The sequence below is a fragment of the Muscardinus avellanarius genome, assembly GCF_963383645.1.
Source record: "Muscardinus avellanarius genome assembly, chromosome: 10".
Classification (NCBI taxonomy): Eukaryota; Metazoa; Chordata; class Mammalia; order Rodentia; family Gliridae; genus Muscardinus; species Muscardinus avellanarius.
Window position 1 is genome coordinate 19,397,779 of NC_137796.1, and position 55,700 is coordinate 19,453,478.

The window sequence follows — 55,700 nt, forward strand, 5'->3', positions numbered from 1 at the left end:
AGCCTGGGAGTGAGGAGGTCCCCCCCCCAAGTCCTTCCCAGTGCCCCCAGAAACCACAGTCTTCTGGATTTAGTGCTGGGGCTAGACCTTCAAAGGCTTGGCTGCCCCCCAAATGTCTCCTATCCCACCTGCCCTGCCTGAAATAATACTGCTATTAGAGCTCTGCTCTCCAGGAGAGATCATTTCCCAGCATTAACTTCTCCGAAAGCACAGACCTCTTCGTGCTGTGGGTCATAGTTCACGGACTTGAATATGTGAAGAACATAGAATGTCTGTGTTTTCCGTAAATCAATGAACTCTAGCTCTGAGCCCCCATTACATGGGGCCGGTGGGAAATTCAGCCCCGGAATTCTCCTCCCACAGTGATGGGCCAAGGTCTGGAGGTCTTGGCGGCTCTTCCAGTTATCTAGCCAGGGTGGGCCCAGCACCACGGCCCCTTTCAGCGTAGGGGCACGTAGGAGTTGACCCTCAGCTGAGAGTCAGTGCCATTTGCTCCCAGCTTGGCCACAAGTCAGCCTCTGCCTCTGGGAAATCTGCTTTCTCTCCAGTCCAGCCTTTCAGACCACCCCCCACTGACACATTCACAAATGGGGAAACTGAGGCAGACTGGAAAGAAAGTAGCAAAATCACACCCCACTGAGAAGGAGTTACTGGCTATGTGCCTCTCTCAGGGGTGGTAACATTTGATCAGGGGATTGGGGTGAGCAAAGAAGCTCATTGGCAGGATTTCAGGCAGGCAGGGGTCTTTCTGATACCTAAGACTCTCCTAATAGAGTGAAGAGCACTGGATCAGGAGTCCTAAATCCTACCTCTCCTGCCAACTCACTCTGGCAGGCTCTGTTCCCTCTTTGGCCTCAGCTGCTCTATTTATGTAGTGGCATCCGCTCAGATGCCCTGGGATTCCCTCAGTGGCTTGTTGACCCCTGCCATGGCTTTCCTGTGGATGGAAGAGTCATACCCACCCCAAACCCTGCTCCTGGACATTCAGAATCAGTAATAACGAGATCCTGTCCCCCAGATCCCCAGAGGCATTGCTAACTGGAGAGACGGGGCTGGGTACTCTCTGGAGACACCTGTATCCAGAGCCACCAAAGACTTGGCACTTGGAGCAGGTGCTGAGAGACACAGGGAGGGCCACGAGTCCCCATTTCTCCTTCCTGGGAACCTGGGAGACCTCTGGGAGCCCGAGGACTCTGGGAGCACCCAGTCCTTTTGCCCAATGTCTGTCCCACATGGACAGCTTGCTGGGAATAAAGAAGACACCTTCCCACCCTCCCTTGGCTATGAAGAAAAAGAGTATTTAGGGTGCCACTGGGATTGGGATGAGACTCACCTCACAAACTGCCAAACCAGAAATGACCAGGGCGCCTACAGGCTGAGGAGGGGCAGCAGGCAGAGCTGATGGATGGCACCCGCCAGAATTTGCACTGGAGCCGATGTTAAAAGGTGGCTGTGGGCCAAGTGATGCCTAGTGCTTCCTCAGCCTCAGAAACAGTCCCCTTCCTCCAACCTAGGTGGCCTCAGACTCTGCTTTAAACCTCCCAAGAGCCCCTGGCCCTTAGGTGTAAGGATAAACCTCTGCCTGGCATTGGAAGTCTCCAAAGCCTGGGAAACCCGTGTCCCCAGCCACCCCACACCATCTAGTCTCTACATGCTGAGCGAGAGCCAGCCAGCCCTTCCTCCTCTCCGTCTGCTTCCCTTCAGCTGATGCTCTGTCCCCTTCCTGGATGCCAGCTACTTTGCTCTGGGCTCTTCCTCCTCCTGGAAACCCTCCCAGACTAATCAAGTCCTCTCAACCCAGCCAGGGCCCTTCTTAGGCACATGACCACCTCCCCAGCCCCTCGACAGCCTCCCATGGCCAGATCCTCACTGAAGGCTCTGGCCTTTCTCCTGCAGAGTGGCTGGGGCAGGGCCAGCGAGCCTCACTGCTGGAGTGAAACAGGGGGTTAGGGACGTTTCCAGGAGGAGGACGGCCTGACGGAGGGAGCCAACTTGGTCTCAAGTGTCTGAGCCAGCTCTTGGGGAGGGGACAGAGGCTCAGAGAAGCTCTGGCTCCTTCCTGCCACCACTTTGCCTGGCTGCAGGCCCAGCCAGAGGGCCCTTCTCAGACACCTTGTGAGCAGATGGCCCTGCAAAGAAGGACATCCGTTTAGGGCTGCACCGTCCAATACGGTCCCAATGCTGACTCCATAGGGCTCCTGAGCACTTGAAATCCAGCTAGTCTGAATGGAGACAGAATGTAAGTATAAGAGCACACACTGCGTTTCAAAGGATTCGCCCAAAGAAAAGAATGTAAAATATGTCAATAATATTTTTATAGCCAGGTGGGATGGCAGATGCCTATAATCCCAGTACTTGGGAGACTGAGACAGGAGGATCATAGATTCTAGGCCAATCTCAGCAGACTCTGTTTGAAAATAAAAAGGTTTGGGGGTGTGGCTCAGAGGTAGAATGTTGCTAGGTTCAATCCCCCATACATACATACATACATACATACATACATACATATTTATTTTACATTGGTGACATGAAAATGAATATATTTTGGATATAAGTGGGTTAAATTAAATATATTGTTAAAACGAGTTATTGCCAGTACTTGAGAGGCTGAAACAGGAGGATCATGGTTTCAAAGCAACTTAGCAAGCCCCTGTTTCAAAACAAAATAGTGCCTGTAATGTGGTGCTTGGGAAGCTGAGACAGGAGGACTGCAGATCTGAAGCCAGCCTCAGCAACTTACTGAGACCCTATTTCAAAGCAAAATATAAAAAGGGCTGGGCTGGGGGACTAGCTCAGAGGTAGAATCCTCCGTAGTTCAATCTCCAGTACCACTATTACCACCTCAAAAAAAAAAAAAAAAAAGACTGATTACATTAGGTCCTGGGTTTAATCCCCTACATCAAAACAAAATAGACTTTTTTTTTTCACATCTTTGATAGTTATTAGAAAATTTTAAACTATAGTTGCAGCTCTCATGCCTTTTTCTCCCCGCGTGCGTGCGTGTATGCGTGTGTGTGTTTTACGGGGGATTGAATCCATGGGTGTTCTATCTCCAAGCTACACCCCCCACCCCTTTTTAATTTTTATTATTTAATTTAATTTATTTATTTTTGTGGTACTGGGGATTGGACCCAAGGGCATTCTACCTCCAAGCTACCTGTAATCCTCCTCTCTCAGCCTTCCAAGAACAGGATTACAGGCATGTGCCTCCACACATTTTTTGTTTTGGAAGTTTGCTAAGTTGCTGAAAGCCTCACTATATTGCTGAGGCTGTCCTTGAACCTGTGACCCTCCTGTCTCAGGCTCCCAAACACTGGGATCACAAGCGTGCACTACCACACCTGGTGTCATTTTCTTTTTATAGAGAAGGAAAGAAGCTTCTGAAGTTTTGGATCACATGAGGTGCAATGTCTACCCTCAGATTTGTGACAGATACACTCCAAAAAGGATGCCTTCCCCAGACCCTGCCTCTGGCTGGGAGACAAATGCCAGGTGATTCCTGCTCCAAGAGCCACACTCTCTTCCCTTTCTCTGTCTTGACCAACCAGAGGGACATTTTGCCTTTGGAGGTGGCCTCTGAGTTGGTGCTGGGACCTATGAACCCAAGATGCCCAAGGTGGGGGGATACTGATGTCTTCTTTACCTCCCCACCCCCAGGCCAGCTCAAGCTGCAGCCAAGAGACCTCTGCCCCATTCCAGTCCCTCTCAGCTGGGGCATCATTGGGGGTGGCGGCCTCTCAAGCAGCATCAGGTTACCTTGCAATCTCCTCCCCAGGTAGCAACCTTGAGGGTGAGTGTCCACAGCCAGTTCCCAGGCCCCTGCAGCTATAGCAGCTAGAGTGGTAATTATGGGCTTGGGAAGAAGTCCTCTACAGGAGGTCCAGGGGAGCTGAGCCTTCACTGTTGCCTGCCTCCTGAGCTCTAGAGGAGGGACCTGCTTGGGTGCCCAGGGCCTGGCTCCTCCAGGAGGTGCTTTGGAGGGAAGCCTGTGCCCTGGCCTGGGCGGACACTCAGCATGCTGTGCCCTGGCCTGGGCCTCACCTGGGGCTCTCCACAGACCACTCCTGGCTGCCCAGGGAGGGCCTCTTTGGGGTCTTGAGAGCAAGCAGAGCACATCTTGTCTGGGGAGCACAGCATCACCTCCAGGAGACGTTCTTGTCCTGGATGAAGACCTAGAACCCAGTCCTGGGTCCCTTGAGGCCAGCTTTGCTGGAGGCACTTGGGATCCAGCTGGGCCATCCATTTGGATGTAATAGGGTCAAATCTTAGACTGTGATTATAACAGAAGGAGGCCACTTTGGGTTTTTAAATAGTTTTAAATTTAAAAAAAATGAATTAAGGGAAAGGATTTAGGGTAAGAGAGTTCTTGGCAGCCTCGGAATAATTATTATAAAACTAGTTCCTATTTTCCGAGTTCTCTGCAGTGCCAGGCCTGTGGTGCCACCATCGCGGGAGGGACTGGACAAGGCCCCCAACGCATCCGGCAGCACTGGAGCTATTATACCACCTCCAGGTGGCCTCCATCATGTCATCCCTCCCTCCCTGGGGCCCAGCTACTCCTGGGTAAGCAGGAGAGCGATGAGACAGATTACGTTTGATCCCTGCTCTGCCGCTGGCCTCCTGAACCTCACTGAGTCTCATTATCTTCATTTGTAAAATGGGGGCAGTGACAGTTCTTGGATCATAGGGAGAAAGCTGGACATCTGTCCCAGCCCCTTTGCCTGACTTACCAACTCACACTGCTAGCACTACTTCCCTGATGTGAAAGCCACCTGCTCCCAAGCTGAGCAAAAGCCGTCTTCCAGACATCTCTCCGCCCTTCCTACCTCCTCCTGAAGCCCCCAGGAGAAGATGACCCTAAAGCAGGCCTGTGGCCTGTGCAGGCAACGCTCCGAACCTACATCTAAGCAGCCTTTGCTGAGGGGCTCGGCCTCTCCTGTCCCTCCCCTGCCACCCACTCTAGGGACAGGCTTCCTTGAGTGTGGAGCAGAAGGGGGTGAACTGAGCAAGCCTCGCCCTTCCCAGCCTCCCTGGGTTCAAAGCTAGAAGGCCCAGGAGTACCCTGCCGCCTGGGAGTACACTTCTGGTTCAGTGTCAGTAACAGGAGTTACGGCTCAACTGAGCAATTGACCTGCCCCACCCGCCCCTCCGGGCCTTGAAGCTAGGACTCCTTCCCAAGGGTATTCAGACTTCTGTGCCTCTGTCCCTGCACCCACATCTCCTCAGTGATCCCTTTCTTCCCCATCGCAGCCAAACTTGCACAGTTGCTGTCCCAGCACCCCTCACTGTCTGCCGCCTGCCCCTGTCTCCTCTGGCTCACAGTGCTCCCTGAGTCTCTAAACCCAACTCCGGGCTTGCCCTGGAAGCCCCCTGGACTTGGGCTGGGACTGGGCAAGGCAGGCAGACACTTCGGGTACCAATTTAAGGAGGCACTCACTAACAGGGCTGTGCAAGTGAAGGCATGGCTTCCACAGTTCACGCCTCCTTAAATTTTCCTTTCATGGCCTCATAAGTGCTCTGTGTCCAACTGGTCATTTCAGGAGGAGGCCCCCCTCCCCCTCTGCCTGGAACACATCCTGGACTGCTCTCTCACAGCCAAATGCTGTTTAGGGGGCTGCACCTCTAAATATCACACTTAACCCCTTATTCCCCACCTCCACCACCCTCTCCCCTCCCTCCTGGCCATCAGCCACCACTTCCTCCCTGCCGCCCACTCCACGGGGATCTGGGGATCTCCCCTGCTTGCACACTGGCCCTGCCCTCCTCTCCCACCAACGCCTCATGGCTCCCTACTAGCCTAGGGAGAGAACCCCCAGCTCTCTCCAGGGCTCTGGCCCCACTGATGCTTTTCAGCCCCACAACCACACTGACCTCTCGCCTCTGAGCCTCACATTTGCTCTTCCCTCTGCCTGAAACTTGCTGTTTCTGTCTCTCTGCCTTGGAACACTGGCTGGAATTTTATTTCTTCACTAAAGAAGGTAGAGTCCCGTGCCTCTATTCCCACAGACTCTGTCCCACTCTGGGTAACCTTCCCCCACCCGGTGCACCGTCCCTCCCCAAGTGTGCTCCCCAAGCCCAGAACAGTACTTGAGGCACTCAGTCGGGATCTGTTGCATGGATAAATGAATTTATTAATATGTGAATGGATTGTCATGTAGGTGGCTTTGGTGGCTGGGTGGGGACAAAGGGAGATTAGTATATAAGCTGTAGCCAGGGCCTGCCCATGGCAGCAGATGCTGGAGGGAGAAGGCGTGTCACCTCCAGCAGGCTGGGTGCTGATTTTAATGGCCTGGCAGTGAGGTGTGTGCATGGCGGGGGCCTGAAGAAGAGGTAATGCCATGAGGGCAGCTCTGCCCGCCTTGGTTATTGCTTGAGTCTTTCTGGCAGTGCCAGCTGCCTGCCCCAGGAGCTCGGTCTTGTCCATCACAGTGTGAGCTTGGGGTGGGGCTGCTGCATCTGCCAGCCGGGAAGACAAGAGGAGGTTCCTAGGGGCCTGTGGGTCTTGGAGAACAGGGGCAGCCCCAGGCTTGGACCCTGCTCAGTGACTGTTCTTCTGGTCCCCGGGCAGCAGAAAGGTGCCCCAGACTCAACGGTCCCACCAAGAGCCCTCCAGGGTGTTCAAGGATCAAGCTGGCTGGAGGGGGTCCACAGCACCCCCAGGCAGGGAGCCTCAGATGGTTTGGTGTCTGCTGACATGGAAGCCCTTGGCAGGATGAGGCCCTAGCGGCCGGCTGGCAGGTGGGCTGCTCAGGCTCGGAAGGAGGCCTTGACCACGCGGCCCTTCAGTGGCTGTGGTGGCCGGAAGTTGTTCACCATGTGGATTCTCTCATCGTCCTCTGAGGTGAAAAGCAGGCCCCGGAACTTCTCCATCTTGAGAAAGCAGAGGGATGGCTCAGGGAAAAACAGGGGTGCTGTGGTCCTTCATGACCCCCCAGATACATCAGGAATATCTTTGTTCAGCAAGTTCTATCCTTCTTTCTTCCTGCCCAGGGGCTCATCCTCACTTCTCCCTACTCTCTCTCCCGTTTGAGACCCCAGTCTCAGTTATTTACTCTGTAAGGTGCCTCTGAACCTCCACCCATTCCACCTAGCTCTAGGTCCAATTCTGACCTGCTGGTATACCAGCAAACACAGAATCCCAATTCCAGCACAGTAAGGTGGTCCCAGAACCCAGTATCTCCCTTCCCAGCCCCTGTCTAGGTTCTAATAACTAGCACTCACTCATGCTAACTCCTAACCAAGAAGCTGAACATCAGCTAGCCAAAGATGGGAACCTTGGTAGGGAGCACCCTGCCTCGGCTGGACCCTGAGGGCTGCACCCCTCCACCTGGGGCTCTGGGAGGACTCACCTGCCTCTCAGAGATGCTGATGGGAACCTCGGTAGGGGGCACCCTGCCTCGGCTGGGACCTGAGGGCTGCACCCCTCCACCTGGGGCTCTGGGAGGACTCACCTGCCTCTCAGAGATGCTGATGGGCTCGCGGAGCACAATCCAAGTGACGCTCTCACTGAGGGGGGGCGTGGTCAGGGAGCCCGGGTAAGTCCAATAGTGCCGGCTGACGGGCAGGAGGCACTTGGGGCTGAAGCAGCTGAACTGGGCCTTGGTGCCCTGGGCGGGGGTAAGGGCACCAAGCAGTTGGCACAGATCTCCCACCAGGACCTGCCCAGCAGATTCTCCACCCGTTTTTGTCAGCAGGAGTCAGGCTTCTTCATAGCCCACTGATGCAAATTATGGGCAAATGGCCATGACCCCCAGATGCCACCTCCCAGGCCCAGCCAGGCCCTCTGCACACATTTGCATATATGTAAAATCTGTGGCTCCTGGGGCTCTCTGGTCCCTGTATTGCCTTTACTGCCACTGGTGGCAAGCCTATGAGACCACCATTCACAGGACCAGCATCTTACGAATCCTGAACCTCACCAGGTTGTATGCTGGGCACCAATGGCACCACGGACCTGCCGAGGAGGAGTAGGGAGCAGGGCCCTGAAATGCTTCCCCTCACCCTCGGCTCTGATAGGGCCTGCCGCCAGCATGGAGGGGTGAATGGCCACTCCATGATCCAGCCTCTTCCTCCCTCCCCACCAGACTGCTGGATCGTGACTAGGGACCCCTGGGCTCACCTTAAATCGAACCATGTAGAGTGCATCTGTCAGGCGGTTCATGCCGGGGTGCTCATCCCCGGTCTGTCAAAGAGAAGTCGGTGTGAGCTGGGCACCCCCTGTGTTCTAGAACCAGGGGCATGCCAGGCCTCTCATGCCCTTGTGGGCCCCAGGGACCCACCGCTCACCTCCAGGAAGACACCAACCACGGCCAGGCCATCGGGCGCTGAGGCCGCCTCCCCAAAGGTACTATACTTCTTAGCATTCCAGTGAACCAGATGTAGCTGGAAGGACAAGCACAGGCCAGGGCTCAGCGCTCCAGGGGCCGTGGGGCTCTGAGCCAGGTTTTCCTTGCACCTGCCAGACTTTTGCCCTTCTCCAGCAGAGGGAGGCAGCAAACCTCCCAGACTTGGGATCCTGGGCAGCCCAGGTAGCATTCACCTAGCTCTGGGCCCAGCCCTTCCTGAAGGGACCCTTTGAAGAATCCGGCTCAGGCCCTGCCGGGCTGTGAACTAGCTGTGAAATCCTTGATGGCCACCCGAGGTGCCCCCTCTGGAAGAGATGACCCCTGTAGCGGAGTCCAAAGAAGTAGAGGGTTATCAAATGGGAGCCTTGGGGAAAAGGAATCCAGGCACAGGGAACCACATAGGCAAAGGCTTGGAGCCGTGAAGGAATGAGGTATGGGCAGGTGCATGCATTTATCAAGAGCAACCAAGGGGAAAAAGAGAGTGACGGGCGAGGAGGCCAGCTGGGGTGAGTCCACTCCTGAAGGGTGTGGGCCCTGCAGAAAACTCCTGCATGCACAGACCAGGACAGAGACCAGAGAGCTCAGGCAGAGGACCCTGTGCAGCAGAGGCTGCTCCGATGCCCTCCAAAGGCCCACCCGCAGCATCACCTCAGAGCCCCACCCAGGCATCCTCCAGCCCGCCAGGGTCCCACACGCCTTTCCGGGTGGCAGAGGGAAGCAGGAGGAGAGGCCTCACCTCGCTGGGGAACGACTTGCCGTCCACAGTGTGCTCTGAGCCCGCATCGCGCCTCTTGCCCCAGTGGAAGTGGAACTGCTTGAGGCGGTAGGGCCCCTCCAGGGGACCCCCTGTCACCACTGTGGGTGGAAGTGGGCAGTGGCAGCATCAGGACCCGGGCAGGCACCCAGGAAGGAGATGCATGTTTCACGTGGAAAGTCCATTGGCTGACGGGGCTGCGGTGAGTTCCCACCGGCTCTTAATCTAGGTGAGGGCTGAAATCCTACAGCATACAGGTGGCAGAGGAGTCTGGGACTGGCAGAGAGTGGCTCTCCATGGGGCCACTCCTCTCCAATTTCCCACAGAAGCTGGGCCCCAGGCTTCCAGGACCCCATTACCATTAACATCAGCTCTCCCAGGTCTGGAGCCCTGACCCAGGGCTGGCTTACAAGGATTATTTTGTTTACTTTTCATTGTAGCCTGAGGGGCAGAATCTATTATCCCTATTTTATAAAGAAAGAAACTGAGACACAGAGAGGGCGAGGCACTTGCCCAGTGCAACACACCAAGGCACTGAGCTATGGTATGAACACGTATCTCCTAACTTCAGAGCCCAAGTCCCTAATCATCAGGCCACACCACGTCCCTACAACCCCGAGCCTCCTCAGAACATGGATTTGCTCCAGAGCAGGATGCCAGCTCCTGAGGTTCCTACCCTCCTGGACAGGCCCAAGTGCCCAGCGTGCCATCTCCTGTACAAATGGCCTCCAGGGAGGGCCCCACTTCTGCTGGTTTTGTGACTTTCTTGCCTCGATAGCTGGTGAGCTGGGGCCACGCACAAGGCCTCCTGGGACTGATAGAATTTCTTTCTAGCTGAAAGGGATCTGGCAGTGGAGGGGGCCCCAGCCAGGCCTGAATGTGAGCCCCTGGATCAGGTGACTGCCCTAGGCTCAGAGTTCCGCTAGGCCTCTCCAGGAAAGGTGACCAGGGCAGGGCCTTGTCTCTGGTGGGCCCTTTGGGGTGGAGGACGGGACAGTTCAGAGGGGCCCCTTTTTTCTGCCTTGCCTTGTGCCTGTCCAAAGCAATGGTAGGAGATGAGTAAAGTGAGTCTGGGGGCTGTGGCTGTGGACAGGCCCCCAGTCAAGCTACCCCAGCCCCGGAGGTAGAAGGAGCTGGGTCTGCAGGCTGAGCTTCCTGATAGATTTAGGGTTCTACCTCTCTGAACTCTGAGCTGGGCTCCCTGAGCTCCTTCCTCTGTCTGACTATAGAAGATGCCGTTCTGCTGCACCAGCCCGTGAAACCTGCAGCCTGAAGCACAGTGGGCAGAGGCAGAGCCCCACCTGCCTGTCCTCTTTCCACCGGCTCCCTGCCTCCTCGGGCCAGGGCCAGAACGTGAGACCCAGACTGAGATACTGACGTCAGTGTTGAGCTCTCTGAAGGCTGTTGGAAGAGACAGACATACAGACACGGTTCCTTCATAAGCCATCACCTAGCGTCATCTAGACCCCAAAGCCCTGGGTGAGAGGCTTTTCTTAGAATTCGGTACAAGGCAATGCCCGTCTCTTTCTCCGCATCTCTCTGTCTCTGTCTCTCTTTCTTCCCAGGATCTGCTAGACTTTCTGTGGGAAGAACCATAGCTGATCCTCTTTCCTCAGTCTGCCAGGAAACTTGGGCAAGAAACTCAGGACTCAGCAACGAAGATCAGTCTCTTCACTGTCTGGCTTTCCTCTTTTCTGCCTTTCAGTGTGTGTGTGTGTGTGTGTGTGTGTGTGTGTGTGTGTGTGTGTGTGTGTTGTTTGTTTTGTAATACTGTGGATTGAACCAAAGGGGTGGAACGCTGAGCTACATCTCCCAGTCCTTTCTTAAAACTTGAGACAGGGTCTCTCTATATTGCCAAGACTGGCCTTAAGCTTGCAATTTTCCTGCCTCAGGCTCCCAAAGCTGGATCTCTTGATTTTCTGTTTGACAGTTAAATTCCCTTGTGCGCTTTTGTTGTGGTGGGGGAGAGTGAGGTAGGGTTGGAGAACTGGACACTTCCTGACGTAGGAAATTCTAGCAGGTTCCTTCCTCTCCCCGCAGATCTGGTCATAAGGACAAATTCCCTTCATTAAAGAGTACTTCTAAGGCCCCTGCCCGGGCATTAATCACAAAAGAACCTGGACTCTAATCCCAGGGCAACGAAACCTCAGAAGTAGCCGCCATGAGTTCCCATGGGCCTGGCCCAAGAGGGTTGGGGCTTTGAGGTCATGGGTGAACTGGAGAGGCTTTTGGAGCTGGCCCAAGTTTTTCTGTGCCCCTCCCCAGGTCTTTGTGCCTCTATTTGCCCAGCTGAGAGGTGGGTTCTTGAGAGGAACAAAGGAGGTAGCCCAACACAAGATTAGGAAATCAGAGGGGGCCGGTGCCAGACTTTTGAAGGGGCCACTTACCAGTTCGGTCATCGCTGTCACTGAAGTCTACCTGGACAGAATGGCCATTGTTGGTAATGCTGAGGGATGTGCAGGCCTCGTAGGAAAGCTCCAGTGGCCGCAGGTTGGGGGAGTACACAGCCTGGCTGGAGATGATATTGATGGGTGACTGGCGGTCTCCCTGAGCAATGGGGTACAGCTTGTGCCAACTCGAGGGGCCTGCAGGAAGGGAGGGGCAAGGATTCAGGCCAGCCATGGTCTCTGGGTTGTGGGCTGAAGGAAGCTCTGGGGGACGACCTCCCTGACATCCTTTCAGGAAACCCTGTTTTGAAGCAGTACAGCCTGGAGTTCTAATCCCAGCTCTGCCTCTTCCTCTCTCGGTTTCTATTTCTTTGTCTGGGAAATAGCCTCCCTGAGGCTCACCTCCCAGTGCTGATGGGAGGCCCAGAGAGGTAATACAGGGAAGGGAACATAACACAGCTTTGGTCTCAGCGGTGCTTCCAGGTAGTTAATTCCCCAACCCCAACAGGCACTCGGGGAGGCCCCCAGGCATCTGGAGTTTCTGGTCTGACCCTATCAGGTATTGAGCCTCTTGTGGACCCTTGAACAGCACTGTGTAAATTTGGCATGTGCAATACAATAACAAAAATTCACATCAACCCGGCTTTGGCGCCATGACATGTCCGTGCTCCTCACGACCACTTTGTAAAGTAGAAACCAGCACGAGGCCTATGTCACAGATGATAGAGCTGAGGGCCACTCATGCATATTCATGTAAGCATACACACTAGTCTGTACACACAGCACGTGCCTATACTCTCTCCAGCTGCCCTCCTCAGCAATGCACCTACAAGTTCATATTTGCACACGTACACACAGATGACCTGGGCCCACCAGGTCCAGAGCGGCCTAGCCCAAGCGCGTGCACGCACACACACACCCCTCTGTTGACTATATCTGACACACGAGTACACACCTTCACACACAAACGCCTCCTGTTGGAAAGCCAAGATTGAACGGGGCGACCACAGCAACACATGCCCATGCACACACCCTCACACACACACACACACACACCTGCATGCACACCCACGGGCGCCCACCACCTGCCTCCCAGAGGCTCCATCTGCAGCCGGGAGGCTCAGCATCTCCCTGGGGAACATCCTGAGATGCAGCCTATTTTTAGAGTTACTGCCGGCTGGTGCTTCTCCCCCTTTTTGGCTTCTTAAGTTTTCCCGAGAAAACAGCAGCAGGTGCCGACGGAGCTGTGTCCCCGATGGATGACTCAGAATCGTGGCCCGGCCCCACTGGGTTATTTTTGAAGTCCTGTGAGCTCTGCCGCATGCCGGCACCTCTGTCCTCTGTCCTTCTCTTCCTCATTGCCCCTAGACTGGACAACTCCGGTGTGGCTGGGTGACGGGCGGCTGCCTGAGGGTAACAGGACCGTGGAGCAGGCCCTTCAGGATACAAGATGCTCAGAGCAGGTGGGAAGGACCAGCAGGAAGGGCGGGGGTTAGGGGACTCTGGGAAAAGCACCCCAAAGCTTATCTGTCCTGGGTGCTGGGGAGAAGAGGGTCTTCCATGGGTTCTGTCAACCTGCCCCACTCTCTGACTCTCTCTCCATCTCTGCTGGTCTCCGCTGCCTTTTTTCCTGAATGTCTCTGTCCGGTTCTTGCACGCACAGATCTGGGATTCCCTGTCTAAACGTGTTTCTTTGTCTTTGGGGGCTACAGAGAGAATCAGGGACTCTGCAGCACCTCCCCAACTCCCTCTAGTCCACTATAACTTCCTGGCCTCCAAGACTGTTGCCCAGGACCCCCACCCACCCTCACAAAGTGACTGTCCCTAGAGAAATGTAGCTTTAGGCGCCCCTGGCACCGGAACAAACTCTTCTCCACACCCCACTTGCCCTGTCCGGGTTCCCTTCCTGACGGCCATATCTTGGGGGTTCATTGTCCATCTCAGGGAAATGGGAAACCCCTACCCATGCCCCCATCCTTGCTTGATAAGAAATAGACCAAAAAAAGGGAGTTGACCTGTCCACACTCAGAGCACCAGGCTCATCTTCTGCCTCCTCCCGGTTCATCGGCATCCTAAGGAAACTGAGGCAGGATGGAAGAGCTATTGCCCGGGTCAGACGGACCAGGAGGTCGGCGTGGGCCGCGGATCCCCACGCCTCACTCGGGACGTGCTGTGTGCAGACACCGGACACACGCTCGCGCCCCCAAGTGCCCCTTGTCCAGCACGTACCGGCCGGCATCGCAGCTCGGACACTTCGGCGGGGCAACTCCCGGGGACGCGGCGCCCTTGGCACGCGGAGCCCAGCTCCCGGGAGGTCCCCGCACACGCCGTGCGCGCTCCCCGCACACACCCGGCGCGCTGCGGGGGAGCGGGGGAGCGCGGCGCGGCCCGGGTCCAGGCAGCCGCGGCCGAGGGCTGCGCGGAGGCGGCGGCGGGACGCGCTCAGCCCCCCGGGCTCTGGCCGGCGGGCGGCGGGTCCCTCCCGAGAGCAGCGCGGACTTTGCACCCGGCTGGGCCGCGCAGGTGGGCCGGGTTCTGGGGGCGCGATCGGTCCCGGCGCGTGGGGGATGCGGGCTCGCGGAAGACCCGGCTGGGCGCACAGGTCCGGGGCGCGTCCAGCTGGGTTGGGGCCGGCAGGGGTCTGTGCCTACCGTCGTCCTGGCCGTAGCCCCAGCCGTGGTGGCCGGTCATGCCGCTGCCGTCCCCGCAGCCGTGCACCTGCCGGCTCCGCTCGGTCCGCTGGCTCCGGCTGCGGCTCCGGCCCCGCTCGCTGCCTCCGAGCAGCCTCTTAAAACGGCGGCGGGCGGGAGGAGCAGCTCCCCGGGGACCCGCCCCCCACCCCCCAGCAGGGCGAGAGAGGCCGGCCCTGCCCTGCCCCCCCGCCCGCCCCGCAGGCCCCGGGAGCCTAGAGTTGGAGACGCGAGGTCGCGGAGAGGTAGTCCTCTCCCCTACCCCCACTCCCTCCAGGCCCGACCACTTGCCCTCCTTTTCCCCAGCACCCGCGCAGACTCCAGGACTCGGAGGCTGCCCACGCAGAGGGCTGCAAGGCTTCTGTACTTCGTGCCCGGTCCCCGGCTGGCCCCGGAGCGGTCAGTGCCACAGTGAAGACCATCCCGAGTTTTCTGGAGATGGAAAGCCCCCTTTAAGCTGCAAACTGCACTGAACATCAAGTGTCCGAAACTGGAGCTTTCCCCATTTGTCAGATGTCCCCGAGGGTGCTAGGCCGAGCTTTGAGTCCTTCTTGTGATACGCCCTTCCAGCTACCCCTGCAATGTGGAGTGCTTACTTACATGGCTCGGTTTGACAGAGCAGGAGACTGAGGTCAACAGAGGTGAGATGACTTGCCCATCTAGCCGAGGAGTGAGAGATTCAGTCCCAGTTTGTCTCACTCCACATGTGGTGGTCTTTACCATTTCTCTTTGGGTCTGTGGGTAAGAGGGACCTGTGGATGTGAGGGTACAGGTGCTCGGGTAGAAGGAGGTAGAGGACCAGCAATTCAAAGCCTTGGTCCAGATGGAAGCAGATCTCTAAAGAGGAAGCAGGGAGGAGTAGCATCAACCTATGGGCATGAGAACAGACAGACCCCCAGACACCAGCTGGCTCCGGGTGGAGTGGAGTCTGAGGCCCTGCTTCCCTCTTAGTCTTACTTCTTCCTTCAGGCATCCCTTGCTTGACCCTCTAACACCCCCCCCCCCCTTTGGCCCTTAGAGCACCTGCTGGGAGTGCAGGCTCACCATCCTCAGTGTCTGCCCCATCCAACCTTTTCCCACCCACAAGCCCTGGTCCTTGCTGTGCCCTTCTCCTGGCATGTCCTCTGTCTCCCACCCACTAGCTCCAGCCGGCCCAATCTGATTCATTTTAGCATGTGGCCTTGTGCCAAGGATGGGGCTTGTCTCTGGCTAAGCCTCAGCAGGCAGTTTGGGGAAGATAAACAGATGGGTGGATGGAAGGACAGACAATGATGCCACCCAGGGCCCTATACCCATCAGGAGTGGAAGAGCCAGGTGTAGAATGTCTGCCGGTCAGGCCTCAACCCGGGGACACTATTGCAGGTCCCAGTCTTGGTTGACCTTGGGAAAGAATCTGGGATCCCCTGTACCTGCCTCTCCTATATCTCTGCATTTGTCTTTCTGCATTGTCCCTCCCCCAGATAGGGTGTAGAGATTGACAGCCGGCTGATTGGACCAACATCAGAGATGACCCTGTCCTGCTGTGATGCCCCTCTCTGACCCAGGAGCAGGAAGGGGCTCACCATATAAATCTGACCTTAGCCGGGCATTGTGTAATCCTGTAATCTCAGTACTTGGGAGGGTGAGACAGGAGAATCACAGGTTCATGGCCAGCCTCATCTACTGAGTGAGGCCTTTTGCAACTTAGTGAAGTCCTGTTTCAAAATAAAGAATAAGCTGGGCATGGTGACACATGTTTGTAATCCCAGCATTCGGGAGGCTGAGACCGTTAGGATCGCAGTTCGAGGACAGCCTCAGCTGTTTAGTGAGGTCCTCTGCAACTTACTGAGACCCTGTTTCAAAATAAAGAATAAAAAATAGGGCGGGGGTGCAGCTCAGAGGTTGAATGGCCCTGGGTTTCATCTCCAGACCCGAAAAAAATAAATAAATAAAAAATAGGGCTAGGGGTGTAGCTAAGAGGTAGAATGTCCCTGGGTTTCATCCCCAGTACTGGAAAAAAAAATAGGGCTAGAGATGTATCTCAGAAGTAGGCTATCCCCTGAGTTAAATCTCCAGTGTCACAAAATAAATGAATAAATGTATAATCTTACTGTAGGGTCAGAGGACTGATAATAGAGATACAGGGGGTAGTCCCCAAGACCAACAAGTGACAAATCGTATAGCATTGTCAAAAGCCCAAGTTGTCCGGGTGTGGTGGGGCACAATTGTAATTCCAGTATTTGGGAGGCTGAGACAGGAGGATCTGGGTTCACAGAAAGCTTTACCTACTTAGTGAGGTCCTTTGCAACTCAGTTAGACTCTGTTTCAAAATAAAGAAAAAAAAAATAGGGCCTGGGGTATAGCTGGAAGGTAGAATGCCCATCCCCCAGTACCAAAAACAAAAACAAAAACAAAAAACCCAGGACTCCAAGCCAGAAACACCACCTAATAGACCAAGAAGACAAAGACACAGGCAGGTGTGGTGATGCACACCTGTAATCTCTGTACTTACAGAGGCTGAGACAGAAGGATCACAGGCTCAAGACCAGCCTCAGCAACTTAGACCCTGTTTCAAAATAAAAAATAAAGTCAGTCCAGGATCAGGATGTAGTTCAGGGGTAGAACACCTTTGGGTTCAATCCCCAATATCAAAGACAAAACAACAGCAACAACAACAAAAAAATAATAATAAAGGCATGCTTCTGCGGGAGGCCTGCAGCTGCTGCCTGCCAGAAGGGCCAGCTACTTTTTTGTCTGGGGAAACTGCAACACTTTTAGGGATCTAGGGACAGCCAAACCCCATTGACCCACATTCTTCTCACAGCAATCCAGGCCTTTTCTGTCTTTATTTATAGTACTTAAAAAAATAAAATGGAAGCAAGGTATGGTGGCACATGCTTTTAATCCCAGAATTCAGGAGGCTGAGACAAAAGGATCAAGGTTCATGGCCAGCCTCAGCTACTTAGTGAGGTCCTTTGAAACTCAGTGAGACCCTGTTTCAAAAAAAGATAAGCTAGACGTGGTGGTGTACGCTTGTAATCCTAGCATTTGAGAGGCTGAGACAGGAGCATCGTGGTTCACAGACAGCCTCAGCTACTTAGTGAGGCCCTTTGCAACTCAGGAAGACCCTGTTCCAAAATAAAGAATAAAAATAGGGATGGAGGTGTAGCTCAGAGGTAGAATGTCCCTGGGTTCCATCCCCAGTACTGCACAAATAAATAAATAAATAAATATTTAAAAAATAAAATAAAACAGAGCCGGGCGTGGTAGCACATGCTTGTAATCTCAGTACTTGGGAGGCTGAGACAGGAGGATCCAGGTTTGTGGACAGCCTCAGCTACTAAGTGAGTCCTTTGCAACTTAGTGAGATGCTATTTCAAAATAAAGAATATAAAATAGGACTGGGGGTTTCGCTTGGAGGTAAAATGCCCCTGGGTTCAACCCCCAGTACCACAAAGGGGGGGGGGAGAAAGAAAGAAAAGAGAAAATGGGAATCTTTCATATAATTTTGTATCCAGCTTCATCCACACAAAAACCTGGGAGGATTTTTTCCCCCATTTTACAGATGCGGAAGGCAAGACTTAAGAGGTGAAGTGCTGGGCTCCGTGTGCACCTTGAGGGACACAGTAGGATGAAAACCCAGGACCCCGGGTTCCTCATTCAGCATTATCTAAAATCACAGAAGGGGATGAAGTGACTTGCAAATTTGTTTCTCATTTGCTTATATACACATAGTTCTCTCTGGAAGGACTTAACAGAAGCTGGGGAGAGTGTTGTGCTTCTGGGGAGGAGCCCAGAGATGAGATGGTTGGGGGAGGACAGGAAAGGACTCTAGGGCTTTGCCATCCAGCCCCGTAGTACCTTCTGAAGGAATTAAAGGATGCATAGTGTATCACCTCTTGATTTTATTATTATTATTTTTTTTGCAGGTCTGGGGATGGAACCCAGGGGCATTTGACCTCCGAGCTACACCACCTGCCCTATTTTTTATCCTTTATTTTGAAACCGGGTCTCACTGAGTTGCAGAGGGCCTCACTAAGTAACTGAGGCTGTCCGCGAACCGCGATCCCCCAGTCTCAGCCTCCCGAATGCTGGGATTACAAGCGTGCGCCACCACACCCGGGTTGTATCACCTCTTTATAACCAAGTAAAAGTTGATTCAGTTCTTTCCTTCCTGCAGCCCGCCTTCAGCAATTTTTTCTGAGTACTGGGAACCCAGGCAGGTGAGGAGCCAATGACACCTGCCTTTCTCAGGTGTAGCCCCAGTTGCCCCAGCAGCCCACTCAGGTGAACCCGAGGGAGACGATGCCCCATCCAGGCGCCTCCAGTCCCAATTACACGCTGTCTTTAAAGCTAAATTGATTTTTCCGCTTGAACATTGCTCCTTGGCCTCAAGGGCACCAGTAGCCTTTGGTTTTCACTATTTATGGGAGAGGATGGGGAAGGGGGAAATACAATGAGCGGCTTGCAAAGCCACAGCTCACAAATCAAAGAGCCTTGACCAGATCTCCCTTCCTTTCTTGAAAGTACAATGTTTTCCCTCCACAACCATGTGATAAAGGGATTGTCCCTGCCCTGACCAACTCATGGGGACCCAGGTGCACAAGTGTTGAAACAGCAGCTGTCCAGTGCTGCACCAATAGGCAAAATTATGCCTGTTTTTCTCACTGTTATGTATAGTGTCAGTGGGCCAGGCTAGAAAGCACTGTTCCAGGTAGATATTTTTTATGCATATATTGATATTATTTATTTAATTATTGATTGTGGTACAGGGGCATTCTACTCTCAGCAATACCCCCTACCCTATTTTTATTCTTTATTAAAAAAATTTTTGTGTGTGTGATACTGGGGATTTAACTCAGGAGCATTCTGCCTCCAACCGACACCCCCAGCCCTGTTTTGTTTTGTTTTGTTTTGTTGCGGGTCTGGGGATGGAACTCAGGGGCATTTGACCTCTGAGCTACACCCCTGCCTTATTTTTTATTCTTTCCCGAATGCTGGGATTACAAGCGTGCGCCACCATGCCTGGCCCCAGCCCTGTTTTGTATTCTTCGTCTTGAAACAGGATCTCACTAAGTTGCAGAGGGCCTCACTAAGTAGCTGAGGCTAGCCACAAACCTGCAATCCTCCTGTCTCAGCCTCCCAAGTACTAGAATTACAAGTGTGAGTCACCATGCCTATATATATATATATATATATATATATATATATATATATATATTTTATTTTTTTTTAAAGCATTTCTTGGGTTTTATCTTCAGCACTACATTACATGCAAGTGTGTGTGTGTGTGTGTGTGTGTGTGTGTGTGTGTGCGCGCGCACGCATGCGCTTGCGCGTGTAATGGGATCCAATGTGCCTGGGATGTGGCCTTAGATAAACCTGGGCTTGACATCTAGATCACTGGCTGAGTGATCTGGGGCAAATTTTTAGACCTCTTTGAATTTGACATCTTTTATTTGTGTTTTATATTTTATTTTATTTTATGTGTGTGTGATACTGGGGATTGAACCCAGGGCCATTCTACCTCTGAGCTATACCCCCAGCCAGATTTTACTTCTTATTTGGAAACAAGGGTGGGGGGCCTTGCTAAATTGCGAGGCTGGCTTGGAACCTGTGATCCTCCTGTCTCAGCCTCCCAAATATTGGGATTACAAGGGTGTGCCACCATGCCTGGCTGTTTGCTTTTTAAACCTATTATACAGGACTAAAGAGTTTATCAGCCCAATGGGTGTCAGATGAGATGGTATCTGTGAGACTCCCGGTACTAAGGAGTCAGACCCTAAGACTTCTGTTCTTACCTCTTTCTCTTGGTTTGTTGAGCACATTTAAAACCTCAAATAAAGATGGGCACATGCCCATAATCTCAGCTACACAGGAGGCTGAAGCAGGAGGATCATGAATTCAAGGCCAATATGGGTCACACAGTGAGACCCATTTCAAAACAAAACAAAACCCCCCAAACATTACTTTTCCAAATATAGTAGTGATACCTATTCATTGTAGAAAAATAATAAGAAACAGATGAACATAAAAAGAAATTTTAAGTCACTAGTTATAGCACTAACCAACAACCAACACTGTTAACATTTTAGTAACCATCTTACCAGGCTTTTCTACTACGTACAGAATAATCAGGGATATATATACACACATACACATACATACATACATACATACATACATACATATATATATTCAGAAATATATGTGTATATTCATAGCTTTGAGATTAATTTTTTCATCTAATGCCCTCAGTAAGCATTTCCCTGCTTGATTAGATTTGAAGAACTTAACACAATCCTCTCACACTGCTCTGGTATATGTGCTATTTCCAGTTTTCGCTACTGTAAACAGCACTGCAGTGAACATCCTTATTTATACATCTTCGTGTGTGTCTGATGATTTCCTTGGGATAAATTTCTAGAAGTAGAATTACCAAATTAGATGATATACACATTGCCAAGTAACATATTTTAAAGTGCAGAAAATATGGTGGAAGTGGTTTTAGAAATGTATTCTTTCATTCAGCAAACATTTATCAAAGGCGTGCTAGATGTCAAGCACTGGGCCATGTATGGGTGATAGGAATGTGAACACCTCTGCTGTCTTTTTTTTTTTTTTTTTTTTTTTCGGGTCTGGGGATGGAACCCAGGGGCATTTGACCTCCGAGCTACACCCCCTGCCCTATTTTTTATTCTTTATTTTGAAACCGGGTCTCACTGAGTTGCAGAGGGCCTCACTAAGTAGCTGAGGCTGTCCGTGAACCGTGATCCTCCAGGTCTCAGCCTCCCTAATGCTGGGATTACAAGCATGTGCCACCACGCCCGGCTACCTCTGCTGTCTTCAAGGAGCTCCTAGGACAGGGGCAAGAGTAAGTCAGTGAGCACTGGGGTTGGAAGGGCTGGAATGACCAAGCACAGGCCAGGAGGGCTAGTGGCCAAGGCTCTAGAGGTATCCTGAGTTGGGACTCATTTTCCCTGGCCAGTCTCCCACAGACTAGAGGCTTCCCCAGACTTTCTGGGAGTCCATAGATCCAGACTTCCCTGACTGAGATCAACAAAGATGGGTAGATATCTGACTTGAGTTGGAGTCTGGCCAGATCAGTTGGAGTATTTGTTTCTAATCTCTTACTTTTTGTCCCCTACCCCCACCCCCTCCAAGCCTCTGCTCTCTACGAAGCAGGGTTAATGGCAGTGTCTACTGCATTGGGTGGTTGTGAGCACAAGAGGTGGTGCGTGCCAAAGGGCTGCGTGGTACATAGATTAAGTGTTCAGTAAACAGGGGTGGTATTGCGGTCACGAAAACTCAGTTTTCTCTCCTTTTCAGCATGTGTTGGCCTAGCTCCGTGGTTCTCAAACCCAGGTATGCTTTAGAAACACCCGGAAGGCTTGTTGAATAGTTTCCTGGGCCTCACTGCAAAGTTTCTAATTTAGCAGGTCTGGGATAAGGCCAAGAATTTGCATTTCTAACAAATTTCCTAGTGATGTGATGCTGCTGACCCAGGATAACACCTTGAAAAACAATGACCCAAATGAATTAAGCCGTGGCTTCCTGCTCTGATACCTTTGCATTGCTGCACTCCACAAAAGGAAAAACACCCAGGGAGGCCCGAGTTTCTGTGTGGCAGTGGTTGTATCTAATCAGCTTCCCTAGCTAGAGCAGAGGCACCTTCCCATGGTTCTATGGATGGAATTGTATGCCCTGCAAAAGTTGCTGAAGTCCTAATAACCCAGTCCCTGTGAATGTGATCTTTTTGGATAGGGTCTTTGTAGATGTGATCAAGTGGAAATTAGGTCATTTGGTGGGCCCTGATCTAGTGTGACTGCTGTCCTCATGAGGGAAGAGTCACAGAATGAGGCAAAGAAAAGGGGGGTGGGAGTGCCTGTGACAAGGGAGGGAGAGACTGGAATACTTCAGCTGCAAGCCAAGGATTGCTGGCAAAGCACCAGGATGAGGAAGAAGTAGGGCACGCTCCCTATAGGTTTCAGAAGGAGCATAATCCTGCCTTCACCTTGATTTCAGACTTCCAGCCCCTTAGAACCGTGAAAAACAAAGTTCTCTTGTTTGAATCCACCCGGTTCATGGTTCTTTGTTATGGCAAAAAAAAAAAAAAAAAAAAAAAAAGAAAGAAAGAAACTAATTCCCTGAGGTATCTTTTTACAGACACCACCAACACAGCCCTTTTCAAAATTCTGTATTTCTTCATATTTGGGGGATGTTTCCTTTCTTGCAGTTTCTGACTGCCATGAACACGAGAGGCTAAGCAGAGAACTTTCGCGTGTTACCTTTTGACCTTCCTACATTCCCTGGACATATTTATTATCGCTTATCTTTCACTTGTCCAACTGGAGAAGGAAATGTGGCAGTATAAAGCTCGCAATGAGCTGGGAAAGCCTCGTGCCTCTGTCTCCCATCAGTTCTGCCCCATGGATGCCGGGTAGGAGCCTGGGAAGCCACAGGAGGGGGTGCCCCTACCCTGGTCCTGGGGACCGGGAAGTGTGTTCATCATCCCTGCCTCATAGCTGTCACCGTGTCCTTTCACTGTCCCCCACCTAGAGGGCCTGGGCGTGGACACGGGATCTCTGCTCCTTTTTACCTCATCTCGGGCAATTATTAACTTGAATATGCCTGTAGGGTCTGAGATATAGAGGGGAAGTCATCCTCATCTCTCTGCTTGCTGGCCACTGGGGCTCTAGCCTCCTTTCTCTTCCCCTTCTTCATGGAATAACTTCCTTCCTTTATACCCATGCCCACAGGACTCTTCCTCTTCCTGAAAGGAATCCTTCTAAGAAACAGGGAGTTTTACATTCCTCCTCATTTGTATGTTCATAATCCTCACAACCCCCTGCCCATTCCCTATCACCCACCCAAATTTCTCACTAGCATTTACAGCGTATCTTGCCTACTTTTCTCTTAGAGATGACACCTGCTGTTCCTTTTATTTAAAACACCCTTCCATTCCTATGAAGTATCCCTGGAAGCCAGTCCTGGTTGTGAACCCCTGCAATCTCAGTAACTGGCGGGGGAGTGGGGGAGTGAGACAGGCTGCTTCCAGAGGAGTGCAGTGGTGCACACCTGTAATTGCAAGGCTTGGGAATCTGAGGCAGGAGAATCGCACATCTGAGGTCAGACTGGGCAATTTAGTGAGACCTTCTTTTAAAATAAAAAAATAAAAAATAAAAAAGAGCTGGGGATATAATTCAGTGACAGAGCACTCCTAGGTTGAATCCCCAAGAAAACACACACACACACCCTGGAGAGGAGTGAGTTGGGCTCCTCTGGTTTTTCCCAGCACCCCAACTTCCTTCTAAAGGAGGGCCACATTATCTGGTAAGTGCATGTTTACTGTCCCTCTCTGCTCAAGTGACTGTGAATTGTCCAAAAACAGGGTGGACTTACTGCCTTTGCTCTGCAGCTGGGAGCAGCTAAGTTTGCAGTTCCAAACAGGCCCTCAGGCGTGGGTTGTTGTGTGATAGGATGAAAGAAATGGGTGGACAATCATGAACATTATAATGAAAGTTATTCATACAAGTTTTATTTATTTTTTTTTTTGTGTGTGTGTGTGTGTGTGATTCTAACTCTGTCTTCAAAATCTTATTTAAAACTAACAGACAGCCGGGCCTGGTGGCGCATTCTTGTAATTCCAGTTCTTGGGAGGCTGAGGCAGGAGGATCACCGTTGTTCGCGGACAGCCTCAGATACTTAGGTCATATGCAACTCAGTGTGACCCTGTTTCAAAATAAACAATAAAAAATAGGGCTGGGGGTGTAGATCAGAGGTAGAATGCCCCTGGGTTCCACCCCCAGTACCGCAAAAAAAAAAAAAAAAAAAAAAAAAAAAAAAGAAAAAGAAAAAAAAAATGGCTGGGGATGTAGCTCAGAGGTAAAATGCCCCTTGGTTTCATCCCCAGTACTGCAAAACAAACAACAAAAACCAACCTAACAGACCCCTCTGAAGGAGACCCATTCATTCCCATTACACAGGTGAGCAGACAGAATTTAAACAGGATGCAGCCCAAGTGATTAAAATCCAAGTCCGCCTGTTTGCAAAGCTCGAGTTCTCCACGATTACTGCACCGAGAGGGTCCAACGTCTATTCTAGCGACGCTGGGGCATCACAACAGACCCCACCGCCTCTTGGAGCCCGTTCCCGGCCTAGGCGACGGGTGCCGGTGACGCATGCGCAGTGCGACGGCGACGCCCCCTGGCGGCGGCGCGGGAGGCGGCGGCGCGCGCTCAGTGCGCCTGCGCGCGTGGGGAGCGGGTGGCCGTGCTCGGAAGTCGCTCCGCTAATCCCGCGGCAGGCGCGGCCATGGCGCAGCCGGGGAAGCTGCCGAAGGAGCAGAAGTACGACCGGCAGCTGAGGTGAGCCGGGCCCGCGGGGCCGAGCGAGCGGCGGCGCCGTAGCGTCCGGGCCGGCCCTGGCGCGCGGCGGGCGGGCCTCCCTAGGCCTCGGCGGGGCGGGCGCGGGAGCCGGCGCGCTGCTCCGGGCCGCGGGGCTGCCCCAGGCCGGGCTCCGGCCCCAGGGCGCCCGGGCCGCCCGCCGCGCCTCCCCGCGCCCAGGCCCCTCTTTTGTAGAACAGGGGATCGCGAGCACCCCATCCCGACCGCGGAGCTCTGCGCCGAGCGTCAGGCTTTGTCCTAAGCCAGCGCCGTCCAGTAGACATTTAATACTGGTCTCACGCGAGCCGCTTATGTACGTGATTTTAAATTTTGTAGTAGTCACCTTTAGGAAAAATAAGTAAGAAGAAACAAGTGAAATAAATTTTTATAACGTGTTTAACCCAGTGTGTGCAGAATAGTACCATTTGAATGCGTAATCAATATAGAAAATTATTATTTTTTTACTGTCTTAGAAAAGAGAACGTATAGCACATTTTATTTATTTTTTGGTACTGGGGATTGCACCCCGGGGCATTCCACCTGGGAGCTACACTCCTGCCCTATTTTTAGTTTTTATTTATTTTGCAATAGGGCTTTTTCTAAATTAGTGCATTCGGGCTTCCAACTGGTTATCGTACAGTGTCAGTATCCCAAGTACTTGGGATTACAGGTGTGCACCACCGTGCTTCATTACAGCACAGCTTAATTTACGCTATTCTTATTTCTAGTGCCCACATGAGGCCAGTGGCGTAACAGGACACAGTTAAACCATCAGACTGACCCTTGTTACTTCCCTACCCCTTCCTATTCCTTCCCCATTCCTTACTTAATGAGCATCTTCTGTCTGTTGAGTTATTGGAGGTAATTAAGATGCTTCCCCGCCCTTCCTAGAGCCTCCAAGCCAAGAAAAATTATAATATGTTCTTAAGGAATGAGACTTCCATTTGGACATGCAGGCCGGTGCAGTATTAGGGGCTTTAGATACTTAGTTCTGAGAGAACCGTTGAAGGCGGACACTCTTCGTGCTTTACAGATGGAGAAACTGAGTCTTGGAGAAGTTAGGTAACTTCCCAGAACGCCCAGTTTTTATATTTATTTATTTATTTGTTTATTTTTTGTGGCACTGGGGGTTGAACACAGAGGTATTCTACCTCTGAGTTATACCCCCAGCCTGATTTTCTTTCTTTTTTTTTCTTTTTTCTTTTCTGTACTGGGGATGGAACACAGGGGCATTCTACCACCAAGCTACACCCCCAGCCCAATTTTTTATTCTTTATTTTGAAACAGGGTCTCACTGAGTTGCAAAGGGACTCACTGGATAGCTGAGGCTGTCTGTGAAACCAGATCATCCTGTCTCAGCCTCCCAAATGCTGAGATTACAAGCATAAACCACCATGCCTGGCTGATTCTATTTCTTATTTATTTATGTATTTATTTTGGTGGTACTGGGGTTCCTGGAAACCGTTTTACCTCCGGGCTGCACTCCCTGACCTGTTTTTTTATATTTTTATTTGGAAACAAGGGTCTCTTAAGCCAGCAAGGCTGGCTTCCAGAACGATCCTCCTGTTTACGCCTCCCAAGTGTGGGGATTACAAGCATGCGCCACAATGCCCGGCACTGAATTTCTTATTTTGAAACAGGGTCTTACTAAGTTGCAGAGGGCCTAAGTTGTCAAGGCTGGCTTTGAACCTGCGATCCTCCTGTCTCAGCCTACCAAGTACTGGGATTACAAGCGTGTGCCACGGAGCCTGGCTTAACTCCCATGTTTTAAAACTCAGGCCCTCGGGCTTTCTCAGCTTGTACCCAGTCACATCACAGATCCTAAGCTTCTAAGGAAAGAAACAAAGGGACAGAGCTGTTGTAACCACCATGTTTTCATACCAGTTTTTAGAGTTCTTGTGTTTTGAGTGCAAATATAACCATACATGACCAAGCTGAGAAGATGGCTGAGGTTATTAAGCTTTAGAAGAAGGCTTTTACTGAGTCCATTCCATTGAAAGAGCAAGCTTTACTTTTCATACTTGGAATTGGTCATTGGTTTGGAAATGTCAGAAAGAAGCAGTTAAAAGCAAAGCCATGGAACCAGATAGCAGTCTCAAGGCCCTGGTCTCAGGCCAGCAAGATAGTAGAAAGGATTGCTTTGTTGTTTGGCTCCTTTTTGACACATATTACCTAGAGATGCACCAGGCTCATTCTCTAACTATCCAGTCTTCTGTCAGCCACATATGTCTGTGTGCCCTACTTCACGGGAAAAGACATGTTTCTAGTTCATCTGGTTCTTCCAGACTATTCCTCCATTCATTTGACAGCTGTTCCATAATCTCCTACTGTGCCAGGTATTGGGGCTCCAGTGGTAAACACATGGGGTGGTCTGGGTCCTTATGGAGCTTAGAGTGGAGAGATAATGCTCAGCAAATAAAAATCTGAATGGGGCAATTGGTTGTGATTTGCTCTACACAGTAAGGAAAATCTGCTTTAAAGAAGGCGACAGGGAAAGCACATCAAAGTCTTCCTCAGTCCTCTGTGCTGTTGGTACTTATCTGGCTATGGCATTTGTTAATGGTTCCCCCCCATATCTTTTTGTACTGACAAGATAAATGTTATTTTAGAGGGGGAAAGGTAACTTGGTTGGCATGAAAGCTATGATACATGTGTGATCATGTACCTTGCCCTGTTGATGTTCTGATGGGAATCAATTTATGACATACATTTCTAATTGTTATAACTTATTTGTGTTAGTGTACGTATTTACTAATCACAATTAGAATGTTCATCAGATATTTCATATATATGTATACTACATACATACACACACACACACATATATATTTTGTGTGTGTATGTATGGTACTGGGGATGGAACCCAGGGGCATTTTGAAACAAGGTCTCAGTAAGTTGCAGAGGACCTCACTAAGTAGCTGAGGCTGTCCACAAACCCTGATCCTGATCCTCCTGTCTCATCCTCCCAAGTACTGGGATTACAAGGGTGGGCCACCATGCCCGGCTCAGATACTATGTTATAAGACACTTCTGTAGAAGTCAACATGAGAGGCTTTTAATATAATAATAATTCTATTTTCTTGGTAAAGTTTTGCTTTCTACCTCTGAGCTACACCCTAGCACTTTTAAAATTTGCTTTGATGCAGGGTCTTGCTAGGTTACTAATAGTCTTGCTACAGTGCTGAGGCTGTCTTTTGAACCAGCAATCCTTCTGTCTCAGTCTCTTAGGTACTAGGATTACAGGCCTGTGCTGCCATGCCTGCCTATCATGATCTTAAATGCACTGGATCTACATAACTTAGGAAAAATGGAGTAGAGAACAGATTAGGTTTAAGTTACAAGACACTTTATTTTTTGTAGGTCTGGGATTGGAACCCAGGGGCATTCGACCTCTGAGCCACACCTCCTGCCCTATTTTTTATTCTTTATTTTGAAACAGCGTTTCACTAAGTTGGGGAGGGCCACACTATGTAGCTGAGGCTGTCAGTGAACCACAATCCTCTAGTCTCAGCCTCCTGAATGATGGGATTACAAGCATGCGCCACCACGCCCAGCTCAAGACACTTTATTTTTATTTTACTTTTATTGGCACATTATAGTCTCACATCATAAGGCAGTTCATAATGACACTGACCTGCATGCACACAGCACTTGGTGTGCAGTCCCTTTGCTCCCTTCCCACTCCCCCATTCCCCATACAAGATATTAAGATAGGCATTGGAGCCTGGCATGATGGTGTAATTGTAATCTCAGTATTTGGGAGGCTGAGACAGGACAATCACTAATTTGAGGCCAGCCTCAGCAGTTAGGCCCTGTGCAACTTAGGAAGACCCTGTTTCAAAATAAAAATAGGGCTTGTAGTTCAGAGATAGAATGCCCCTGGGTTCAATCCCCAGGACAGCACGCGCGCACACGTGCACATATACACACGCATACACACTTTGGTATCCTCACCTGTGAACATAATGTGGGAAGCATTGCCTTCATTTATTTCCCCTCTACCCGCGCCTAAACCACCTCCTTCTCTCCACTGGAGTTTGTCCTCATCTAAAGTCCCTCTTGTACCATGATTGCACCCCAACTTTCACGGAGGAGAGAAAACATGTTCCTTCACTTTCTGTGACTGGCTAATTTCACTTACATAATGTTCTCCAGGTCTCTCCATTTTATTGCTGAGTAGAATTCCATTGTGTGAATATCCCATGATTTTGTACTTCTTTTATCTGTTGATGGACACCTAGGTAGGTTCCATAATTTGGATATTGTGAATTGTACTGCTATAAACATGGGTATGCATGTATTACTCTTTATGTTCTTTTTTATTTTTATTTTTTGGCAGTACTGAAGATTGAACCCAGGGGCATTCTATCTCCGAGCTACACCCCCAGCCCTACTTTTTATTCTTTATTTTGAAACAAGGTCTCATTGAGTTTTGGAGGCTCTACTAAGTAGCTGAGGCTAGCTGCGAACCTGGATCCTCCTGTCTCAGCCTCTCAAGTACTGGGATTACAAATGTGTACCACCACACCTGGCTATTACTATAATATTCTGATTTCAGTCCCTTTGGAAAGATACCCAGGAGTGGTATAGCTGGATAATAGGGTGAATCCATTCCCAGTTTTCTGAGGAATCTCCACTCTGGTCTTCATAGATGCTGTACTAATTTGTAATCCCATCAGCAAGGGAGATGAGTTCTGTTTCCCCACATCCTCCCCAGTATTTGTTGTTTGACTTCTTGATGATTGTCATGCTAATTGGGTTAGATGGAATCTCAGTGTAGTTTTTATTTTACTTTCCTAATAAACAGGGTCTTAGCTCGGTGTGGTGGAGTCCCTGGGAGGCTGAGACAGGAGGATCACAGGTTCGTAGCCAGCCTCAGCTACTTAGGCCTTCACAACTTAGTGAGACCCTGTTTCAAAATAAAGAATAAAAAACAGGGCTGGGGGTGTAGCTCGGAGGTAGAATGCCTGTGGGTGAAAAACAAAACACCCCAGAATCTTGCTATGTTGTCCAGACTGGCCCTGACTTGGCTTAGGGATTCTCCTGCCTTATCTTCCCAAGTAGCTGGTGCTACTGGCTAAGGTACTTCCTTAATGTCAGTGAGGATTTTCTGTTGACGTTCTGTTCTATAAGTGATCTGTCTTGAAAAGGGTAATGGAGAAGGAGCTAGAAGGCCAAGTTTCTAGTTCTGTTTTGATGCTCTTCCCCGAGTTATGCAAAGTATAACCCGTCTAAGTCTTTGGTTACTCTGCCTTATAGTCCCCACATTGACATCTGTTTCTGTCTCACATGTTTGCTATGGTGATAACATCAGTTACTCTATGCAAGAACACTCTATAAAGATCAAAGATCACCATTCATGAAAGTTTTATTTCTGTGAAGTTTTTTAAATGTTAAATTTGTGTCTTGTTTTGTAGATTGTGGGGTGATCATGGGCAAGAGGCCTTGGAATCTGCTCATGTTTGTCTAATAAATGCAACAGCTACAGGAACTGAAATTCTTAAAAACTTAGTACTACCAGGTAATGTAGTTTGGTGGTTGCATTCTAAGTTGACTTCTTTAAGGTTCTGATCTAGAAATATATATTTTTGTCTGACTATTTTGTTTACCAGGTATTGGATCATTTACAATCATCGATGGAAATCAGGTCAGCGGAGAAGATGCTGGAAACAAGTATGTTCTATTCTTTTCAAACATATACATGTTAGGGAATGCAGCACAGAGCTCTGGACGGGCAAGGCCGAAGCTGAGCTTTACATCCTTAATCAGTGACTGCACTCCATTGGAAATCATCCATATGTTTAGAATTGTGGTGAGAAAGAAGTGCTGGCAGGGAGTCAGGTGCTAGCAGTGTCTGTGTGTAGTGGTGCACATTTGTAGTCCCAGTACTTGGGAGACTGCGACAGGAGGATTGCAGGTTTGAGGACAGCCCCAGAAAGTAGTGAGATTCTCATTAAACTAGCAAGACCCTGTTTCAAAATGAAAATAAGCCAGGCGTGGTGGCGCACGCTTGTAATCCTCGAATTGGGAGGCTGAGACAGGAGGATCACGCAGGTTCGAAGCCAGCCTCTGCTGGCTTAAGAGACCCTGTTTCCAAATAAAAAATATAAAATAGGTCTGGGAGTGTAGCCCGGAGGTAGAAGGCCCCTCTACCCTCTTCTACCCTTTTTTTTGGTAGAAGACCACCAAAAAAAAAAAAAAAAGAAAGAAAATAAAAGAAAAGAAAAGAAAAAAGAAAGAAAATAAAAAATAAGGCTGGGGGTGTCACTCAGAGGTAAGATGCCCTTTGGCTTAATCCCTAGTACTACACACACACTCAATCCCCAGTACTACACGCACGCACACATGCACAAACAATAAAAAATGAAAAGAATAGTCATTATTCTCTTATGAAATTTGGGCACTTTCTAAGCTCCTGTATTGATTACTATTAATATATAGTTATCAATAATTGCATTTGGAGATTGCAAGAATGAGAAAAATAATGCCTGTTGTGGGGTCTTCTAAGTTCAGTACAGGTATGTCTCTCACTTTATTATAGTAGTTCTATAAGATGTTGTTTTAAGCATGATCTATATAACATTCTTTATAGATTATCATAGATAAACTTTCAGAGCATTCTCAAATTAGATTCCAAATTCACTTTTCAGGTATTTGGAGTCTGGGATCTCTCATTATATTTGTCACTTAAATAGAAACAATGAGTAAATACAATGAAAACCAAAATTTAGTTCACATTTAGCTTAGATACTTTTTCCTGGTATGGTAGTACAGTTTCTGCTATTGACAACAGTCCTTTTATTGGTATCTGGAAAGAAAATGTTCTATTACCCTTCTTTTTTTGTTTTGGTGGTACTGGGGTTCCTGGGAACCCTTCTACCTCCGGGTTACACTCCCAGACCTATTTTTATGCTTTTTTATTTGGAAACAGTGTCTCATAAGCCAGCACGGCTGGCTTCGAACTTGAGTGATCCTCCTGTCTCCGCCTCCCAAGCGCGGGGATTACAAGTGTGCGCCACCACACCCGATGCCCTATTACCCTTCTTACTTGGTTGATTGTAGGATGTGTTAAGAATAAATTTTCTTTTTCTTCTTTTTTTCTTTTTCTTTCTTTTATTTTATGGAGCTGAGAACTTATGCCACAAAATAGCACCCTGACTCTGATTAGCAGCCTTACTCATATCTGGGCCTTGGAATATGAGGATATGTGTGGGGAGAAGCCCAAATAAATCTGTTACAGTGTCTTGCAGAAGCAGTTTGGTTTAATACAGCATTTCCCTAGGGTAGTCTGAGGAATACTGGTTCTGTGGGACATTAATAGCTGTTAAATGGGCCAGTGGCTTCTGTGGTCAGACAAGTTTGGGAAATAGGGCAAATGAAGTTAAAATTTCTTTACTATAAAATTTTAATAGCAGCTGGGTGTGGTGGCCGATGCTTGTAATCCCAGTACTTGAGAGGCTAAGACAGGAAGATTGCAGGATTGAGGCCAGCCTCAGCAACTTAGTAAACCCTTCTGTAAATTAGTGAGACTGTTTCAAAATAAAAAATAAAATAGACCTGAGGGTGTAGCTCAGAGGTAGAATGCCCCTGGGTTCAGTCTCCAGTGCCATCCAAACAAACAAAAACAAACTTTGATATCATGTGTATTTTATATATTATGAATTTCCAAGAAGGAAATTGAGGATGTAGTGATTCTCTACTTTTCTCTTTTGGCCTGGGAACCCTGTTTTTCAGAGTATCTTGTGATTTGTGTTTTGTGTTGGACACTTGGAAAACATTGATTTATTAGCCCAGCTTTGTTTATATGTTTCATCTGACTTTCTTCCCCCAAGAGGACTGCTACAATTTGTTATCAAGATGGCGTTTGTTTTATACTATGAATGCATTACACGTTACCACAAACTTTTTCTTTACAGCTATATAAGCTTTTAATTTATTTTTTATTCTGTCCACTTTAGTTTTTTCCTTCAAAGAAGCAGTATTGGCAAGGTAAACAATCAATTTGTTATAGAATGTAGTTGTGTGTGAGCATCTAATAATGCCAATAATGGCTAGATTGTCTAAAAAGTCTTGACTTTGAAAGAGCTTATTCTCAGCTGGGCTTGGTGGCATGTTCCTGTAATCCCAGTATTTGAGACCATAGAAAGCACAGGTTCGAGGCTAGCCTCACCAATTTAGTGAAACCCTCAGCAATTTAGTGAGTCTCTGTTTCAAAATATAAATAAAAAGGGCTGAGGGTGTAGCTTGGAAGTAGAATGTTCTTGGGCTCAATCCCTAGGACCTGAATAAATAAATTAATATAGGAATGAATGAATAACTTATCCTTTGAGAAAAAAAGTTAACTCATTTTCTAATCTGGTAAACCTTTATATGTTTGGAGTCTTGAGTAACATTGATGTTCATAGGATTGAGCATTCTGGTTAACAAAATTTTCAACTGATGTTAGCCAGAGATTCTTTTTATATTTCAAATAAGATTTCTCCCAGTATGGGAAAAAAATTACAAAATTGTGTTAGTGAGCTAAATCAGAATGGAAGTTATAGTTATTTTAATGATTCTTGTATAGGGATTGTATATGTGAGCTGTTATAGTGAGTCTGAACTTGATTTCGAGTATCCCTGGCTGCTAACCAGTTGTGTTTTTTTCTTGTTTTTTTTTTTGTCATTTGCCTAATCAGAAAAGTCAAGGACAAATAATGTGGTTATTTAAGAACTCTGGATAATGACAGCTTAACTTTGTCTTAGGTAACATTCTGCTTGAACCTCAGTTTAAAGACTGTGGGAAGCAGAGATGTCATACATAAGCATGATAGTTTCAAAGTGTATTTTGTCTGATCTGTAAATTGGGGGATTACGTTGTAACTATTTTCTAATTCAAATCAAATGCTTTCTTTCTAAAAAGAACCGAGCTGAAGCTGCCATGGAATTCTTGCAAGAATTGAATAATGATGTCTCTGGAAGTTTTGTGGAAGAGGTATACTGTTTATGCACATTGCTATTTCTGTTCTGAAATATAATTTTTAATAAATCAAAGGCCTAGAAATTTAGAATTTTGAATCTTTGTATCATTTATGTTTAGTTAGAATTGAATTTGTTGCCTCACGTATTCTAAAATAGCTCCATAGCTTAACTGTTTCTGCCATGTCTAACATGATTGTGAAATTGTTGGATTTTTTTCCCCTGTCCTATTTAGAGTCCAGAAAACCTTCTAGACAATGATCCTTCATTTTTCTGTAGGTTTACTGTTGTGGTTGCAACTCAGCTTCCTGAAAGGTAAGTTTTGATATTAATATGTTATTTTAATATACTAGATTTATATAGTTTTATTTTCTCAGTACAGTCTAAGATACAGTTTCTAAAATTTTTAAATTCTATAGAAACCTTCAGTTTGAAGCTCTTGTATGTATTCTAGCATTGAAAAGATGGGAAAGAGAAAAATGCTGAGATATGAAAGATTTTTAGGTACATGCAGAGCAGTTAAACTGATCATTGGTTATTTTTGAGTCATTAAAAACTAGCTAAAGGTGTTTGTCACCAGATGAATGGGTAAGGAAAATGTGGTATATTCACACAATGGAGTCTTACTTAGCTATAAAGAATAACAATTGTCATTTGTAGTAAAGCGGATGGAACTAGAGAATGCTGTGCTAAGTGAGATCAGCCAGTCTCAAGTCAAGAGTCCTATGTTTTCTTTCTCATATGCAGAATGTTGTACAAAAATAGGGAAACAGAAGGAACGTAAGATGAGGAAAGAGACCAGTAGAATAAGGGAAGGGGCTTGAGGAAGGAAGGTGGGGAGGGAAGAAACAAGGCTTGAGGAAGGGAACGGTTCATTAAGGTTATATCTGCACATGAAGGTGTCGTTGCTAATCTCACTAACATGTAGGGGAAGGAGAAAGGAGGCCCAGAGTGGGATTCAGAGGGAACTAAGTGATATATGCAAGTATATGTGTCATTGGATTTCTCTGTGATGTAGAATTACAATGCATCAGTAAAAGTACAAAAATAGAAGGGGGAGAAAAACTAGTTAAGCCAGCCGTAGTGCACACACCTGTAACTTTAATACTTGGGAGGCTAAGACAGAAGGATCACAGATTCAAAGAGAGCTTCAGCGATGCAGCAAGACTCTCAGTAACCTAGTGAGACCCTGTTTTAACAAATGAAAAGGGCTAGGAGTGTAATTTGGAGGTAGAATGCTCCTGGGTTCAATCACCAGTACCAGAAATAAATAAGATGATAAAATAGGGTTGAGGGCATAGATTAGAGGTAAAATGTCCCTGGGTTTGACCTTCAGTTCCACAAAAAAAAAAAAAAAAACAAGCAAAAATTAGAATTAAAAATTCTGATTAGAATTATCTGGAGATATATTATTACATGGGTTTTATAAATATTTTTCTGTACCATTGAAAGATTTTTAGCACCTTTCTTTATAGCATGACAGAGTAGGAATATCACTCTATTCCAAAAGATATACCTACTTTGAGACTGCATCCTAAAAATGTGTGTTTTCACTGTATTCTTGATCTTAGGTAGATGCATGGGATGCATTTTGCTTCATTATTTAGTAAGAGAGAAAGTATTTTCATGCTTGGCATATATTCACTTGCTTAAGTTCTTACTTTATTTTGTTTTCTTTTACAGTACATTACTACGTTTAGCAGATGTCCTTTGGAATTCCCAAATCCCTCTTTTGATTTGTAGGACATATGGACTGGTTGGTTATATGAGGATCATTATAAAAGAACATCCAGGTAAAAATTGTTGAGCATATGGGACTTGCTATTGGTTGCTTTAGCTACAGTGTTAGAAACCTGATAATATAAAAAGTCAATTTTAAATTATAAACTTAAATTTACAATTTTAAATTACAAATTGTAAATTATTTGCAGCACATCTCTGATTATAGTTTCAAAGTGGCACTCAAACTCAGCAGACTTTAGTCTACTCTAGTCTTACCTAGCATTTTAGAAGTATACAAAGCAGAGAGACGGCAGGTGCGCAGTTTCTTCACCTTGTTGGGAAGCCAGGAAGCTATGAAAGTACCCAGTTTTTTTGCCCTTAACCTACGTAGGGCATGTATGGCTGCCACTAGAGCACACCAAGATATGTGGGGTACCCTGACACAGAAATCACACCACCTTTTTCTCCCGCCAGTCTTTTTTTTTTTTTTTTTTTTTTTTTTGTAGTAGTAGTAGGGCTTGACCTCGGGGGTGTGCTTACTAGGCAAGTATTCTACCATTGAGCTATATTCCCAGCATCTCACCAACCTTTGGTCCATTTTCATACAAGCCTTAGGTTTCTCTAGTCATGTGCAATTATGTATGACAAGCAAAGCACTTACCTGACTACTGTTCCCAAGGAAATGGTGTTATAGGAGACCAAAGTCATTTATAGGCAGGCCTCTATTGGCTCAGGGCTGGTGTTAGCTCTTCTCTGTAAAACTTCTGTTCAGTGCTCTATATTTAATTTCATTAAAATTTTATCCTGTGCCAGCTCTGGACCAGGCACTCTGTTAGTACAGTGATAGCCGTCAGCACTGACAGCAGCACTGAGGAGTAGTGTATCTACAGGTAGTTACAGAGTGGTTTGTTGAGTAAACTTCTGGTAAGTGGTACTGGGCTATTTAAGAGTTATGAATGGGAGAGCGACAGGGCAAGGATTTTGTTTTAAATGGATCACTTTGAAGTTGAGTGGATAACGTATGGACCCAAAAGGGCAAGGATTGAGAAAAGGGTTAGCATTAGTAAGTTTCCAGTGGTCTAGGTAAGGGAGAGAATCAGGGCGAGCCTTTGACCTAAGGAAGATATGTAGGATTAGGGAAGAGGGGAAGGGGAGATAGATGATAATGATGATGTGTGCCTGCCTTTTACATGGATTTTTTGTTTGCTCTTTCAAAACCTTTATAAGGTTGATATTATATCTGCTTTCAACAGATGATTCTGAGGCACAGAGAGATTAAGTTATTTACCTAATACCACATAGCTAGCAAGTGACAGCTTTTGTCTCTTTCTAAACACTCACTGAAATTGCACAGTCTCCTATACGCTAAGAGGAAAGCATTGTATAAAGAGAATTAGAAAGTGGGGAGCAACTGATGTTGGGGCCAAGGAAGCAAATGTCAAGGGTAACTATTGGATTTCCAGGGACAAGGTCTAGGTAGATGGTGATGCTATCTTGAAGACCACAGGAAGAGGAAGGGTAGGTTGTTAGGGTTGACTGTACATACATTTATATTGCTAGTTTTTTTTTTTTTTCCAATACTGTAGATGGAACCCAGGGGCATTCACCTCTGAACTACACCCCTAGTCCTATGTTTTATTATTTTATTTTGAAACAGGGTCTCACTGAGCTGCAAAGGACCTCACTAAGTAGTTGAGGCTGTCTGCAAATCCCCCTGTCTCAACCTCCCAAATGCTAGGATTACAAGCATGTGCCACCATCCCCATCTATATTGCCAATTTTGAAGTTTTTAAGTTATGACAACATTCTGTTTTAAAGGAATTTTGGCTTTACTTTTATTAAAATGTTTAGTCCACTTATGATTTGTACCTCAGTACCATGGTGAAAAAAACCTCTAAGTCCTATGGCTGTTGAAGAATTGCAGATTTCCTAAATTGCTATAATATTGTGTATTACTGCAATATTGCTAAAGAATTAAGTTTATCTTTTCTGGATTATTTGTTTCACAGTAATAGAATCTCATCCAGATAATGCTTTAGAGGATCTACGACTCGATAAGCCATTTCCTGAACTAAGAGAACATTTTCAGTCTTATGATTTGGATCATATGGAAAAAAAGGTTTGTAATATGGTTAACCTTACATTTATAGATAGGCTTAAAGCATCCTTTTTAATTTAAGGTTTTCGAATTATATACTGTGAGAAAATATTACAAACCTCTATGTTCTTGTTACTCATTTTACACAATAGTAACATTTTACTTTATTTGATTTTAGTAAATTAATTTTTCTCCTGGGCTTAAAAAGCTTTTTTATTAGCTGGGTGTGGTGGCACATGCTTGTAATCCCAGTACTTGAGAGAGGCTGAGACAGGAGTATTGAAGGTTCAAGGACAAACTCAGCAAGTAGTGAGACTCTCATCAACCTAGTAAGACCCTATTTTAAAATAGGGTTGGGGGTATAGCTCAGAGGTAGAATTCCCCTGGGTTCAATTCCCATTACCAAAAAAAAGTTTGTTTTTTTAATTGAAGAAAAGTATATAAACTGATTATCTCCCACCACCTAAATCAAGAAATCAACATTAGCATATCTCAGAAGGCCTTTTCATGGCCTTTCCAAAATAAATAAAAATACTTTAAAAAATAAACTACATGTGGTGGCACACATACCTGTAATCCCGGTACCTGAGATGCTGAGATAGGAGTATCACAGATTTGACAGCTTCAGCAACCTAGGGAGATCCTGTTTCAAAACAACTATGAAAAAGGGCTGAGTGAAGCTTAGAGGTAGAATGACCCTGGGTTCAATCCCTAGTACCACCAAGAAAAAAAAAAGTTATTTGAAGTGAATATTCATTAAAGTAGAGTCTCTTGAAACTTTTTTTTTTTTTTTTTAGTACTAAGGATCGAACCCAGAGACATTTTGCCTCCTAGCTACACCCTCAGCCCTATTTCAATTTATTTAAAAACGGTCTTAGTAAGTTGTGGAGATCCTTGGTAAGTCGCTGAGGCTGGCTGCCAACCTGCAGTCCTCTTGTCTCAGCCTCCTAAATACTAGGATTACATGCTTGGAGGAAAGTTATTTTAGTGTTTGAAAATTAGCAAGGCAACTATATATTTTTATTATAGAACTAATGATATTTATAACAGGTGATAGTTTAGTGAGCATGTAGTTTTCCTCACCTACCTATTAATTAAAATGTAGGTGTCTATTTGGTTCATCAGAAAACACAGAGATTCTTTTTTTGTCTTAGATTGTTATCTGAAGTCAAGTGATTTGAGCTCTATTTGGAGGTGTCAGTCTTTAAGGCTGTTTTCTTACTGGGAAATGGGAACATAGTAATTACCCGACATATAAGGGTTATATTGGACACCACCTCAACAACAATTTCTAAAGCAGCTGAGCACCCTAGCATATGCCTGTCATTCCAGCTACTGGAGAAGAGGCAGGAGGATCATAAGTTTGGGATCAGCCTGTGCTAGTTACCAAGGCCCTCTCTCAAAATAAATTAAAAAATGTCTGGGGATGTAGCTCAGTGTTAGAGCATTTGTCTCGCATGTGCCAGGCCCTTATTAGTGGGGCGGGGGGGGACGACCCAAACTCTAAAGCAGCTTTTGTTAACCCAGTTTTCTCCTTTACATTACTTTGCATATATCAGGAGGTAATTATTTTGTTAAAAATGAAATGGTATAATGAAGATTTAATGTTAACTAATACTGATATTTTCTTTGATCTGACTTTCATTTTTAGGATCATAGCCATACTCCATGGATTGTGATCATAGCTAAATATTTAGCACAATGGTATAATGAAGTATGTCCTTTTTTCTTTTAAATAAATTTCATATTTGGACTGTATTATAAATGATTTCCTTGGAGGAGAATGGTTGATTAATTTTTTTCCTTTTGGAGGTATAGGGCAGGTGGGAGCTTTTAAATTTAAATTTAGCAGGTCCTCTTTTAATACTAATATTTTTATTAACAAATTTAAATTTGAATAGATGTCATTCTGAAACTGGCAATGGGGAATGAATGTAGAAAAATAGAAAAGTATTTCTGTTTTTTTTTTTTTTTTTTAATCAAGTGAGCCTCTGATTTCACTGAAATATATATTTGCCCACAAAATCTCATGTGAAGAATGGGGAAAACTTTGGATTCTCAATTTTCATATTTTGAGTCTTTATAACTAGATTTTTAAATTTTTAACCAATTTAGACAAATGGACGAATTCCTAAAACCTATAAAGAAAAAGAGGACTTCAGAGATTTGATTAGACAAGGTAATATTATGGGATTTGCTTATAAGTATTATAATATTTGTAAAGCAAGTTACTTGAGACAAATGCTTATTACACTTTTAACACTTTTGTTGCTTTTAACACTTTTGTCAAATAATGCCATTGTGAGCTTTTTCTTTTGGGGAGGTAAAGGAGCCTTCCATGTATAGTTGTAATAAGGACAAATGATATGCTGTATTTCTTCTAAAAGGGTAATATTCTGATCTGCCTTTCAGAAGCTGACAGGTTTGTTTCTATAATGTTGGGGCAGGAGTAAGAAGAAAAGGGCTATTGTTTATTAACTATTTTTTATTTTAATAGGAATTTTAAAGAATGAGAATGGAGCTCCAGAAGATGAGGAGAATTTTGAAGAAGCTATTAAAAATGTGAACACAGCACTAAATACAACTCAGGTATAAAAGCGATGCTGAAGAATTCATATAAGAAGGATTTTTCCCTACTCAGGAGGTTAAGATAGATTCCAAGTTTGAGGCCAGCCCGGTGTGGTCTTGTTTTAATAAGATTTTTGTATTTTTATTAAGATGTATGTGTGCTTCAGCTTGTGATACAAATATCGATATAATAATTCATATAAATTACTTGAAATACATGATTTGTGAATACTAACAGTTTGAGGCTAGGAATTATATAATAAAAATATTTTGCTGGCCCAAAATAGTGTTGCCCAAAAAGGTAGATTTTTGTTACCCTGCTTTTTCAGTACTGGGGATTGAATCCAGAGGCATTCTACTTTTGAGGTACAGCCTCAGCCTATTTTTTTTTTAATTCTTTATTTTGAAACAGCCCCACTAAGTCGCTGAGGCTAGCTGCAAACCTGTGCTCCTGTCTCAGCCTCCCAAGTACTGGGAATACAAGCATGTGCTACCACGCCCAGCTAGGTTACCCTGTTTTATCTGACAGTAATTATTTAGATATAGTGGAAAACATTTTTAATGACATTGTACAAATATTTTTGTGTGTATATGTATGTACAGGGGATTAAACCCAGGGGCATTCCACCTCTGAGCTAAACCTCAGCTCTGTTTTGTTTTGTTTGTGTGTGTTATTTTTTTGAAACAGGGTATTACTAAGTAGCTGAGGCTGGCTACAAACCTGTGCTCCTCCTATCTCAGCCTCCCAATTACTGGGATAACAAGCAAGGCCACCCCTCCTGGCTAGGTTACCATGCTTTATCTGACTGTAATTATTTGGATTTAAAGGAAAATGTTTTCAATGACATTGTACGAATAATTTTTTTGGGGGGGGGGATTTGGGGATTGAACTCGGGCATTCTACCTAAGCTAAAAGCCCAGCCCTATTTTTTATTCTTTATTTTGAAACAGGGTATCACTAAGTTGCAGAAGGCCTCACTAAGTAGCACCATCCGGGAACCAAGATCCTCCTATTTCAGCCTCTTAAGTACTGAGATTACAAGTGTGTGCCACCATGCCCGGCTTATTCTTTGTTTTGAAACAGGGTCTTGCTAAGTTGTAGAGGGCCTCACTAAGTAGCTGAGCCTGGCTGTGAACCTTCAATCTTCCTGTCTCATCCTCCCAAGTACTGGGATTAAAAGTGTGCACCAAAGCCGGGTGTGGTGGTGCATACTTGTAATCTCAGCATTCAGGAGGCTGAGACCAGAGGATCGCGGTTTGTGGACAGCCTCAGCTACTTAGTGAGGCCCTCTGCAACTCAGTGAGACCTGGTTTCAAAGTAAAGAATAAAAAATAGGGCAGGGGGTGTAGCCTGGAGGTCAAATGCCCCTGGGTTCCATCCCCAGACCTGCAAAATAAATAAAAAATTAAAAAGTGTGCACCACCTCGCCTGGTGTACAAATAACTTAAAATTTAAAAATTATTTGAAGCTGGGTGTGGTAGCGCACACTTGTAATCCCAGTATTTGGGAGGCTGAGACAGGAGGATCCAGGTTCATGTACAGCCTCAGCTCCTTAGGTCCTTTGCAACTCAATGAAACCCTGTTTCAAAATAAAGAATAAGAAATAGGGCTGGGGCATAGCTTGGAGGTAGAATGTCCCTGGGTTCCAACCCCACTACTGCCAAAAAAAAAAAAAAATTATTTGAAGGTAGATACTATGGTTGCATGCCTGTAATCCTAGTACTTGGGAGGTCAAGACAGGAGGATCACAGATAGGAGTCCAGTACTGATGGTAACTAGCAAAACCATCCCCAGTACGTGTACACACACACACACACACACACACACACACACACACACACACCCCACACTAAGAGAGAAGAGGCATTTAAGCAGAAGCCTGGGTGAAGTGATATGCAGAGGTCAGGTGGAAGAGCTTTGCAGGTAAAGAAAACACATACATGCAAAGACCCTGAAGTAGGCGAGACTTGGCATTTGTTCAGAAGTCAGTAGGAAAGCCGGTGTAATTGGAGTGAAGAATGGAGAAAGTAGTGGGAAGGATTTGAATTTAGAGAGACAGAAAGGGCCAGATCATGATAGGGCCTTTCAGGCTGTTGCACACTGCCCGCCCTTCCTCCCTCCCTCCCTCCCTTCCTCCCTTCCTTCCTTCCTTCCTTCTTTCCTTCCTTCCTTCCTGTGGGTACTGGGGATGGAACCCAGGGGCATTCTACTTCCGAGCTACACCCCCAGCCCTGTTTTTTAGTCTTTTCTTTGAAACAGGGTCTCACTGAGTTGGAGAGGGCCTCGCTAAGTAGCTGAGGCTGGCTGCAATCTGTGATCCTCCTGTCTCAGCCTCCCGAATGCTGGGATTACAAGTGTGCGCCACCATACCTAGCCCGTATTGCTTTATATTTCTAAAAGGTTGTTTTGGCTCTTGTGATAATAGAGGAGGTTGGGAGTGGAAGTAGACCACTTACAAGATTACCACTAAGAAATTTCTTTTTCCACAGAACAATAGAATTAAAAATTACAGTTTGTATAGTTTTTTAAATTAATGTGTGATGATCTTACTAGCCATAAAATAATATAATTTAGCTGGGCGTGGTGGCGTACACTTGTAATCCCAGCATTTGGGAGGTGGAGACTGGAGGATTGCAGTTCTTGGACAGCCTCAGCTACTTAGTGAGGCCATCCGCGACTTAGTGAGACTCTGTTTCAAAATAAAAAAAAAAATAGGTCAGGGGGTGTAGCTCGGAGGTAGAATGTCCCTGGGTTCCATCCCCAGACCCACAAAATAAATAAATAAAATAATGTAATGTAATTATTTAGGGTTTCTTCACAGTGATGGTCTCTTCCAACAGCTTCTAGTTAGGGTGCAAGGATTTCAAATTTTTGACAAGCTGGAAAACCATGAATAACTGTAAATCTGGCTCAGCAGTATCTATAATCTTTGTTGTCTTCAGATGTAACTATATAAAATGACTTATTTGGGTTCTTTTACTCCATTTATGATGGAGGGGAATAGGTGGGTCTGACTGCTAACAGTGGGAAGGGGAGGACTTTCATTCAGTAGCATTGAAAATAAGGTGTGTAAGTTCTTAGTACAAGTAAATGTTTTGTGTTCCTTGTTAGATCCCACGAAGTATTGAAGATATATTTAATGATGATCGCTGCATAAATATCACCAAACAGGTAAGAACCAGAAGTAAAATGCTGCCTTAACTGCTGGGTCAAAACAAAACTCTACTTAATGTTAATATTTTCTTATTCTAATAGACTCCAACATTTTGGATATTAGCTCGTGCCTTAAAGGAATTTGTGGCCAAAGAGGGTCAAGGAAATTTACCTGTGCGAGGCACAATTCCTGATATGATTGCAGATTCAAGCAAATATATCAAACTACAAAATGTGTAAGTCACTGTTTTCAAACTAAACAACTTACCTATTTATGTTAGAGATGAATGTATTTTATCAGTCAGAAAACAGATGGAAGTTTTATTATAACCTCAGTGTTTCAAAAATAAGCTAAAGCCGGGTGTGGTGGCGCATGCGTGTAATCCCCGTGCTTGGGAGGTGGAGACAGGAGGATCGCGCAGGTTCGAAGCCAGCCACGCTGGTGTAAGAGACCCTGTTTCCAAAAATAAAATAGGTCTGGGAGTGTAGCCCGGAGGTAGAAGGGCTTCCAGGAACCCCAGTACCACCAAAAAAAAAAAAGCTAAAGAACATGGGGGCAGGGTTTTGTCTTAGTGGATTTTATTTTTAGAGCAGTTTTTGGTTCAAAACAAAATTGGGTACAAAGTACAGAAAGTTCCATGTATCCCCTGGGAGCTGATTTTTTTTCTTTCACATTTTAAGATAAAACCTAACATTTGATCATTTACTCTATGCTGTGAACTCTTCTATGCATTAATTTAGTATGTACACAGTTCACAACAACCTTATGAGAGATGCTGTCCCCATTGTGTAGATTAAGAAATGAATGCCTAGAAAAAGTAACTTATTGAGGGTCAGGCAACTGGTGAATGATAGAACCAAGATTTGACCCCATGAGACCCAGCTTCCCATCTGTAACTTAAACTGTAAAGTCTTTATGTTTGATGAATTTTTTATCATTAATCTTCAATAATTTTAAGGAGTCCATGATTGTACGTAGATATCTGCTATTCAGGTATCACTAGCCTGATCTTAATAGACTGTGATAGGGATGGACCTTCATGGATATTACCTATGTGTGGTTGGTGCATGGTACTAGTGAGTCTATGGCTACTGGCTTGGCTTCCTAAAGGGTCATATAATGTCACACAGAGAAGAGCACAGTCACGGTCTAACAAATCATGGTTTGTTGTCCTAGTCTAAGAACTTACCTACTCAAAATTTGGGAAAGGTCAGTTGAGTGTAGAAAGAAGTATGACCTCACATGAATGAAAATGAAAATAGGCTGTGTGTGGTGGTACACGCTTGTAATCCCAGTCCTTGGGAGGTTGAGACAGGAGGATTGCAGGTTTGTGGCCAACCTTGGCTACTCAGTGAGGCCCTCTGTAACTTAGTGAGACCCTATTTCAAAACTAAAGAATAAAAAATAGGGCTGGGAGTGTAGTTCGGAGGTAGAATACCTCTGGGTTCAATCCCTAGTACCACAATAAATGGAATAAAGTTTTGTGTGAATTTGTAGATGGACAAATTTTTTTTTTTTTTTTTTAAGGAAAGTCTAACTTTCCTTGGACTTGATTTCAAGAAGGTAAGTTATATTCTTCATTAAAACATTTTCTCAGATCCTCGGTCAGGGAAGTCTCGGTCATGGATCCCTCTAGCAGGGCAGGTTTGAGTTGGTTGCTGTTATAGTGGGCACCTCAGTTTTAGTGGGCCCTAAGAGTCATATCACCAGCGCTGGAAACACTAAGGTGCAGTAGCATGTCTCTGACATTTTTACATTTCATGTTTGTAGACCAGTAATTTTTGTTAAAGAGAAAGTTTTCATTTGCCTCATAGTGATCATTTAAGCTTTGCTAATTTTAGAGTTTTGTTAATTGTAGCTTTTTGTTCATTTCCAGTTACCGTGAAAAAGCAAAGAAAGATGCTGCTGCCGTGGGCAATCATGCTGCCAAATTGCTGCAGTCCATTGGCCAGGTAAGCTCCTAGGCTCACTGCACCTTTGACAGTATGTCTCCCTGAAGGCCTAATCTTGAAACTAGCCAGAAAGGGGTTGGAGAGAGATGGTGCACTGGCACTGGCTCTTTGCTTCCTTAGAGTGAGCACTCATTTGCCTGCCTAATGAGAACACCTGGTATAAGGAAACAAGGTGGTTTTGAAGTGTTCTCCTAGTTCTTGGAGACAGCCAGCCTCCCATCTCACAGCCACTGGCTCTATGGCACACCCTCTGTTACTCTTCTCTTTGTACTGGAGCATAACCTGCATTTATCTCTTATAGGCACCAGAGTCCATTTCAGAGAAAGAATTAAAATTACTCTGTAAGTCTCCTTGAATTAATTAATTTGCTTCATAAAAATGTATCACAGGAAATTTTTTCAGGAATTTTAAAGGGTTGAAATTTTTAAATTTCCATTGTCTAAATAGTATATATATATCATTATTGGGTAAGGTTTTTCTTTTCCTTTTATAATATAAATGGAGAGGGTATTTTAAGACTGGTCATAGGTAGAGCATATCTATCTATGGCAATGTTAAAAAAGATGAAAGCTTGGTGTGGTGGCTCACACCTGTAATCTCAAAAATAAATATTCCTATTTAACATATTAAAAACCAAGGCTTAGCTGGGTTTGGGAGGCTGAGACTGGAGGATTGCCGTTCGTAGACAGCCTCAGCTACTTATGCCCTCTGCAACTCAGTGAGACCTGGTTTCAAAATAAAGAATAAAAAATAGGGCAGGGGGTGTAGCTCGGAGGTCAAATGCCCCTGGGTTCCATCCCCAGACCCGCAAAAAACAAAAACAAAAAACAAAACAAAAAACCAAGGCTCATACAGGTGCCACAACCTTTTTATTTAGTGCTGAAATAGTTTCTTTGCCAGGGATGAATTTAAGATGACTTGTGTTCTTCTGCCTTCTCTGTTAACCTTTAGAACCAAGTAGAAGACATATCTTCATATTACCATATCTGTGAAGGGTACATAAAAAATTCCCTTTTCTTAAAGTGATCTATGTTTTGTAATATTCACCTGTCACAACCATTTTTTCCATAAAGTCTTTCCTGTGTTCAGGCAGCAATTCTGCATTTCTTCGAGTGGTAAGATGTCGATCCTTAGCTGAAGAATATGGCATGGATACAATTAACAAGGATGAAATTAGTAAGTATAATAACCTTCTGATGCTAGGTTAAATATTTTCTGTAAAGCCTGACATGGTGGCACATGTCAGTAATTCTAGTACTTGGGAGGTAGAGACAGGAGGATCATAAGCTCAAGGACAGCCTCAGCAACCTAGTGAGACCCTGTTTCAAAACAAAAATGAAAAGGGCTGTGGCTGTGGCTGTGGCTGAGAGATAGAATGCCCCTGGGTTCGATCTACAGTACCAATAAATAAATAAATATTTTATATATAATAGTGTTGAATATGATAATAAAATGTTAATATTTATGCTCTAATTTTATTATGTAACTTATTCGAGTAATTGTAACATATAAAAACTCACTACATAAAATCATGTATAATACACTGAGTGTATTGTATGCTGTATATAAGAGCTAAAGTTGTGATATTACTACTTCAGTAGAGATTATGTTACTAATTAGTAATTCATAAGACTGTTTGGTTACAACTTAATGCATTTCCCTTTTATCTTATTATTTCTATTTTATCATTTCTATTTTATTATCATCTATTTTTCATTTTCTATTTTGTTATCCAAAATATTTAAGTTTTGTGGTAATATTGTTTCATGTCCTGAAATTTGAGGATATAAAAAATCCAGCTCTTCAGTGTTTGTTGTAAATTACCCAAATTATTCTCACTTTTTTTTTTTCCTTTCAGTTTCCAGCATGGACAATCCAGATAATGAGATAGTATTGTATTTAATGTTACGGGCTATTGACAGATTTCATAAACAACATGGTAGATATCCAGGTAAGAATAGCAATTGAGTTAACCAAATACAATAAACACTTGAATTTTATTGACACTTTAATAAACACTTAAATTTTATTGAATCCTAAAGTATTCCTTGGGTATTTATAATGATGGTACTTAAATTTCGCATTGTAATCCCGGCATGGTGGCACTCACCTATAATCCTAGTACTTGGGAGGCTAAGACAGGAGGAACACAGGTTCAAGGACAGCCTCAGCAACCCAGTGAGGCTGTCACCCTATTTCCAAATAAAAAATAAAATAGGGCTGAGGACCCAGAACCCCCCCCCAAAAATGATTATAAACAGATTACAACTCAGAGAGGAACTACTGTTTTTTTTTTAAGTGTAATATTTGTAAATAATGTTTGAGTCTAAGCTGTTATAAAAGAATGTTGGTTGAATGTATATAGAAGAAAACTATTTTCTGTCAGGGTTTTTTTTTTTTTTTTTTGCAGGTTTGTAGATACTAGGGATATTGAACCCAGGGGCATTCTACCTCCAAGCTACACCCCAGCCCTAGTTTTTATTATTTATTTTGAAACAGGGTCTCACTCAGTTGCAAAGGGCCTCACTAAGTAGCTGAAGCTGCCCGCAAATTCCAGTCCTCCTATCTCAGCCTCCCACAGCAGGGATTACAAGCGTGCACCACCATGCCCAGCTACTTCTGTCAGTTTTCATAGTTTATTTGTAAAACTCAAACTGAGATTAGACTAGTGAACTAGTAAAAACACAAAAATATGCCAGTGACTTCTGAACCTCAGACATCTGAAGATGTAGAGATTTTTTTTTGTTCAGTATCTATTTTGTTGTCTGCAAATATAGTAACTAGAAAATTAGCATAATTTCATAAGATCTACAGTTGCTCAGAATATTTTTATTCTTGATAATTTTAATTATGCATAATTATTGCATAGCAACATATTCCAGAAATGCCAGAAAATCTGTTGCCCCAAGTAATGTAGTATATACCTCCAATTTATACTATATTGTACTCCAGTCCTAATGAACAAATGTACCAGAAGAAAAAAAGGGGATAGATACCAAATGTGTATTGCTTTATTTGTATTGTATGATTAGAATGTATTTTGGTTACTTAGTGCATAACAGATCACCCCAAAACATATTATTATCTCATGATTTTGTGGATTGACTGGTCCCAGACAATTCTTTCTTTTTTATTTTGGTGGTGGTGCTGGGGATTGAAACCAGATGCATCTGACCTCTGAGCTATACCCCTAGCTTTTTTGGGGAAGCCTTATTGGAGATTGAACCCAGGGACATTATACCTCTGAGCTATATCCCTAGCCTTTTTTTATTTTGGAACAGGGTCTTACTAAGTTGCTGAGGGCCTGGCTAAGTTGCTGAAGCTAGCTTTGAACCTGCTATCTTTCTGCCTCAGCCTCCTAAATATTGGGATTACAGGTATGTCCCATCACACAGGTTTCTTTTTTTTTTTTTTTTTTCCCAAAACAAGGTCTTGCTTACGTGCCATGTGCTGGCCACAAGCCTGTGATCCTCCTTGTCAGCCTAGCCAAATGCTGGTATTACAGGTGTGCCACCGTGCCTAGCTACAAATGATAATTTCATGATGATTTTGTGGATTAACTGGACTCAGGCAATTGTCTTTATTTTGTTTTGTGGTTCTAGGAATTGAACCCCAGGGCCTTGAACATGCTAGGCAAGTGCTCTACACTAATTTATAACTAAAGTCCTTTTATTTTGAGACTGGGTCTTGCTAAGTTTCCCAAGCTGCTATTGAGTTTAGGAGATCCTCTTGCCTCAGCCTCCTGAGTAGCTGGGATTACAGGTATACCTCACCTAGCAGGGACAGGGGTTCTCATGCAGTTGTATGATACCTGGGCTGGAGTCATTCTGAAAGCTTGACTGAGTTAGACATCCAGCAAGACATTTTCACTCACATGCTTGTCACTCAGTCAGGATGGCAGGAACAACTGGGGACTCTTCAGGCATCCCTGTCCACAGAGCTAGCTTGGGCTTCAGCATGGCAGTCTTAGGGTGTGTGTGTGTGTGTGTGTGTGTGTGTGTGTGTGTGTGTGTGTATGTGTGTTGCTGGAGATTGAACCCAAGGCATTCTACCTTTGAGCTATGCCCACAGAACAATTTTACTTTTTATTTTAAAACAGGGTCTCTTTAGGCTGTCTTCAAACCTGCAATTCCCCAAGTACTGAGATTACAGGCATGCACAACCACACCCACTTTAGACTTTTTATGATGGTTGGCTTCCTCAGAGTTAAAATCCCAAAAGTGGAAGGTAAAAGATATTTAGGACCTAATCTAAAAACTACATAGCATCACTTACTACATGTTCTCAGGGCCATCTTAGATTACAGGAGAGCCTAAAAGGGATTTTTATTAGGGAGCCGTCATGGGAGACTAGCTACCAACTAGAGCACAGGTTTTGCGTTAAGTCTGGGTTCCAATCCAAACTCTTATTCTCTTTGTGACCTTGAGTAAGCCATTATTTCTCTCCAAGTCAGTTCTCTAGTTTATGGAATTGTAAATACAGGATCTATTGGATTGTAATGGTTAAGTATATGGAGTATGAACATCACTAAACACACAGCCAACACCTTTGTAAATACTCAATAAATGGTATTACTGTTATAAAGAAGAGTAGTGCTGATAGTTTTCTGTTTTATTTTTGTGGTACTGGGGATGGAACCCAGGGGCATTCTACCTCTAAGTTACTCCCCCAGACTGATTTAATCTGAAACAGGGTCTAAGTTTCAAAGGGCCTCACTAAGTAGCTGAGGCTGGCAGTGAACCTGGATCCTCCTGTCCCAGCCTCCCAAGTACTGGGATTATAAGTGTGCTCAGCTTATAACACCCGGCTCCCCAGCCCTATTTTTAGTCTTTATTTTTGAAACAGGGTCTTACTGAGTTGAAAAGGGCTTCCCTAAGTAGCTGAGGCTATCCGCAAATCGCAATCCTCCTGTCTCAGCCTCCCAGATGCTGGAATTACAAGCATGCCCCACCTGGCTAAAACATCACTATCTATTTAACTCCCTGGTTTAAAAACTATCATTACAGGCCTAGGGTGGTGTCAGACGCTTGTAATCTCAGCATTTGGGAGGCTGAGACAGGATGATCGTGGTTTACACACAGCCTCAGCTACTTAGTGAGGCCCTTTGCAACTCAGACCCTGTTTCAAAGTAAAGACTAAAACACAGGGCTGGGAATGTAGTTGGAGGTAGAATACCCCTGGGTTCCATCCCCAGTACCACACACAAAAAAAAAGGTTTTCTAAAAGTACATCACTAGTATAGTAATTGTGTTTCTTCTCCAGGAGTAATGGCTTACCTTTGGAGATATTTAAGCAATAAGAACTCCCAGGGCTCATATTCTAGTTTTCTCTTTATAAACTAAATAATCTGACTGTGCTTCAGCTTTCTTACCTATAAAGTGAGGATAAGGGTAACATAATCTGTCCATGTATAGTACCTACTTCACGTTATTATAGGGGTTAAATCAGTTAATATATATAAATATATATAATAATATATATAAATAATATATATAAATCAGTTAATAATATATATGAAGTGCTTAGAATACTTCAATAAATATTACCTATTATAGCTTTATGTTCTCAGTCTCATTTAGTCTCTTAGAAATGAATAATAAACATTTTTTATAAAGGGTACAAGTAGCATATTATTTTATCATTTGTTTCTTTTCTTTCTTTTTATGCAGTACTAAGGATTGAACCCAATGGCATTCTACATCTGGGCTATACCCCCAGCCTTATTTTTGTATTATTATTATTTTTTAAATATGGTCTCACTAAGTTGCAGAGGGCTAGCCTCACTATGTAGCTTAGGCTGGCCGTGAACCTGTGACCCTCCTGTCTCAGCCTCCCAAGTACTGGGATTACAAGCGTGCACCACCATGCCTGGCTCATTTATTTCTTTTATTAAATAATTATTAAGCACTATATTTGAGATACATTTCTAGATACTGGGTAGGGAGCAGTTGACAGGGACTTTTTATTTTTTATTTATTTATTATTTATTTATTTATTTATTTATTTTGCAGTACTGGGGATTGAACCCAAGCTCATTCTACCTCCAAGCTACATTCCCAGCCCTATTTTTTATTCTTAATTTGAAACAGGGTCTCACTAAATTTTGGAGGGACTCACTAAATAATTGAGACTGGCTGCAAATCTGTAATCCACCTGTCTCAGCCTCCCAAGCCTGTGTTACCACTCCCAGCAACCAGGACTAACTGAACTTGAATTTTTGATTGATTTTAGTTGGTCTCTGAATATATTTCCAATATTTTCCAATGTTAGTTTCATACCTCGTTATTTTTGGCCTTGTTTCATACCGTACTATTTTGACAGTACTGAAAATTAGATTAAGAAGGTAGCCATTAATTTTCAATTACACATTTAATGAAAGTTTATATGTATTTTTAGGGGTATCTAACTATCAAGTTGAAGAAGATATAGGAAAATTAAAGTCCTGTCTCAATGGCTTCCTTCAAGAATATGGGTTATCTGTAATGGTGAAAGATGATTATGTCCATGAATTGTGAGTATTCTTTAGGGCATATAGTAAATAATACTCTGCCTGTCATAGGCTAATCTAAATTCACGTCTCCATCTTTCTTTGTAGTTGCCGATATGGAGCTGCTGAGCCACACACCATTGCTGCATTCTTGGGGGGTGAGTTCCATACATGAGAGAATTTACCTGTTGTTATATAAAGTAGTTACTATTTTTATATGAAGTTTTGTTTCTATAGCTATTTTAATTAGGGTGGCCAGTGGAACAGGATATTATATTAAGTTTAGATTATTCAGTAGTTCCCCCAAACTGATCTGCCTGCCTTCTATCTCTCTTACTGCTGTCCATCTTAAAGTTGAAGTCATACTTGGACGTGGTGGTACATGCCTATAATCCTAGTACTTGAGAGGCTGGTATAGGAGGATCACAGGTTTTCAGCCAGCCTCAACTTGGTGAGGCCCTCCATAACCTAGTGAGACACTGTTTCAAAATAAAGAATAAGGCTGAGACTGGAGGATCGCAGTTTGCAGTTCGAGGACAGCCTCAGCTACTTAGTGAGGCCCTTTGCAACTCAATGAGACCCTATTTCAAAATAAAGAATTAAAAATAGGGCTAGGAGTGTAGCCCAGAGGTAGAATGCCCCTGGGGTTCATCCTCAGTACTAAAAAAAGGAATAAAAGAGGGCTGGGGATATAGCTTTGAGGTAGAATGCCCCTGGTTCAATCCCTAGTACCACAAAAAGAAAAGAAAAACTGAAGTCCTTAGTCTGTCTTAAGCATAGTTTTGATCATGTCTCCCACTAAATCCTCCTCACCACCACTACATTCCTTTTCCTTTGCTCCTTCCCTCCCTCTACGGCGATCTCTCTCTCTCTCCTCTTCCCTTCTTTTCATTTCCTCTACACTTCTTGTCTTACTCAGTTTGGGCCATTGTAACAGAATACCACAGACTGGGTGTCTTATAAACAACAGAAATTTATTTTTTCACAGTTATATAAGTCTGAGGTCAGGGTGCCAGCATGGTCAGTGTCTAGTGAAAGCCGATTTCTGGTTCAAAGATGACCTTCTTGCTGTGTCCTTACAGAGTAGAGAAAAGTGGCAAGAGAATTTTGCAGGATTTCCTTTATAAGGGCACTCACCCATTCATGAGGTCTTTATTCATGACCCGGAGGCCCCATCTCCGGGGTTAGTTAGGATTTCAACATATGAACTTGGGGGGGAACACATACTCCTCAAATTATAATACTCTTCAAGAAACATTTATTACTTTTCTGCCTATGATTTCCTGTAGACTGAGCTATTTGTTTGTGACATTTTCCTTCTAGGTGATTGTTTTTATGACAGGTCTGATTTTTTTCTTTCTTTCTTTTTAGTCAGTACTGGGAATTGAGCCCAGGGGTATTCTATCTCCAAGCCATATTCCCAACCCTATTTTTTTATTCTTTGTTTTGAAACAGGGTCTCACTAAGTTGTGAAGGACCTCATTAAGTAGCTGATGCTGGCTGCGAATCTGCGATCCTTATGTCTCAGCCTCCCAAGTACTAGGATTACAAACGTGCACCACTATGATCAGCTCCAGGTCTGATTTAATATTCAGCATGTTCAGAATGCAAAGGAACGCTACATACTTAAGAAAACTATATTCTAAGCATACTCAAAGTATAATTCCTTTTGTGTGGTACTGGGGAATTGAAGGAGCATTCTACCTGGGCTATAACGCCAGCCGTTTTACTTTTTATTTTAAAACAGGGTCTTATTAGGTAGCTAATAGTCTCACTAAACTGCTGAGACTGTTTTTGTTGTTGTTGTTGTTGTTGGGGGGGGGTACTAAGGATGGAACCTAGGGGCTTTCTACCTCTGGTATACACTCCCAGACCTATTTTTATATTTATTTGGAAACAGGGTCTCACTAAGTTGCTGAGAACCTCACTAAGTAGCTGAGGCTGGCTACAAACCTGTGTGATCTTCCTGTCTCAGCCTCCCAAGTACTGGGATTACAAGCATGAGCCACCACGCCCAGCCACTGAGGCTGGTTTTGAACCTGTGATATTCAGTAAATAAAACTCATCTCTTAGGCTTGGAACAAGCATCTCTGGTGCTTGGAACAGTATTTGGTTCATAGTATAGTCTCAAGTTTTATGGCATCAATGAATATTTTGGAAAAGAATAATCTTTTTTTTTTCTTTTTTTTTTTTTTTTCTTTGGTGGTACTGGGGGTGGAACCCAGGGGCTTCCACCTCTGGGCTATACTCCCAGCCCTTTTCTAATATTTTATTTGGAAACAGGGTCTCACAAAGTTGCTGATAGCCTCGCCTCACTAAGTAGCTGAGGCTGGCTTTGAACCTGTGCGATCCTCCTGTCTCAGCCTCCCAAGCGCAGGGATTACAGGCATGCGCCACCACGCATGGCTCTTCATGTTTTAAAAGATGCAGAACTTTTGTTTTGCCTTGTGTAGTTATATTAGGCTGGCAATATTTACTGTAGATCCTTTCTAAATTACAAATGTATTTAGAACAAATATACTCTTATCCTTTTTTCTTATAAAACATACAAAATTAAGTTCAAATGCAACAGAATAGTGTGTTTTGAAAATCTTTATGCCTTTGTGTGCTTTTAAAAAGTTCCATCAAACTGGGCATGGTGTCACATGCCTGTAAACCTAGTACTTGGGTGAGACAGAAAGAGAACAGGTTTGAGGGCAGCCTCAGCAATTAGTGAGACTGAGACTCTTATCAACCTATTCGAGACCTCTTTTCTTTTCTTTTCTTTTCTTTTTTCGGGTCTGGGGATGGAACCCAGGGGCATTTGACCTCTGAGCTATACCCCCTGCCCTATTTATTTTTTATTTTTTATTCTTTATTTTGAAACCAGGTCTCACTGAGTTGCAGAGGGCCTCACTAAGTAGCTGAGGCTGTCCATGAACCATGATCCTCCAGTCTCAGCCTCCCGAATGCTGGGATTACAAGCATGCGCCACCACGCCCAGCTACCTTTTTTCAAAATAAAAATTAAAAATGGAGCTGGGGGAATATTTCAAAGGTAGAATGCCCCTGGGTTCAATCCTCAAAACACACACAAAAAAGGCCCATCAATGGAACTACTGCTCAGACTTTGCTTTATTCCCTCATTACATCTTGCCAGTTTTTCTAAATCACCATAATTAAAAACACTTCACTCTTTTAACTTACAGCCTAATATCCCAATGTGTGAATGTCTGTAAAACAAAACTTTTATTTTCTTTAGGAATAGAGTTAAAATGAATTGTAGTCTTTTTATATGACTCAGTAAGCTATGTCTGTTGCTTTTAACATTTTTGCTTTTTGAAAGAATGTTCCTTTATGGAATTGAGTGTTTTTATTTAACTCTTGAAATTTACTCTTTTCAAAGATTTTCTTTTTTCCTTTTTTTTGCAGGAGCTGCTGCTCAAGAGGTTATCAAAATAATTACCAAGCAATTTGTAATTTTTAATAATACTTACATTTATAGTGGCATGTCTCAAACTTCAGCAACTTTCCAGTTGTAGAATAAGCAGCCTGTGTAGTGTGGTAATGATGGAAGCTGTAATTGCCTTCAGATTGTGCTCTCATCTGTATTGTTTCCTTAATAAATGTTTTTCTCATTTGTAAAAATGTAGTCCTGTTCTTTGAGGAGCAGAAAGGAAGCAGTCATTTACTTAGGGAATAAATTCTAACCTATTTCTTATCCAGTCCCATAACCCATTTCCCATTTCCCCTGAGAATACTCACCAAGAATACTCACAAGAATACCCGGAGATAACTTGTGCATTACAGTTCTAAAGGATTTTCATGTATGGATAAATGGATAGACACAACGATGAACTGAAAGTTTCTTTTACAGTAATGTTACTGCAACGTATTGTGCAGAAACCTGAGCTGGATGGAGATGTTTTGATTGACAAAGCCTCTTTTGGATATACTTTATCTCAGGCAAATTATGACTGGTAAAGAATTTTACTTTTGCTTCAGTGCCTGCATTTTGTAAACTATTCTTCCATATGTGCTGGTCATCCATGGCCCAGAGTTCATTGCAGAAGATCAAACCTGTGTTGCCTTTCTTTTTTCACCTTTCTTTCTTTCTTTCTTTCTTTCTTTCTTTCTTTCTTTCTTTCTTTCTTTTTTTTTTTTTTGTGGTACTGAGGGTGGATCTCAGGGGCTTTTCTACCTCAGGGCTATACTCTCAAACCTATTTTATACTTTATTTGGA

At 45.0% G+C, this 55,700-nt stretch overlaps 2 protein-coding genes across 4 annotated transcripts; one reads left to right on the forward strand and one right to left on the reverse strand.

Annotated features, from left to right (window-relative positions):
* Positions 1-6,747: 6,747 nt before the first annotated feature.
* CA7 (carbonic anhydrase 7) lies at positions 6,748-14,177 on the reverse strand (the record flags this gene model as incomplete). Its single annotated transcript, XM_080702931.1, has 7 exons — positions 6,748-6,870; positions 7,452-7,607; positions 8,120-8,182; positions 8,287-8,382; positions 9,082-9,200; positions 11,487-11,684; positions 14,138-14,177. The coding sequence occupies 7 exons, from the start codon at positions 14,175-14,177 to the stop codon at positions 6,748-6,750; spliced, it is 795 nt and encodes a 264-aa protein (XP_080559057.1).
* A 10,292-nt stretch (positions 14,178-24,469) lies between these two features.
* Positions 24,470-54,999, forward strand: NAE1 (NEDD8 activating enzyme E1 subunit 1; the record flags this gene model as incomplete). Of its 3 annotated transcripts, none has more annotated exons than XM_080704146.1 (20): positions 24,470-24,522; positions 29,958-30,066; positions 30,149-30,213; positions 32,499-32,529; positions 33,442-33,513; positions 33,733-33,812; positions 35,181-35,290; positions 37,229-37,338; positions 38,969-39,031; positions 39,433-39,496; positions 39,815-39,906; positions 42,998-43,057; positions 43,142-43,275; positions 44,917-44,992; positions 45,294-45,333; positions 46,082-46,168; positions 46,851-46,943; positions 51,389-51,503; positions 51,588-51,637; positions 54,890-54,999. In XM_080704146.1, 20 exons carry the CDS (start codon positions 24,470-24,472, stop codon positions 54,997-54,999), a joined length of 1,614 nt encoding a protein of 537 aa, XP_080560272.1. The 3 variants fall into 3 exon arrangements, with proteins under 3 accessions (XP_080560272.1, XP_080560273.1, XP_080560274.1); XM_080704147.1 differs by having other exon boundaries at positions 29,958-30,061; positions 30,153-30,213; XM_080704148.1 differs by lacking the exon at positions 33,442-33,513 and having other exon boundaries at positions 29,958-30,061; positions 30,153-30,213.
* Positions 55,000-55,700: the final 701 nt, after the last annotated feature.